The sequence below is a fragment of the Nyctereutes procyonoides genome, unplaced genomic scaffold (genome assembly GCF_905146905.1).
Source record: "Nyctereutes procyonoides isolate TBG_1078 unplaced genomic scaffold, NYPRO_anot_genome, whole genome shotgun sequence".
Classification (NCBI taxonomy): domain Eukaryota; kingdom Metazoa; phylum Chordata; class Mammalia; order Carnivora; family Canidae; genus Nyctereutes; species Nyctereutes procyonoides.
Genome location: NW_026575051.1, coordinates 9,902,809 through 9,971,706, shown reverse-complemented (window position 1 = coordinate 9,971,706; position 68,898 = coordinate 9,902,809). Strand labels below are relative to the sequence as shown.

Sequence of the window (68,898 nt, the reverse complement as noted above, 5' to 3'; positions counted from 1 at the left end):
TGCTTCAGCAGCTGATCTTATTTATAAAAAATAAAGAAACAGTACCACACTGTCTTGATGACCACAGTTTTGTAATACAACTTGAAATCTGGCATTGTGATGCCCCTGGATCTGGTTTTCTTTTTTAATATTCCCCTGGGTATTCAGGGTCTTTTCTGATTCCACACAAATCTTAAGATGATTTGTTCCAACTCTCTGAAGAAAGTCCATGGTATTTTCATAGGGATTGCATTAAATGTGTAAATTGCCCTGGGTAACATTGACATTTTCACAATATTAATTCTGCCAATCCATGAGCATGGAATGTTTTTCCATCTCTTTGTGTCTTCCTCAATTTCTTTCAGAAGTGTTCTGTAGTTTTTAGGGTATAGATCCTTTACCTCTTTGGTTAGGTTTATTCCTAGGTATCTTATGCTTTTGGGTGGAATTGTAAATGGGATTGACTCCTAATTTCTCTTCCTTCAGTCTCACTGTTAGTGTATAGAAATGCCACTGATTTCTGGGCATTGATTTTTGTATCCTGCCACACTGCCGACTTGCTCTATGAGTTCTAGCAACCTTGGGGTGGGTGGAAGGAGCCTCTGTGTCCATTGAAAGATGAATGGATAAGGAAGCTGTGGTATATGTATACAATGGAATATTACTCAGCCATTAGAAAGAACAAATACCCACCATTTGCTTCGATGTGGATAGAACTAGAGGGTATTATGCTGAATGAAATAAGTCAATCAGAGAAGGACAAACGTTATATGGTGTCATTCATTTAGGGAATATAAAAAATAGTGAAAGGGAATAAAGGGGAAAGGAAAGAAAATGAGTGAAAATATCACTGAGGGTAACAAAACATGAGAGACACTTAACTCTGGGAAACGAACACGGGGTGGTGGAAGGGGAGGTGGGGTGGGATGGGGTGACTGGGTGATGGGCACTGAGGAGGGCACTTGACAGGATGAGCACCGGGTGTTATGCTATATGTTGGCAAATTGAACTCCAATACAAAAATTTTAAAAATAGAGCGAAAAAAAAAAAGAAAGAAAGAAAGAAGAAGAAGAAAAAGAAAGAAAGAAAGAAAAAGAAAGAAAGAAAGAAAGAAAGAAAGAAAGAAAGAAAGAAAGAAAGAAAGAAAGAAAGAAAGAAAAAAGAAACCGGGGCGCCTGGGTGGCTGAGGTTAGGCATCTGTGTTGGGCTCAGATAGAGAACTCTGGGTCCTGGGATCGAGCCCCCTGTTGGGCTTCCTGCTCAGCAGGGAGCCTGTTTCTCCCTATCTCTCCCTCTGACCCTCCCCACTGTTCGTTCTTTCTGTCTCTCAAATAAATAAAGTATTTAAAAAAATAAACAAACAAGCAAAATCCAGAAAAATGAAAAGCAGTTTGAAATAAATACTCTCATCATCTTCCTGGAGGACCCATGTAAGATTTTTTCTAGAGCACATACCCAGGGGGCATAAGGCAGATAGATCAAGGGTTCAGAAACACACCCATACATGTATTCACCTGATTATCACAGAGGTGTCTCTGTGATTTAGTGGGAAAGATTGGTCTTCCCAACAGATAGTGATGGTCTATTGGATAGTCACCAAGGGTGAAAATAAAGCTTTTACCCTTCTTGCACACCATACATAAAATTAACTATAATGGATCATACTTAAATATGAAAGGTATAAACAATAAAGATTCTAGAAGAAAACAGAAAATATGATCTTGAAGTAGGCAAATGTTTCCTAAACAGGACAGGACACAAAAAACAGTAATGGCAATAGAGTGTAGATTCAGGAATTGGAGACAGTATAGGACAGTCACACACCTATTCCTCATGGAAGTTCCAGAACTTTCTCACATTCTCACTGATACTGAATCTTATCCAACTTCCTAATTCCTTCCAGTCAGCTGAGTACAAAGTGACAGCTCAGTGTTTTACATGAATATTCTTCTGAGAACTAACGAAATCAAACATCTATTATCTGTGGGCTCATTTGACATTTGGATATTTATTGTGCTGGATCTCTTGCTTCTGATCATTTTGCTATTGGACTTCCTTTCTTCTGCTTGCGATTCTTAGTAACCCCTTGGTTCATTTAGATATTCATCCATGGTCAGTTTTACACACTGCAAATATCTCCCCTCAATCTCTCATCTGTTACTTGGCAAGCACACATGAGGCCAGGCCTCGGGTGATTTGGTGCAGAAAATACAAGGAGCCATTTTAAGATTTAGACAGTCTGTTACTTACACAGGCAGTGAAAGGAAGATCAGCTCAATGTTCCAACAGCCTGGGGTCCTTGTCCCATATGTCAAAACAAAAGGGGGTCAGAGAACTGCAACGAGCCATATGATACCCAGCAGCTGAGGACCCATTGGCAACTGCCACTCAGTGGTCTTAGAATCTGTGGCTCTGTTCTGAGGGGTACAGCAGAAAGCCTCTTACCTCATCAGAGGGGGTGATGAGAAATTGTCTTCCAGGAGAAGATCAGGTGGTGAGCAGCAGGTGTTCATGCCATTCTCTCTCATTCCAGGAAGAGCCAAAGGCATCTGTCTGACTCCAAGTAGCTGTAGTTCAAACCTTCACTGCATGGCTCCTGTGGCTGCAGGCAGGAAAGCCGGTGTCTATGTGGAGCTCTTTGCCAATGTGGCTTTTGTCCACAATAGTTTGTTTGAAAAAGAAATGTTTATGCTGTGTGCTGAAACTATTTATAATCACAATGTCTCAGCCACATCTTACTGTCTATATTAACATGACTTTGCTCTTTCACTGTTCTGGTATTACTTTATTTTTTCCAGACTTTCTTTTCCCCCCAGGCAAATGGTTTCATCGTTCATTATAGAGGCTTTCTCTTTTTTTAATTTTTTTTTCATTATAGAAACTTTCTGAAAGATCAATCGACTCTTCAATGGAAAGCATCAAGAAATACTTTGAGTCCTAAGCATATGTGAATCTCTGACTCAAAATCCTCGCCTTGCTGTTCCTACTAATTATGGGCTGTTGTACTATAATCCTTCCCCTCGCCTAATGAAGCTCTGCAAACACCTGCCTTAAACTAAACTTCTGAATAAATTCTGACCTTGCCCTTCCTCTAGGCCGCTGCCACAGCTATGCTGAGGTAGTGTCCTCCCTGACCAACATGAGCAATAAACTCAGCTTTCTCTTCTCCACAGGTTGTTATTTGGGGAAGACAGTGTTTGACAATGTGATTAAATCTATCTATTTTTCCCTTTATGACTTAGGTTTGGGGATCTTATTTAAGATGCGCATCCCAACCTGAAGCACAATAATATTTTGAATCTTGTCTCTTAGACAATGCACAGAGACCTTCTGATACATGATCTTCTGTTAGCTTTATAGTTTCGACATTCACAAACACCACACAACAAAGAAATCCGTTCCTTCTGAGGAGGGCAGGGTATTGTTAAAATTGACCTCAGTCACCTAAAGCTGTGCCATCCTCTAGCCACTAACCACACATGGCTATTTACATTTAAGTTAACTAAAATCAAATGAGAAACCAAAATTCAGTTCCTCAGTAGCACCTGCCATGTGTCAGATGCTCAACGACTGTACATGGCTAGTGGCTACTGTGCTGGGCTGGAGGACATGGGGCATCGCTACCATATTCTCTGTCAGATAGCCCTGCTCTCGAGCTTTTTCTTTCAACAGAACCAGTTGGCTAACAAAGCTTTCAGTTCCTTGTTATAAATTTAGCTTCTTATTAATGCAGATGAAAACTTTTTATAGCACTTGGTACTTTTACACCTGGGTAGTTTGATTTAGAATTTCCATTCAATTAATTTTTTTAATTTTTATTTTTTAAATTTATTTATGATAGTCCCAGAGAGAGAAAGAGAGAGAGGCAGAGGGAGAAGCAGGCTCCATGCACCGGGAGCCCGACGTGGGATTCGATCCCGGGTCTCCAGGATCGCGCCCCGGGCCAAAGGCAAGCGCCAAACCGCTGCGCTACCCAGGGATCCCAGAATTTCCATTCAATTAAAGCAGATTTTCTTCTTAAAAAAAAGAATCACACTTCTGATTTTTTAAATTTTATATTCTCAAAGATATGGCTTATATTATTTTGGTGCCTAAATCCTTTCCTCCAAGTCTCCACCAATGCTGCCTTGTCCTTGGACTGTGAGTGCAAGTGCACCCCATTTGGGGGGATGACAGGGACATGCTGCTGGGAGCTGTAGTGTATGAGAGCTGCTCAGGAGGTGGGCAAAATGCTGGGCTGTGTTGAGGGACAGGGTTCAAATGCCTGGCTCAGCTGTGAAATCTCCACGAGACCTTCGACAAGTCACTGGCCCTGCTTTGCAGCTCAGCCTCCACAATAAGAGACTGGAGATGCACGCGGTGGGCCCCTCCCTCTCAGATCAAGGAGCTTGCCCAGATGATGTGGCAGGATTGAGCAAGACAGGGTTCACATAGAGAAAAAGTTGCCTTGCCTTCAAGGGACTCACAGTCTGTCTGGAAAGGAATAGAGTGTCCACAGTATGGTAGTGTTAGAGCACAATGCAGGATCAGGAATTATTGTGAGCAGCTAGACACTGCTTACAGGCTCCTCACCAGCTTCTGGCGAGAGGACCCCCTTGTGGCCCAACACCTGTGAGGCTAGTTGGGGAGCAGCCACAGGAGCAATTCAACACAGTTTGAAGAAGGACCAGCATGACAGTCAGGACTGGGGTCTTGCGAGGAGCAGACACCCTGGGGTCTTAATACAGGCTGGGGCCTCTAACAGAACCTAGAAATCCAGTTTTAATGCAGAGTAGCTGAGCCTTCACTTTAGTTCTGTGTTGAGAACATGTGGTCACAGACAGGAAGTGGCTGGAGACCCCTCCTCCATTTGTCCCCTCTGACCTGGGCAATCTCCTGGTGCCAGTCACAGCTTAGGCTCCATGTGCCTTGCTCATTTTCCTCAGAGACTCCAGCTTCCCACCTCCTCCCCCCTGTTGTTACCTTCTCTCTGGGCTCTCTAGGGCCCAGTTCCACAGCCAGACCAGGGCAGGGAGGTCCAGGGACATGTGTGGTCTTGAGCAGATCAGAATGTCCCTAATTTTAGGGAGATGAGATTAATCCTCTTACTTGAACAGGATGCTCTGAAGACTGAACACACCTAGCAGGGACCTAGGTTATAACCAACTGGAAAAAACAGCCATGTAAGAGTTCAATGCACACTGGGCTACCTACATTGGTGAGTGTACCGTCCGTAGATAAACTAGTCCCTTAAATGGTCCTGTTTGCTGTTCTTGTGCCTAATCAAACTAAGTTCTTAAAAAATACCTGTCTCTCATTTGAGAGTTGTTTGATATTTTCTCTCATTAAGTTAGAGGTTTTGGGAGGAAAACCATAGAGGTAAAGTGCCATTCTCATCAGATTATGTCAATGGTACATACAACCCACATGATTATCGTGGTCAGTCTTAACCTGGTCACAGAGCTGAGATGGTGTTTGCAGATTTGTCCACTCTGAAGTTACTCTTTCCCTGTTTTGTTTTGTTTTGTTTTGTTTTTTGAAGAAAGGCACTATAGATAGCCCATACTTAAGGGGTAGCTGTTATGCTTTCCCCCTTGAGGGCAGAGTATCTATATCAATTACTGGGAATTCTTCTGGAAAGATTTGTCTATTCTCCCCCATTTGTCTATAAATTTATTCAATTATTTATTTATATCAGTATGGGCTCATGGATAGTTATTTTATACTTTACCACTTTATCTTATTTCTCAGTTTGTTCCAACATTGGCTGGTTTTCCTCTGCACATTTTACACATACATTTTTTAAATGAAAGGCTTTTTCACCTTTCACCCACTCAAGTATTCTTCCAACCAACATTGACGGAGCACATTTAGGGAATGAGAAGCGAAGAGATGGAGCTGGTGCTGATCTCTCCTCCCTGCTTCCTGGGGCCAGCAGATCTGTCCCCCTCATCTTCCCCTCTGATATTTCCTGCTCAGCACTTCTTCCCCTCCCCTGGCCTCCACCTCCCCCAGGGACCATTCTCACAGTGCCTGAAATTGAAATTTTCTCTCCACTCAAAAACTTCTCAGGTTGAAAGCATATCACTGACCCACCATGCCCTTGGAGTGGAGTCCCTATCTTGTCCTGGGGACTAGAGGGACTCCATAGCCCCCCAACCACTCTCAGGCAGTACACAGAGAGAAAGAATAGAAGAATGGAAGGCATCCATGTGGTTCAGTCAGTTGAGCATCGCATCGGGCTCTTGATTTCTGCTCAGGTCATGATCTCAGGGTCATGAGATAGAGCCCAGCATTGAGCTCCCCACTCATCATGGAGTCTGCTTAAGATTCTCTCTCTCCTTCTCCTTCTGCCCTTACCCTGCATCCCCACTTGTTTGTGCATGTGCTCTGTCTCTCTCTCTCTAAAAAAAAAAAAATAGAGGAATGGCTTCTTCTTTTACCATGGTTCTTTTCTTGGACATTCTCAGAGCTTTTTGCAGCAATGATGGATGAGTGTGATAGGGTGGAAAGTGTGGCCTAACAGAAAAAGGGAAAATCTGGGCAAAAGTGAGCACCTGAGGCAGGATTCAGGTCTGCAGGCCCAGAAACAGACCCTGAGGGTGGCAGACCACCACCCAAGCCTAGCCACTCCTTCCTCCCCACTGCCCAGAGAGCCTGCCCATCAGTTTACTTCTCCAGTCAAGGAGGTGGCCTTTCTTGAGTCTTCTAGTTCAGAGATGCTGGGAAGCTGGAGCAGAATCAGGCTCACATTCTGCTTCCTTCTCCCCAGAGGCCTCCCCTTATCTTCTCCACTGTCAGAAACAGGCTGGAGGTGGCATGCCTTGGGGACCCCTATGCCTGCTCCTGCTACCTGTCCTTCTGGTGTTCCTGGCCTCAGGTGAGATGGAGGGAGGGGTAGGGCAGGGAGCTGGGTGGCTCTGTAACCAGAGGGCTGGCTTTGGGGCCTATGCTGTGGGTGTGGACTTCCTCTCTCCTTACCTCAGCCCTGGGAGAGGAGTAGCTGGGACCAGCAAGGGCCCTGACTTGAGGGCTTGTTATCCAGATTCTTGGGGAAATAGAGTTGTGCCTGAGGAACTTTATGAAGTGTCAAGACAGGTGCTCTCATTGCAAAGCCAGTACCCTCCCAAGGGAAAGCCCTATGAGGAAAACCCAGTGCTGGCAGACATCTGCAAATGAGTGTGCCAGATTAGTCACAGCTCCAAGCCCCAGATGGCAGCTCAGGATTCTCAGCACACAATCTGGGGTGGGCTAGATGCTGGCTTCTTTATCATGAGAGTTCAGCTGAGGTAGGAGGACTCTTCCAGCAATTTGGTCACTATTCTCAGAATTATCAGCTTGGTGGTATCTCCAGGGGAGCTTCCTTCTTCAGGAAATGCTCCCCTCTCTCTGAGGTCTGGGAGAAATGTCACTCACCCCTTTCATCTGCCTCAGTCACCTCAGACTCCACCAGATCTTCTGCTCTGATCCAAAGGTATTGAGGGCCCTGTGTCCAGGGAAGAGCTCTTATCTCTTTCCATGCAGTTAGTCCCAACCCCATCTGGTGGGAAGATCTGCCCAGAGCTCAGTAGACAGAAACCCAGAGTCTCTCTGTTTCTTTTTTTCTTACATACACCAACAGCAATGATGTACAGATCTTAGACACAGGTCACCCTGGCTTTGTGGACCCTGTGGGACTGTTTCCAGGTCCCCTACTTTCTCTCACAGCTTTGGGGCCAAACTATTCTGTCTTCTAGTCTGGACAGTTGTTGTCTACTTTCTGTATGCTTTAGCTCCAAATACTTTTCCTGTGTGGACATGGACTTGGCTTCTACCAAGTACAGGTAGGTCTGAGGTCTCAGTGAGGGGACAGTGAAGAGTGGCCAGGTAGCTTGCTTAACCTCAGATTTGAGGAAGGGAGTACCAGGAGCCTGCCTCAGGGGTGTGAGCTCCTGAGGCCTGGGCTAGTGGGAAGCTACATTTAGGACTTGCTAGGCTTGAGACCCAGGGAGATAAACATGCATGATCTGACCCAAACATGAAGATAGCCTTGGATAGGTTGGATTCCCCAGGTGTCAAGTCTGTCTAAGAAGACCCTGGACCTGTGTATCCCAGCCTTGCCCTTTGTTTCCCACTAGCTCAGGGAGAAGCTCCTCCCCTTTGGGCCCAGTGCCACCCTGGACTTCAGCTGATTATAAAGATCCTAGGCATCAGTTACCCATGGCCTGCAGGGACCCTAAGTTGACTCTGTTCCCTTTTCTCTTCCTCTTGAGATTTTGGGAGGCCAATTTCATTCTCTGTTTTGGTTTCCTGGAAGTCACATGAAATGTAAGAACATCAAAGACAAAGAGTATATTTAAAGGCTTTCAGATCACCTACAGAAGAACAAGAATTAGATCTATGTTAGACTTCTTAAAAGGAGCCCTGGGTGCCAGAAGACAGTTGAATAATGTTATTAAAGGATTGAAGAAAAGAACTCTGTTAAGTAGAATTTTGTATCCAGCCAAACTGTCACTCAAATATGTGATTATAATACTTTGGGGCTTTGAAAGCCTCAGAAAGTTTGCCATATGCAAAGATCCCCACTGAACATGCACTTGGAGGAAAAAATTAAGATGAAAAACAAATCTAGATAATGCTGTAAGAGATGAGGAAATAAATGTGATCAAGTATCTTGGTAAATCTATTTTTTTTCCTTAAACAACAACAAAAACGCAGCTAGAACCAAAATGAAGAGAAAGAGAAAATATTCCCATGGCAATTGAAAAATAATATTCCAGACAACATCAGCATGGGGTGAGGAGGAGAGACCAGAGGATCATGAAAGGATGGTAAGTGCTTGTCTCATGAGAGTCAATATATAGATATTGATAAGTTTAAGGCAGGAACAGGAGTAAATCAATATAAATATGGGTCTTCAGTAAAGTAAATAGAATGCATACTCTTTAACTCAGCAAAATAAAACCCTATCCATAAAGGTAAAGTGGGATAATAATTTTTGAAAATAAAGTACAATGAATGTAAAGAGTTAAATAAAAAGGCAATAATAAATCCTAATATAAAAGAAGTTCCAAAAAATGTAAGTGGGTTAAACTCACAAAATAAGGATAGAGACTCTCAGTTTGGGTTTTAAAAAATTATCTACAAGAAGAGGATTAAGAGTACACTTATTGTGATGAGCGCTGAGGAATGTATAGAATTGTTGAATCACTATATAGTACACCTGAAATTAATATAACACTATATATTAATCATGCAGGAATTAAAATTTTTTGAATGTAAAAAGCTTTTTAAATAAGAAAAAAAATTGTCTACAAGAGATTCACTTAACAAAAAAGATGTTAAAAGGCTAAACAAAAGTTGGAAAAATATTTGTGGCTAGTATGAAATAAACTGTAGTAGCAATATTGAACAAAAAAGAACTTAAGGTAAAAAATACTATGAGACAAATATATATAGATATATAATAAATATTGATGAAAAGTATACTTAAATAAGAAAACAGAACTATCATAAACATTATGTACCTAACTGTATGGCCATAAAATAATAATCACAACACTATCAGAAATTCAAGGAGAAGTAAATAATTAATAAGCATAATTGGAGAGTCATATCCCTTTCAGAAGATTATAGATCAAAGAAACAAAAAATAAATGAATGAATCTATGTTTTAAACCAGATGATTAATAAGTTCCATGTATCATTTATATTTACATAATATTTACAAACATGTATATTATTATGTACAAATAATATATAATAAATTATATTTTAAAACAAATATTTACAAATATATAAAATATGTATTACACCTTAAAAATGCTTTCAATTATATAAATGTATTATGAATAGTTAATAAAGCTTATTATTTATAAATATAAACTATGTATATGCAGACACATATAAAGCACTCTGCATAAATAAAAACATAACATACATTCTTTCAAATATCAGAGAATATTTACAAAAATAGACCTTGTATGAGGAAATAAAAGAAGAATAAATTCCAAAGAACTAATATGATATGAAATATATTCTCTAAACATAATGCAATAAAGTTAGAAATGATGGGGTACCTGGCTGGCTCAGTCAGTAAATCATGTAATTCTTGATCTCAGGGTCATGAGTCTGAGCCCCACATTAGTTAAGAGATTGCTTAAAAATAAAATCTTTAAAAATTAAGAATGCATAGAAATAAAGCTAAAATAGCATATTTTGAAATTAAATAGTAGTTATTTATTATTATATAAACCACTAAGTATATAATAAAATATATTATGATAATATATAAACACCACATATCAGATTTGTGGGGCATAGCTAATATTTAGATGGAAAATTAGAAGCTTTAAATACATTTGCGAGAAATACAAAAAGGTTAAAAATAAATAAGCTAAGCGCTCTACTCATGAAGATGGAAAATGAGCAACAGGCAAGTTCAAGGACATGTAACGGAGGAAAATAATAATGATGAGGGCCTGAAATCAAATAGATGGAAAAAATGTCTATTAAAGAAACTCATAGCTTGCTCATTGCAAAGTTTAATAAGATAGACCTACGTTTGATAAAACTGATGAGATAAAAGATATAAACAAGAAATTGAAGGAAAAGAAAATTACCACAAACTCAATAAAGGGTTTTTTTTAATTTAATTTAATTTTATTTATTTATGATAGGCACACAGTGAGAGAGAGAGAGAGGCAGAGACATAGGCAGAGGGAGAAGTAGGCTCTATGCACCGGGAGCCTGATGTGGGATTCGATCCCGGGTCTCCAGGATCGCGCCCTGGGCCAAAGGCAGGCGCTAAACCGCTGTGCCACCCAGGGATCCCCTCAATAAAGGTTTTTAAATAAATAAATCCTGAACAAAATCTTTTGAAATCCCAGGTGTGGACAAATTCCTAAAAAATATGAAATACCAAGATGAGCACAAGAAGTAAAATAGAGTAGGTTAATAAATGTTAAAGAAATTGAAATCTTAGATAAAGACCCATCCTCACAGCAATTGCAAGACTCAGATGGTTTTATAGGTATCACCTATAAATATCCTAAGAATCATTTGATTTATATTTTATACAAGATGTTTGCAAAAGATAAAAAGCAGCAAAAGCTGCCCAGTTTGTTTCAAGAGGCTTAAGTTCCCTTAGCTCAAAACCAGTTAAGGATAACACAAGAAAATTAAATTATAGGTTCATATCATTGAGGAACATAGAGAAAAAATTGAAATAAATATTAACTAACTGAAGTCAACAGTGTAATAATAATTAAGAAAAGAATGTATTATGATCATTTGGGGTTTATCCTAGGACAAAAAGGATCATTTAACTTCAGAAAATCTAGCAATATAAATGAACTAAGTCAATAAACTACAAGAAGAAAGTCATCTGATGCAGAAAAAGCATTTGGAATAGTTCAACATATTTAAAATTATTTTAAAATCCTTCATAAATTGCAAATAGGAAGAAATAACTTGGAAAAGCCTGTATACCAATGACTACAGTAAATATTACTTGGGGAAGAAAGTATACATTCAAATAAAAGATTTCCACAGCTACCACTAATGCTTCATGTAGTATTAGAGGTTCTGGGCAAAATCATAAGGAGAACCGATGAGAGGACAAAGGATAATTGTCACAATTTGAAATGGTGGCATCATCTACTTAAGTGTTTATCTATACTAGAAATAATCACTTAGTAAATCTAATCAAAATAAGATACAATTCTAGTAGCAACAACATCTATAACATATTAAGGAAGAATTAATTTAACCAAGACCTTGATCTGAAAAATACAAATAATCTATGTTCTTGGATGAGACAATTATATTTATAAAGGTGTCAATGTCCCCCAAATTATAAGTCTCTAACTGTAATCCCAAACACACTTTCAGCTTAATATTTTATTTTATTTTTTCAAAGAAAGGCAGACTGCCACATGCAGTGCCTCATTTGGATGTGTCTAATCTTGGAAGCCTGACTACACTACATTTTCCTTCAAATGGACTTTGATGGTTCTAGCAGAGGAGCACAGCTACTTGTATGCCCTTCAGCCAAGAAGGATCCTCTTCCTCTGATGGAGAAGGTCAGCCTCTTTGAGCGTGCAGCTTCAGGACAGACGCACATGGAGTGGTGAGGGAGGAAGGGGACACCTGTAGCCAGTCAGATCAGCTGGATCAACACTGACAATCAATGGAGGGACAGATGTTGCAGCCAGATCACCCTCACATCCTGGTTAGAACTAGATAAACTTACTGTAAAATTATATGGAAAAATAAAGATGCATGAATAGCTATGTCAATCATGAAAAAATAAAAATTAAAAGATAAGATTTGTCCTACCAAATATCAAGATATGCTACTAAGTAATAGAACTGATGCCAGTGGTGCTGGTACAAGAACTGACAAGTGAGACACTGACATAGGGTAGGCTTCCAAACAGTTCCCTATATACACGACAACATCCTTTATCATAAGGAAGCATTATACCTAGGAATGAAGAACTTCTCATACAAAGTTTTAAAGGCTTAGTGATTTTGCCAAATCATAAGGCAAAAAAAAATCTTAATTTGATTACATCAAAATTGAGAAATTCTGTTCAACAAATGACTCTATAGGAAAATTTACCAAGCAGATGATAGACTGGAAAAAATTAACTGAAAATATCTAAAAGTGGGCAGCCCAGTGGCTCAGCAGTTTAGCACCACCTTCAGCCCAGGGCCTGATTGATCCTGGAGACCCCGGATCAAGTCCCACGTCAGGCTCCCTGCATGGAGCATGCTTCTCCCTCTGCCTGTGTCTCTCTGCCTCTTTCTCTGTGTCTCTCATGAATAAACGAATAAAATCTTAAAAAAAGAAAATATCTAAAAGAATATAGCAATATGATGTATAGCATACAAGAAGCTATGCCAATCTAAGATGGCAAGAATCCCAGTGGAAATGGGTAGAACATGTGAAAGGCAATTTCCAGGAGAGGGAATCCAAAAGGCAGGTAAGTGATGTTCACACTTCTTAGTAACCTAAGAAATATCAATTAAAACAACCATGAAATGCCACTTTACACCTTTTTAATTAGCAAAATGAAGACACGGTAAAGTGCTTGGTGGGTTTAGGGATATGATACATAGGAACTCCGTTGCAAAATAGACATTATTCCTCCCTCCCTGACAGCCACACAGTCATGAGGAGGAACCTTCTGGAATTCAGAGCCTAAAGGCTCTCAGAGACTATCCAAGATATCACAACTGAGGAAAGGAGGCCCAGAGATCCCATGGCGCTGGCCAGAAACTGTCACCCAGCACTTAGCAGCACAGATAGGGCAAAGACCCAGGCAGGCTCTTGAGAGCCCTCGCTGGGCCCCTCTGTGTGGTCCTCGCTCCTGGTATGTCTAGCTCTGATTCTGAGGCTTTCTCCCTACTACTTCTCCCACCCCCATCACCTCAACAAATCTGCTCTTCTTTTAGGACCTCAGTATCTTCAGTTCAGCCTGATGGCCCTGTCCTTTCTGACCTGGTGGGATTGTTCCTACTCCTCTGGCTCTATCCCTACCACCCCACTGAACTCTGATCCTTATCTCTTTCTGGAGCTAGGCTTTTAGCAGAAAGGAAGGGGTAGCTGGAAGTAGGTAAAAGGAAGGGAGGAGGAGAGGAGGACCCAGTAACAGGGTTAGGATAGGAGGAAGGGGCAGGGAAAGAATTCACCTCCATTTATGAATTTCCTCCTTATCTTCCCTCCTCAGGGTGATAAGGATACTGTAGGGGCAGCAGTGATGGGGGTTTCTGATTGTGTCAGACCAGCCTGGGTCTCAGGACTCTTGGGTGCATTTAATATCCTCCATGGATCCCAGATGAGTACCCATTCTTTTACCCCTGCCCAGCTATTGGGAGCCCTCCCCCCCAAACCACTCACACCACAGCCCTGTGAAAAAAGTCTTCTTGAGACAACTTCCAGCTCCCATTCATCTGTGGTGACCCTTCATCCCAGTACTGAACATTCCAAGACCCGCCTCCCAGTCCCTAGCTCCTCCAGACTGACCATGGAAGGTTTCTCTGCATTTACATTAAGGAAGCACCATGAATAAATGGGGCAAAGAGCCCATTATTTGGTAGACATCCTTGAGAAAACTGGCAGAGTATATTAAAAAATAAAACAACCAAAAATACTGGATCTCGCCTAATATTAAATACAAAGATTAACTCCAGATGAATTCAAGACATATATGTGAAAAATAGAATTATTAAATTAATAGAAAAAAACCTCTGCAGATGAATACCTAGGAATCAAGAAGCATTTATTACACAAAGTTTTAAAGGCACAAATCATAAGGCAAAAAAATTAATTTTATTACATCAAAATTGAGGAATTCTGTTCAACAAATAACTCTATAGGAAAACTTACCAAGCAGAAGACATGTATGTTCTCTTGTGCTCAAATGCAAACCCTTGAACTGAAATATGCAGGGGTAAACTGAGCAAGGTAGCACACGAATCTCACCAGCTATCCTCTCCTCCCCATCTTGAATACCTTAAAAAGTAAAAGACTCCAACATAAATTGTTAAATTGAAAATAAGAAAGGTTATAATCAGCAGACCAGAAACTGAGGAATTCATACAAGTTTTAAAAAATCAAATGCAACTAACAATGGCAAAAGCAGATGCCTTGGCAGCTCAAAATGTGAGCAGAAGACAATTATTCCAAAATGCTTTGTCCACAAATAAGATGTGATAACCACAATCTATCATTCTGTCTGCACTATACGTGAGGAAATTCATAGCCTAAGAGAAAATCATATTGAGCAAACAGAATAATTGCCTGTGAGTGAAAGATAAATGTTTCAGGGAACAGAAGAAGATATCACATCCATAAAACAAGAAAAACCCAGAATCATATCCAGAACACTGAACATCTAGCAAGGCCAGGGCATTGAGCTCTCAACCTACATCTACCATGAACAATCTTAAGGGAAATGTAGCCGACGTATTTGCCATAAATAAAATGTTAGAGGTAGGTTTTGATGAATGTCCCTTATTAAGGCCAGGACATTCTCTTCTATTGTTGCTTTGCTGAAAGTTTTAAATTATGAATTGGTGGTGGTAGTGGGAGAAGTAGTGCTTTTTTCTGCATCTACTGAGATAATCCTTTTTTTCTGGTGACACGGTGAATTAGGTTGACTGATTTTCAAATGTTGAACATAGATTACATTCCTGAGATAATCCCCACTTGGCCATATTGTTTTATGTTATTACATACATTGATGGTTTTGATCTGCTTATAGTTGATTAAAGATGTTTCTATCTTATGTGCATAAGGCATACACATCTGTACTTCTCTGTTCCTGTAAAATCCTTGTCAGGTGTTAGTGTCAAAGATATTCTGGGGCAGCCTGGGTGGCTCAGCGGTTTAGCACCGCCTGCCACCCAGGTCGTGGTCCTGGCGACCCGGGATCGGGTCCCACGTCCGGCACCTTGCATGGAGCCTGCTTCTCCCTCTGCCTGTGTCTCTGCCTCTCTTTCTCTGTGTGTGTCTCTCATGAATAAATAAATGAAATTTTAAAAACAACAACAACAGAGATATTCTGACTTTACAAATCAAGTTGGGATATGTCTCCTTTTCTGCCTGCAACAGTTTCTGTAACATCGGTGGGTGTTATCCCATCTTAAGTATTTGGTGCAGCTCACCAAAGAAATTGAAGAAAATTGAGCCTGGAGTTTTCTTTGTGGAAAGGGGAATTTTACTTTATGTAAGTTAGACCTCAGTGGGGTATTTTTGTTTTGTTTTGTCTTTGGTTCTTTTTTTTTAAGATTTTATTTATTTACTTTTGAGAGAGAGAGAGAGCATGGAGAGGGGGAGACGCAGAGGGGGGAAGCAGATTCCCCACTAAGGAGGGAGCTCCATATGGGGATTGATACCAGGACCTTGGGATCATGACCCCAGTGGAAAGCAGATGCTTAACTGACTAAGCCACCCAGGCACCCCTAAACCTCAGTTTTTTAATGGGAAAATAAATGTAAAGAAAAAATATTGTGCTGTGTTAAATCATCTTGTACATAAAAGCCTAATGTATACACATTTTAGAGATTTTTGATAAATCCTTCCAAATTTCCCTCAAGTAACATTGAATCCAGTTTATACTTCCTCTCAGTGGAATGAGAGTGTTGGGGTTCTTATGGCCTTATCCTCACAGCTATCGCTCTGATTCCAGGCAATAAGACCCCCCACAAGGTGTAAATGGGACCCTCCACTCTAGAAGCCACTTAATCCCTGGCATGGAGGAAAGGAAGGAAAGAAGACTTCTCATGTTGGGAGGGCAGAGAGCCTTCGAACACAGGCATCTGGGTGAATAGGGAAAGTGTAACACGTCTTCTGGGAGTTGAGAGGTCTGAAATGACAACTGTAGCTCATGCCTCTACCCCAAATGCCTGGCACCTCGCGTGGCACATAAGATTGTAAAGACTAACGATCGATCGACGGACCGAACGAACGAATGAAAGAATGAATGGAGAATAAGTTAAGAGACTGCAAGTTTGGGGATCCCTGGGTGGCGCAGCGGTTTGGCGCCTGCCTTTGGCCCAGGGCGCGATCCTGGAGACCCGGGATCGAATCCCACGTCAGGCTCCCGGTGCATGGAGCCTGCTTCTCCCTCTGCCTGTGTCTCTGCCTCTCTCTCTCTCTCTCTCTCTCTCTCTCTGTATGACTATCATAAATAAATAAATAAATAAATAAATAAATAAATAAATAAATAAATAAATAAATAAAGAGAGACTGCAAGTTTGGACTCAGCAAAGATCAAACTTCCTTGGTTTGGGATTTGGGAGTTCAAGCCTAGTTGGAGACTTGTTACTGTGAGTCCTAAGGAGAAGAAAGGTGGCACAGGTGAGTTGGCACAGGGAGCACATAGTCATGTAGGTTCCACCGACCCCAAAGGAACAGATGACATGGCTCCTGGATGCCAGGAGTCTATCCTTCTGAGTCTTAGAGCTCAGGACAGAGTAGAGGGTGGGGTCTTGGGCCAAATGCTGGGTCATTTTGGCTGCAACCCTGCGGCTGTCTGGGCGAGATAGGGTGGAGTGAGAGGAAGTGGAGTGGGCATGCGCGCCGGCTGGGGGCCAGGCCTGGGCTGGGGGGCTGGGGGCGTGGCTCCTGGAGCGCGGGGAGGGGGAGCCTCCGTGACCGAGGGGGGAGAGCTGGTGGGTGATTAGAGGGGTTGGTAAGAGAATGGGAGAGAGGGAGAAAGATAAGGAGACAAGGGAGTAGTCAAAGGGAGAGACAGTTTGGGTGTGTGTGTGTGTGTGTGTGTGTGTGTGTGTGTGTGTGTGTGCGCGCGCGCCCACGTGTGACAGCACAGAAGCCCCTCCCGGCGCCCAAACCGTATGCTCTGAGACTTAACAATTTGCCTCTTTTCTCCCTGTAATTCTAGCCGTGACGGAAATAGGATCGCGTGTGAGCACGGAAGGGGCTCTTTGCCAGCGGGAGCGACAGGGGCTGCTGTCACCAGCCAGGACCTTGGCCAGGGAGGCAGGGCAAGGGAAGGAGCGCATCGCGGGAGGGCTGAGCGAATGAATGGATGGAGTTTGCGAGAACTTCCTCGGAAATGTGTGTTGGTGAAACTAGGATCCGAGGTGCCCTGCCCCAACCCCAAGCCCTACCCCTGGACCTCTGAGCCCAGGGGATCCCAGGGAGTCTGTTGCTGAGGGTCCAGAAAACTCACCCCAGCCCCCCTAGACGGACCCCTTGTTTCAGAGTAGGAGGTCCCCCCCATGGGCCAGTTTCCAGGAGACGTTTGGAGAAGGTGGGGAGTCTTCTACCCTGAGAGCCCTCCTCGGGCTGGGGGTGGGGTGTGGGGGCAGGCTGGGTGGAGCAGCCACACCTGCCCGAAGTTTCGGGGAAGAGGGCGTAAACAGCAGCGAGCGCCGCCCTCCTCCGCAGGCTCCGCGGGCCCTGCGGTCTGCGATCGTAGTAGGTCCCACAACTTCCTCACTTCCCTAAATGGGCAACTGCACTTTCAGAACGCCAGGTCCTTCCCTGGCAGACCCAAGTGGCACGTCCTGCATTGGCGTGGGGCCCAGACCCTGGATGCGGGTGGCCTGGCCCCCTGCTGGCCTGTGACCGTCCCCAACTGGATGGAGCCATGGCTCCCATGTTCCTGCTGCTGCTGCTGCTGCTGTGGCTCCAGAGCCATGTCTCAGGTGAGAGGGCAGGGGAGCTGGCTCAGGGGGTAGGGAATGGCCCTTTTTCTGGAGTCTCCCTACAGGCTTTTCCTTGCCCAGTAATCTTGTTTCATGCATTGTGGGGTTGGAAGAGGGGTCAGAGGGCTGACCTAGTGGCTTCTAACCAGAGAACAGTAAGAAGATTGCATCCCACTATCTGGCCCCAGGTAAAGCTAATACAGGACTCACAAAATAAGATAAAGCTCTGGACCCTCTCTGGTTGGGCCCCTTCATCTGCCAGGCTTCCTTAGGACCCCTGACCATGGACACTCACGCAAAAAGCCTCCTTCTCTTGTCGAGAAAGCCCTCTTTGGTTCTTATAAGAATCATTGCATCACGTGTGTGTATGTTTTAACTGGTTGAGTTGCTTGTGCCACTACCCCCTGTCCCCATCCCCCTGTCCTGAGGGGAAACAATCCTTGAAGGCCCCTCACCCACCCCATAGCTACTAAATGCTCCTTGAGGGAGCCTCACCCAATCCTGCCTCCCTTACTGCAATGGTTACCAAGTTACCATTTCCTGTTCAGTTCTGGCTACTGCCTCTGAGAAGGGTGGAAGGTGAGCACAAAATGAACACAATACCCAGGAGACCCTTTCCTGGGGCACCCCACCCCTGTACTTCCCCTAGAGAGGTTCCTCCCTCTGCCAGGGCAGAAGTGTGTCTCCTGTGTAGAGCAATCCAGGGGTCCCCCAAGCTTCCCACTCACCAAATAACTGAGTTGGATCATTGTATTTGGTTTGTGCGGGACAAAGGGATGCTCAGAGAGGGTGCTATCTTACCCCGAGCCTCAGCTATAGTGCAGCTGGGTTGGAAGCAGGCAGATGTCTCCTCTCAAGTGCAGGGTCCTTGGCTATCAGAGCTCTGGGCTCAGCTGGAGAAGTCTGAAGGAACCTGCATTTGAGGCAGGAAGCACGTGGAGCACCAGCTACATTTCAGACACTGTCCTGGGACACATTTCCCACAGCCTGAGACAGATGAAGAAACAGAGACTTATGGGATCGACTCACACAATTAGTTGATAGTAGAACCAGGGTTTTAACCCATAGTCACTTAGACTCCAAAATGTGTGTTCTCTACCCTGTACTGCTGGGAAGAAATCTCTCTCTCTGTGTGTGTGTGTGTGTGTGTGTGTGTGTGTGTGTGTGTGTGTGTTTACAGCAGGCTCTGGGTGGTGTGAGAGGAATAAATGCTGAGCTTATGGTGCGCAGAGGAGTGGAGGGAGCCCATCATAACTTTGTCCCTCTCGCTGTCCCCTGAGTCCCCACCCCCACCCCTAGTTCTACTCTCTCCCTGCCAGGCTGTGGATTGTGAAATGCACGGACCACATCTTATTTCTAGGCATAGACTGTAACAGGCTGTGGATGAACAGTGAATAATTGTACAATTCTTTGGGTCTGCACTCCATTGGGGATTTAGATGTATGTTTGGGCATTTTTAATCTATGGGTTTTATGCAACTAGAATGTTTTCAAATGAAATAGCACCTAAAATGAACTATGACAAGTTCCTATTTAAAAGATAACTATAATGAACTTATTTGTGAAATAAATAACTGCTCTTAATTTTTTCAAATATTGGATTTTCTTATCTATCAAAGTTGCTTGTGGTCTGGAATTTTATGACTTTGTGACTTCTGTTTGCATTTGTGTGTCTAGCTCACTGAAGATAAGACCTGGGTCTTTCCCATAAGACCCTGAAAATGGGGCTATTACTTTCCCATTGGGGTAGAAAAATATCATGGAAAAAGGGGCTCTGTCCATTGGAGTTCCCTCAGTGTAAGGGCTGAGTTTCTTCCATTAGCCTAGGGAATCCCTGAGGGCTGTGCCGGTGTGTCTCTACCATCAGTCTGAGAGTTTCCTGAGGGCTAGTTCTATATCTCATCCTAGAACTCCCCAAGGGCACAGGATTATTGTCTTCCTCAGCAGTTTCGGAACTTCTAGAGGGCAGGGCTACTGTCTACTCCAATAGACTGAGAGCTCCCTGAGGGGGTGGCCTGTGTCTCCCCCCTCAGACTGGGAATTAGCTTTTAGCAGGGCCTGTGCATGCCCTCTATTGGATGAGGCGGAGGGGAGGGGAGGGAGTTCTTTCAGAGTAGGGCTGTGTTTCTCCCTGAAGCTGTGAGATCCATGACAGCAGGGCAGTATCCACCTCCTCTCCCCTCACCTCAACCTTCAAGATGCCTCCTTCCCCTCTCTTACCAGACCTTGCTCACCAGTAGTATCTCCTCAGGTGCCCCTGCCGAGAACGTGTACACAAAAGTAAAGCACTTTGAAGGGGAGACCTTGTCTGTGCAGTGTTCCTACAAGAGCCGCAAAAACCACGTGGAGGGCAGAGTATGGTGCAAAATCAGGAAGAAGAAGTGTGAGCCTGGATTCACCCGGGTCTGGGCGCAGGGGCCGCGCTACGTGCTACAGGATGACACCAAGGCCAAGGTGGTCAAGATCACCATGGCAGCCCTCAGGCGCCAGGACTCTGGCCGCTACTGGTGCATGCGCAACAGCTCTGGGACCCTGTACCCAATGATGGGCTTCCAGCTGGAAGTGTCTCCAGGTAAGCAGGCCTTCCAGGGAACTGGGAGGGTAAGGGTGTCTTCCCTGCCCCATACTTCATTCGCAGCAGATATAGTAAGAAGAATAATCCATCAACAGGCATGTTGTGCTACAGGGTTTTCACAGTTCCTTTTTTATTTTTTTAAAGATTTTATTTATTTGTTTGATTATTCATGAGAGACACACAGAGAGAGACAGAGACACAGGCAGAGGGAGAAGCAGGTTCCCCACAGGGAGCCTGATGCGGGACCTTATCCTAGGACCTCGGGATCACTACCTGAGCCAAAGGCAGACTCTCAACCACTGAACCACCCAGGCGCCATCCAGTTCTTTTACTGACATCTTCATGGGCATTACTGTCCATTTTACCAATGAAGAAAATGAGATCTAAAAAGATGAGAGATGACAGGCTGTCATACATCATCAGACAAATAATTGTAGATAACGATAAATGTTCTTAAAATCAGACAGTGTGACAAATTAGAAAGTAACTCTACTTTCTAGTGGTGGAGGGAGCTATTAAAGCACCAGAGACCTGAGAGGACCTCTCTGAGCAGATGACATCAAGCAGAGCCCATGTGAGGAGAGGTCTCTAGTCCTATTGAAATGTGAGTGCTTCGGAGGGTATTCTAGGTGGGGAGAACTACATGTGCAAAGGCTCTGAGGTGAGAAAGGGCTGGGCCTGTATAAGACATGCCTGTGTGGCTACTCCATATTGAGTGTGGGGCAGAGTGGCAGGAGATGAGGTTGGAGAGTCAAACAGCAGCCCTAAAGTCTATGATGTGGAGTTTGAGTTTTATTCTAAGTACAATAGGAAGCTATTGGAGAGTTTACAGGGGTGTGTTGTGGTTTGCCTCTAAGATTATAATGGTTGCTCTGTGGAGGATGGATGGTGGAAGGGTAAGAGATGGACAGAGAGACTACTGTCCACATTCTGGCTGAGAATGACAATGTCTTGGAGTAGGACATGGCCTCTGGAGGTGGAAAGAGGTGGAGGGGTTCCAACCTATGATGTTTGGGCTTCCTGCCCACCCTGTACACTTTGTAGGTAAGACAAGAGGGGAGCAAAAGGGAGAAATCAAGAGTGACTCTGAGGTTTTCTATTCCATCAGCAAGGGGCCTGATAGTATCATTTATTGGGTCAGGTGACTCTGGGGAGGAGCTAGTTTGGAGGAGAAAAGCCAAGAGCTGTATTTTGTCATGTTGAGTTTAAGACACCTCCTAGAACCCCAAGTGGGCAAAAGGGGCAGGCAGTGGATATATCAGCTTGGAGCTCAGGTGAGAGGTCAGAGCTGGGGATAAATTTGGAAGTATCTCTGTGAAGAGAGTTGAAAGTCTAGGGGATTTGAGAAATCTATATAGACAGAAAGCAGATTCATTGTTGCTTAGGGCTGGGGGAAGGAAGGGGAAGGTAGAAGGTAATAGCTAAAGGGTAGGGGTTTCTTTTGGAGATGATGCGAATATTCTAAAGTTGACTGTGGTGGTGGTTGCATGACTGTGAATATACTAAAAGCCATTGAACTTGTTGCTACAAATGGGTGTGGTATATAGAATGTGAATAATATCTCACTAAAGCTGTTGATAAGAAAAATCAAGGGGATGTAAAAGTTCTCCCTTGAGTGTAGAAAAAGAGAGAAGGGCCAAGCCCTGAGGTCCTCCCACCAGCAAGAGAACCTGAAAAAAGCAGCCAATGATGATGACATTCGTTACGCACCTGACCCACCTGCATCCCCCTCTTCTGTTGTGACTGAGTGAGGGCAACTGCTATCTCTAAGACATGGGGCCAAATCTCAGTCCCCCTCTCCACTTCTGCTTCAGATCCAGAGAATAGTTGAAAACAAGTGTATTGAAGTCTTAATTTGCAGGAAACATGAAATGGTTTCATTTTCTTTTTGCATATCTCCCCCACACCCAATCTACCTTTTAAAGACCATTTGAGGAGATTCTAACTTTGCAGACCTATTCAATTATTAGGATAATTGAAATTATTAGGAAATAATAAACAAAAATCCTCAACCCATTTAAAACCTCGAATCTTCTAGCAATATATGTTCTTCTACTCCTTTAAAAAAAAGATTGTATTTATTTATTCATGAGAAATGCAGAGAGAGAGAGAGGCAGAGACATAGGCAGAGGGAGAAGCAGGCTCCCTCCGGGGAACCTGATGCAGAACTCAATCTCAGGATCCTGGGATCATGCCCTGAGCCAAAGGCAGATGTTTAACTTCTGAGTCAACCAGGTGCCCCACTTCTTCTACTCCTTCTTGAAGACCACATGTTATGGCCCAAGCCACCAGAGTGAGGAAGAGGGTAGCCTTGGCCTAACTCCCTCTCCTTCATCTCAGCAGGTGGGAAAGTGGGGTTCTTCTCAGCTACTTCTCCCTGCCTTCTTCTCCCAACGTCCTGGAGTACCAAGGCAAGAATGAAGGAAGGGAGGTCGTTGTGTGACTTCACTGCGCTCCCACCCCGTAGTAGTCCTTTCTCTGTTCGGCTCTTTTCTACCCAGCCGTTTGTGAGGTGGGTGTCCACATGTTGCTCTCCCAAGGCACCTGCATGTGAGTTCTCTGAAGGGTCTTTGGAGTCTCCCCACTGCTGAGTAGGATGATGTGGGAGATCTGGCTCCAGGTCAGCCTCTTCCCCTTTCCCTACTCTCACCAATGCTGCTCATTCTGGGTTCCCTTGCCCAGAAAGATGGGCACTTTCCATGGTGGCCATTTGGCTCTCAGGAATGTGCCTTTGCCATGCACAGTCATGGGATGAAGCCTCCCGTGTCAGCCCTCTCTCTTCCTCAAGGAGTTTCTCCCATCTCTTGTTTTCTATGGAGATAGACTCCACCACACTGCTCCACAAGGGACCACATGCTTCCTATAGCTCCCTACTCCTCCACCATCCAAATGCCAGCCTCCTAGAAAATGGGAGGTAGAAGGCTGAGAGGATGGATGAGGGGAGCAGGTGTCCCTTCATAAGCTCCTAAGGAGGGCATCTGACCCTGCTGCTGGAGGCATTCTTTGGAACATGGGCCATCAAGGCTTCCTTGCCCTCATTTCTGGACCCTAGTCACCAATTATGGAGCTCCTAGAAAAGTCTCTGTTCAACATCATAGTGAAGAAATCTCTTTGGCCCCCTGGAATGAGGAGGGTCTGGAAGCAATGAGAGAGATGGGTATGGGGAGGGGAGAGTCCTGACAGGGCAGGCTAAAGAAACTGTGAGAGACTCTTCCTTCTTTACTGTTTCCACTTCTTCTCCCCAACAAACGTACATCTGGTCACATAGCAGAGCAGAATCCTGGGTCCAAGGTCAATGAGGGGAGACGAGGATCTGCTTCTATCGGCGAGGCCTCTGACTCAGGCTAACGTTTCTCCCTTTCTGGCCCCTTAGCTTCTACCACCAAGAGAAGCACTCCTCTTGCACATCTGGCCAGTATCCTCAAGAGTGGAATTGTTGTCACATCGGGCCCAACCCCTACCTCAGGCCCTGATGCCCCATTCACCACCAGCATGACAATGTTCACACCTGATCTCCTCACCTTGACCAGACTCGTGTCCCCCACTGCCTCAGAGTCCATCAGACTGACCTCCGTGACAGACTACAGCTTCACCAGCACTGGCCCTTCTACCGCGGGGCCCAGGAGGACCATGGGGTCCCAGACAGTGACTGTGTCTCCCAGCGATGCCAGAGCCTCCTCTGCTGGCCCAGCATCCATATCCACCAGGGCTGGGCACCTGCGCACCGGATCACCCACCACAGAAGTGTGCCATACCAGCGGGGCTCTCCTCAACAAGTTATCCCCTATCAGGTACCTGTGTTTTCTGGGCTTGGAGGACATTTGAACAGATACAGCAACAGTTCTTGGTGCCTGAACAGACCTCAAGGTGCAAGCAAATGTTATTGCAGACCTTTCCTTTTCAGGAAGTCGGTCTGGTGTGCTGCTGAATGAGAGCTGGGTGGGAGGCCAGAAGCCAGGATGGAGATGTGACATAAAGGATGCCAGGGGGAAGTGAGGGTTGGGAACGGGTCAGCGTAAGAGTCTGGATGGAGGGGAGAAGGTAGGGGCAGGATAAGGATGTGGCTGGGGGTAGGAAGTGGGAAATAGGAGATTCTTTAATTTGGGCTCCCCTAGAAGCAGCCTCTAGGACCAAGAGTGTGGAAAGAGCATAGGGAAGTGAGACAGGGAAGCAGCTGGGAGAGAACCAAATCACGCTGGCCACCACTGTGAGCAGCGGAGCTCAAGTGCAGGGGAGGCTCTCGGGCCCAACATCAGATGACCACCTGAAGGGCAAGGAAGCTGGGGTATTAATACACTGACTCCTACACCGACACTACTCCTATTGGTCATCAGTGGAGGGCTGCCTGCCATGGGTGGCAAAGAGGGACCTAATAAAAGGAGAAAGTCTTCAGGCTGAAAATTTAAATGGAAGTGCCAAGGGCTGGCGCACATGAAGTGCTACAGGCAAGGGGATACAGGCCATGCACCTGCCGCATCTGCTTCAGAGGATGAAGGAGGGAAGGGCCGCAGGAAGAGGCTCTCACTATGAGAAGAACAAGACTCTCAATCTTTTCCGTCACAAATGGGGTCCCTTAGAGTCCTTGTCCTCAGGGATGTTCAGGTTTGTAGGAACAATGGAGGACAGGCGCTAAAGTGGAGAGATGCTCACCTCCACCTGGGACTTCTTCCCCTGACCTCTGAACCCGTCACTTCCTCCTGCCATAGCTGGCTCCCCAAGGAAGGGAGCCAATCATTCCCACCAGGGCCATCAGATTTTCTCTCAGTCTGGCTCCTCTCACATGGCATGCAGAAAAACATGGGTCCAGGTGAGGGCAACTGGGTGCTCACCTCCTCCCCACTCTGTCCCGTCCCCTCAGGCACCAGGATTCACATCCCACTGTGTACCTGGGAATACTGATCTTCCTCCTAGTGTCTGTGATGTTGATCGTGGTCTATGGGTTCTGGAAGAAGAGACACATGGGAAGTGAGTACAGCCCACCCTCCCAGCCTCCTGAGGGCAGAGCACTGGGGCTTGACACACTTTCCAAAGGGCCTGGGTGCACTCTGACCCCAGGTGGTGTGTCCTTACCTGCGTCCAGCCAGAAGGACTACTTGGCATCCAGGCGAGGGAGGAGGGTGGGCAGGCTGGAGCGGCGCCGCATGACCCCTCTGGGGCTGAACTAGCAGGAAGCAGAGGGCAGAACCGAAAGAGGGGATAGACTGGCCCAGGAGCATGGGGGGCAGGGAGAAGAGAGCTGGAGCCCTGTCCCTTTTCATCTCTCTCCTTGTTCTCACAGGCTACAGGGTGTGCAATGATCCCACTAGACCCTGGAGGGACCCACTTGGAAGACCAGAGCCTCCGTGGAAGCCTGTGTGATCTGAGGCCACTTAACTGTGGAGTGGGGGAACTCTTCCTGGAGGGGCCTTTGGAGACCAGAGGAGGATGGAGCTGGGAACCGGTCTGAACTAGAGCCAGGCTGGGGGCTGAGGACTTGCTCAAGGCCGGACTCAGGCCTCTCCAGAACGAGAGGCTGCTCTTCACCTGCTCAGTCCCCCTGGGCTGCCGAGAACCTGGGACGGAAGCCCCAGGGGAAGCCACCAAGGGGATTCTGCTCAGAGCCACAGAGTCCTGGGCCCCAGCTGGTGGCAGAGAAGCCCTGACGGTGCTGTACCCAGACAGGGAGCTCACGGCCCGTGGGCCTCAGGACCCCTTGCAATGGAGCAGAGGAAAGTGGACTGGTGGACAGCTGCCCTCTCCCCATCTGGAACCCTGTGTCCTCAGCAACCCTCTGCTCCCTCAAGCTTCCCCATGTGCTTGGGGGGAAAAAAGCCCCAGAGGCAGCCAGTGTTTCAAAGGCCTTGCCCTGGAGAAGAAGGAATAGCAACTTGATGCTGGAGGTCCATGGGGTGTTGGCAGCTGAGGACCCCAGAGTGGTCCAAGTCCCTCACGCTCGGGGCTATGCGTCCCCTGATGGGCCTCTGGAGGTGCCCTGCCCTGACCGCAGCTGCCGGTCCCTCAAGTCCTGGGAGCCAGCGGAGCCCAGCCTCCCACTGCTGCCACCTGCTGGCTGGCCCTTCAGGGAAAGCTTGCGACCAGGCTGCCCAGAGCCCTTGGCTGCAGGACCAGCCTGTCCCCAGACTGGCATGCAGAGGCTGCACTCAGAACTGTCTCCCCTGGATCCCAACTCCAGACCTGAGCTCCCTCCCCCACAGGAGACTGAGGGCCCTCCAGAGTCCACCGCAGGGGAGGCCACTGCTCAGAGAAATAGTAGATCACCTACCTTCCCCTGGGGACTCATTGTCCCCTGGGAAGAGAGGAGCTACTTGTGACACAGCAAGGACAGCTTGGAGCAGAGTACAGTCTGGAGGGACGCCTTGGTGGGGGCAGGGCCAGGGTGGGAGTGGGGTGCTCCAATGGCTGAAGGGGCCTGGCCTCTGCTTCACTGGCTCCTGGCTCAGAATCGGCCTCTTCTATAGTGAGGACTGAAGAATACAGACTGGATTCGTCCTCTAGAGCAGGGGCTCCAGCAGCCTAGGGCAACTGGAATAAGCACCTAGGGATCGTGACGTCTCCACTCTCCACCCAGGGGCAGGGGCCTCTCACACGGGAAGAGCATTCTCGTAGTCAAGAGAATGACGCAGCTGGAGCTTTGATGGGTAGCTGCCCCCAGAATGGATGTAGCGAGAGAGGAAGAGGCAGGAGGTAATCTTGGGATCCTGGGGGACAGCAGGGAGGAGGCACCTTTTTCCTCCGTCCAGGAGAGGGCACCAGAGGACACTCAGACTGAGGAACTGACAAGCCTCGTGCCAACACACACACACACACACACACACACACACACACACACACACACACACACACACAGTGATAGCCATCCTCCCTATAGGGAGGGTGTGGCCACGACCTTGGTGTGTAACCAGGAGGGGGCTGAATTTCCCCAGGGGAATAAAGCTCCCCAAGACCCCCCCCTCCCCAGATCCTACAACAGCACACTGACAGCCCTTCCTCATCTGAGAACAGGATGTCTTGTGGGAGAGCGGCAGAGGGCTCAGGACGGGGACCCAGCGAGGCCACCTGTCCCTGCGTGACCCTGAGCCAGTCACTGGCCCTCGGGTATCACCTTCCTCTCTTGTAAAAGGCGAACACTAACTCCTACCTCTCAAGACTGCTTTCAGGATAAAATGACATGACACAAACCTCTCACAACTGAGTAAATGCCTCGTGATTGCTGGTCCTCCGGCTCCAGCTCTAGGACGCGTTGTCCACGTTGAAGGCCTTTGGAACCTATGTCTCTGCTTTGCCCTCAATTGGAAAGGGGTAGGGAGGGCAGCGGGGCACCCACCCAGGCCCCAGGTGCTGGGTGCTGGACCTGGGCAGCCAACACACCCTGTTGGCTGTGCCCTGATGCCAGGCAGGGAAGCTGTTAGGGGACCTACCATCCCTGTTTGCCCAGGATGAGGGGCTCCTGGAGCGCAGTGAGCCTGCATGAGGTGCCCACCCACGGAACCTGCTCCCACGTGAGCTCCACAGCGAGGACGCAGGGCGCCCACACCCCCTGCCCCAGCTCTCCAGCTCTGATGGCCTGGGTGGCCTCTTGGGACCTCCAGTGCTCTGGGACATTTCCCTGAAAGCCTCAGCCTCTCGTTTTCTCCTTCTTGTTCTCCGTCTTGTTCTCCTCTCCCTGGAGCCTCAGGAGGACCCAGATCTCCAACCCATCCAGGGCTGGGAGGGGCAGGGCAGGTGGGGGTGTCACAGGGGCCAGGGCTGCTGCTGCCTTTACTGGGGAAGGCGAGGCGACAAAGCTTCCTGAGCAGTTGGCTGTGGGAAGGACAAGGACGGGCCACACCTGCGAAGGGCTTCCTGCTGTGACCAAGGGCAAGGACACATAAAACCCAGCACGGAGGGATGTTTGCTCTGCAGAGCGTGGCAGGCAGATGTGTCACCCTGGGACACGAGCCTTAGGATGGCATTCTCCCAGATGGCTGCAGGAGGGTTTTCCCTCAGCATCAAACTCAGTTGGTGGCTGCTGCCTCTCAGGCAGATGGACTGCTTGCCCCAGTGCTGGGAGTAGTGAGGGTCTCTGGGGGCTGCCGCAGCTGCAGAGAGCCAGTCCCCTCCCAGGGAGCGCCCCCCCCCCACCCCACTGACTGGCTGCCACAGGATCTGAAGCCCCAACACCTCTTGCCATGCTGGAGAGCATCCTGTCCTCAGAACTCTGCACACCCTGGTCTGAGCTTCCTGTCACCCTGTCCTGCTTCCTGTCCTTCTTCCCCCAGCTCGGTCCCCAAGCATTTTTGTCGTCCTGTGCTAATCTCCCCCTGAGAGTCTGCGCCCCACCCACCTGACCTGCCACACTGCATTTACAGGATTTTCTCCTTTCTTGGTTGTGAAACAGCCTGCGGGGATAGTTTTTCTGTAGTTCTTCTAATGGCAGTTATCCCTTAAAGTGTGCTTGATTACTGTGATCTCTCTAACAAATCCTTTATGGAGGGATTGTGGCAGGCTGGCAGCTGGAGATGTGGAGTGACGTCAAGATCCCCTCAGCCTCCTGTCCTTGTCTTTCTGCATCTCCCTTCTCCCCTGCCTCCCGCCCCCATGCCCCCAGCTTCACTCTCTCCCACCCTTGCCAGGGGCATTCTCTGCACCTCCATTCCTGGAAATGACTCTCCATCTCCTTTCTCCTCTGCCCCTCCAGCCCCCATAGTGCTCCCTGGCTCCCTGGCAGGCCTGAGCAGGAAGTCTTGGACCTCTGGGCACCTCTAAAGGGTCCCCTAACTCTGTCACTCACCTTCAGTGGAGGCTGTTTACTGGGGTAGAGAGGAGGTAGTTGGGGCCAGGGGGAAGTGGTAGGATAAAGAGGAGAAAGAGAAAGCAGAAATGAGTTCTGATTTCACCAGAGTTTCTTCCTGGGCTTTCACAGCTTTCTACACCCTGACCCCAGTACGACAAGGAGGAGGAGGCCGGGCAAGAGAGCCAGCAGCAGCTGAGTCCCCTGGAGCCTCAGCTCTGAAAGCCGACTGGGCCACGTGTAGCACCTGCAGAGGGAGGGTCCCCACTGGAGGACGTTGCCATCCTCGGCTCTTCTTCCCTGACAAGCCAGGGTGGCTGTGCTGAATACTCAACCCTGCGCCCCAGCCCTGGCTCCCTGTCCTCAGGTCTTCCCTGCTAACTCTGCCACGCTCAAGAAGAGGGCCCATGGCCAGGGAGGCCACACGCCTGCTGCCACCAGTCCTGCTGGTGCTCCTGGCCTCAGGTGATGAGGTGGGCAGAGGGAGGGAATAGGGCAAGAGGAGGGGGAGATGGTCTGGTGAGGAGGGCATGAAGGAGGCATGCAGAGGGCAGGTCAGGAGCAGGGGGGCACTGTGGCCAGAGGCTGGGTCTTGGGCACATTCCGAGGAAGGTGGCACCCACCTGCCAGCCCCACAGGGGCAGAGAAATTGCTCCCTGACATGAGAGTGTATTTTCAGGTTCCTGGGAACAGAAGCCAGAGTTTCTGCATAAACTGGAAGGGGAGACAATCTCTGTGAAGTGCCTGTACCAGTCCTGGCAAGACTCAAAAACAGTGAAAGCTTGGTGCAGGCAGGTATCAGCACGTACTTGTACTGTGCTAGCCACCTACCCCAGGATCCAGGGGATGCCGTGGAAGCCCCGAAACTCCATTGAGGATGGGGTCAGATGGGGCTACTTCATTGTCACCATGACTGAGCTCAAGGTAGAAGACTCTGGATTTTACTCCTGCGGAATCTACAAATCCTCTGAGATCCTTACTTACAGAAACATCTATCTTGTGGTGTCTCCAGGTGAGTTCTTCCCCTTCTCTGTGTGGTTCTCGGCCATCCTGAATCACAAGATGTTGGAGCTAGAAAAGATTCTTACGTAATTTTATTCAGGGCTCTCACAGCCCAAACTGGCACCCCTTGCCCAAGTCACTGCTGGTTAAGGGCAGATCCAGCACAAGAGCTCAGACCTCTGCCTCACTTCGTTCTTCCTTTAGCATAGTATGCATTTCTCTGAACATTCTTATTGCTACTAACAAAACTCATCTGTTGATTTGTAATGACTATAAAGCCACCTCAGGTTTGAACAAGACTGGCTGTACTGGGCCATCCCAGGGCATCCAGACTCCTGACCCTAACCCCCTAAGCTTCTCTCAAAGGGCTGTGCTTGAGAGGAAGGTAACTGGTTGGGTTAAGCAATGTGGACAGACAGGAGACAGCCAGCTGGTGAGGCAGACACGGACTTTGGGGGTGAGCCTGGGAGGTGTAGTGGCCAAGGGCTCAGAGAGCCCAGGTCCTCTCCCTGGACCTACCCCTTAGAGTTGAGAGACATTAAGGCTCAGATGGGAAGCTTGGCTCTACTCCTGAATGAAGCTCCGGGTGTTTTTTCCTGAAAACCTCAGAGTTGCAAAGCTCTCTCCTCCCCGTGTTTCCCTGTGATGGTCAGAGCTTGAACGGCATCTTCCCAGACCCCTGTCCTGCTGCCAAGCCTGCTCAGCCATTCGGTGAGCTGGGCGCCTGGAGGACCCTGGTTGGCTGCTTGGTCAGTCACCACACAAGCCATGGCTCACTGTCCACTCCATGTATGGCAGGGGCTGCACTCTGTAAGGGGAATCAAAGACCTCGATACCCTATCCTGTGCTGGAGGAGCCCACAGAGCCTCCCCCTATTCCACCTCCGTTTGCATCCAAGGCAGACACATAAGGGAAGGGTTAGGAGCAGATGGCAGGTGGCGTAATGAAAGCACATTAGATGGCAGCCCAGTGAAGGGAGGGACCAGTTGCTGAAGAAAGCAGTGGTATGGATTCTCCTGGAGAACTCTCCAGAAGAAGTGAAACCACTTAGGCCTTATGAGTGAGCAGGAATTTATCCGGAAGAGACAAAAGTGGGCGGAGGTGGAAGGGAAGCATTGTATGTTGAGAGTGCATGACATGGTCAAGAACAATGAAAATAGAAAAGACTATAGAAATATGTCCAATATGCAAGTGACAGTGTGAGTCTAATGTAAAGCCTCTTGCACTGGAGCACTTCACTGTGAGGAAAAGTCATTCATATGCAGGGCATGTGGTGCTTCTCAGAGTCCTCACTTGGCCCAGGGCCCTCCGTGGGCTCCTACTCCCCAGGGCCCCTACTCCCCAGGGCCAAGGGCTAGATGTGGGGAGCCTGGAATGTGGGGCAAACACATGGAGTGCTCTCCTCACTGTCAGTCTCTTACAGCTCCAGCCCTGCCCGTCACCAGGAGCTCTGGGAGGACCACAGCCTGGACCTTTGCCCCCAGCCCTGTCATGGACAGGTACTGTGACCTCCCTCCTCATCTTCTCCACCCTCCACTTCTTCCCACCTATGACCAACTGTGCTGAATACCTCCAGCTACCTCGGCCCCACAGCTACCTGGTTCTGAGGGGCTGAGATGGGAGTCACATGGTTCACTTTAGGTCACTTTGCCTCTTTAAACCTCAGTTTTCTCACCTGCAGAATGGGGTCAATGACATCCTCACCTTACAGCAGGGTTGCTCACCTTTGACACTATTAACATTTGTTGTGAGTGGTGTCCCGTGCACTGTAGAGTATTTGGCAGCATCCCTGGCCCCTACCCATTAGAGAGCAAGAGTGCAAACCTCCCCCAGACCACCCAGTTGTGACAACCAAACCAAAATGTGTCCAGACGTTGCCAAGTTTGCCTCGGAGGAGGACACAAGCACTCCCAGTTGGGAACTACCATTGTACAGAGTGTCTGTGAGGATGAAGTGGGATTGGGTCTGGCCCAGTGCCAGGCACATGACCAGGGCTGCCTCATTTGCCTCACTCTTCTCTTGGCCTTCCTTCATCCCAAATTCCAGGGAAAAGTCGCACTCTGTAGTTACTATAACCCATGGCCTGATTTCTTCTCTACCCTTGCCTGATGGCTTCCAGGCCGCAGCCCCTGGGACTAACCCCACAGTTGTTTTTCTTCTGGCCTCCATCCTCCCCTGTCTTCTCCCCACCCATCATCTCTGCAGTGGGAGCCCAGGGCTCTCACAACCCTGGTTCCTTGCTTCAAGGCTTTATAACCCAGAAACTAGATGGTGCTGAGAGGTGTCCCTACAGATGCGCCTCTGGAAATTAAAGTTCAACCTTTGACACGCTAAGCACCTTCCCTGGGAGCCTACCTTTGTGTTCTGTCTTTGATGTAAGAACAGGTCCTATTCAAATTTGTTTGTGATGTGGCAGCGCGGCTGGTCACAGGACACCAGTGTCCTGAGAGCTGAGGGCATCCCACAGGTAGGGGTGAGGAATCGGGACCAAGAAATAGTTAAAGGCAGGATGTGGGAGGGCTGGGTACAGATGCTGCAACAAGCACCCCTGGGGCAAGTTAGGAGACAGCAGCCAGAAAAAGAAAAGGAGCAAAGACAGCTGATGTGGTCAACAGTTCCGTTTCACAGAGGAGGAAACAAATCCAAATGTAGCTGGATATGCATGATCTAAAGGGCAGAACCTTTGAGCATGGGGCTGCCTCCTGGCCAGCTCAGCAGGAGAGTCTATCATGGCTGTATGGGTGGAGAGAGGGATGGCTTCTGGGCAGAAAATTGGCTCCCACTTTCCTCACCTGGATGGTTGTCCCTTATTCCAAAGCCCCCAAAGCAACTGGCATCTCATCGTTCCCAGCTCCACGGTGGCTGTCCTGCTGCTGCTGGTGCTCACCTTCCTCATGATCCTGTACTTGAGGAAAGCCCGAAGAAGCTCCGGGAAAGGTAAACTCCAGGGCTGGCTCCGAGCAGACCCGCGAGGGCTTGGCCATGATGTCCTCATGCCCATGAGCCTGAAGAGAAGGCTTATCATACTCATTTTACCAGCAAGGAAACTAAGACCTGTGAAGTGAAGAGGTCAGGATCCCCTGGGTTCTCTTGCTTTGCCAGAGCAGCACATGGGATCATTCTCTTCAGAGGCTCAAAGGCTAGCTCCTTCCAAGCCTAAATGGCCAAAAACTGGGTATTCTAGCATCCATATGGGATATTATATTTTGCCATTGTCTTATAATTAAGGATTTTTAAACAAATTTATCTAAAAATCTTTCTGTCAACAGTATTGTTTTTTAGTGGTCACGATTGCTTTAAAATTTTGTCTTCCTAAAAGGACTTAAAGGACTTTTTAATTGTCCAAGTTGTAAGTTTTTGGCACTGATCACATGTAAAATCATCAGCATTTTGTGTAAGATTTATGAGATCAGTACCTTTTGATGATTCCTGTGTTGTTTTTCTTTTGTTGTTGTTGTTGTTGTTTGTGGTTTGTTTGGCACATATGTGCTGCGTATTTATTAACCATATAACCCAGTGATGTGTGTGTTGACAATATTGAAATGTGGAAATGAGTCAGTGTTATGTTGATCGTCATTGATTTTATTTTTAAAGCTATAAAAACCGTAAAGTAGTAATGGGTTGTAAAATTTTATACATGTATTTTTCAAAGTGTCTAAAGTCAATTTAATGGGTCACAATGCTATTTTCATAAAATGAAAGGAAAAAGCAAATGTCACAATGTTTTGCACGTTGGAAGGATACTTTTTCATTGGACTTTAAGAGTGTGTGTGTGTGGGGGGGCGGAGATAAAATATTTCTCATTGTGGTTCCTGGTCCAAAAATTTGAAAGATATTATAGATAACATCACCAGCAAGTAGATTATACTTTTGAAAAAAGATTTTATTGGGGCAGCCCCAGTGGCTCAGTGGTTTAGCACCACCTTCAGCCCAGGGCCTGATCCCTGGCATCCGGGATTGAGTCCCACATCAGGCTCCCTGCGTGGAGCCTGCTTCTCCCTCTGACTGTGTTTCTGCCTCCCTCTCTCTTTCTGTCTCTCATGAATAAATAAATAAATAAATAAATAAGAAAAAAAGATTTTATTTATCTATTTGAGAGAGAGAAAGAGAGAGAGAGAGAGAGAGAGAGAGAGAGAATGAGTGGGGAAGAGAGGGAGAAGCAGACTCCTTGATGAGCAGGGAGCCTGACTTGGGGCTCGATCCCAGGACCCTGAGATCATGACCAGAGCTGAAGATAGAGGCTTAGCTGACTGAGCCACCCAGACACCTCACAAATAGATTACACTTAAATGGATGTTTAAATTTGGGACTTTCAGTGACTGGAATTGATTCAGCTTACCAGTTTTATGCAAATTAGCCACATGACTCCAGTCTGATTTGCTCCTTGGCACCAATGTCAGATCCCTGGACACCCTTCTGTGCTGGCCACCAGCATACTCCCTGGGGCAGCGTGCAATTTCCACACCGAGCCCCAGCCCCTCTCCCACCAGGGTCCCCTCTGCCCAGCGGGAACCTCCAGCACTCCTGTCTTCCCAGGGTAACGGGACCTATGGAGAGGTCCCTGCCCCAAACTGGACTCTTTTCTTCACAGATGAGGACAAATCCCACCACATCTACAACAACATCTCAGTCCAGAAGGAACAGACCACCGTGCATGGGAAGGATCCCTCATCAAGGCAGAGGCGATCTCAGCTTTCCTGGGTATCTTGTTTGTCAGTGTTTTTTTTTTTTTTTTTCAGTTTCCCAGCTTGTGTTTACATTTAGTTTCTGTTCACTCTGGACCTGGGCTCACTCATGACTCCTCATGCTCCTGTTGCCTCATCTGCATGCACCCTTTGCTCCACATTTCCCAATTTAAATCCCTTAGGGAAAGAGAGAGAAGTTGACTGCCCTAGTTTTTGCTCTTAAGCACTAGCTTAAGGGCCAACTGTTAATGGGGGCAGGGAGCCCATTTCATGGCGTGGCTGCCACCAGTCCAGTCAGCTAGGGGAAAAGGGGTCACATGGTGGAAACATGGCTCCCTAGGTGCTCTGTCATCAGGAGTTGGGGAACAGGCCATTGCTGTTGGGTAAGTCTGTCTTGTCTAAAGAATGAAGATTCTTGAGATCACAGAATTGCAGGACTGGAAGGATCTAAAGTCATCTGGTTCAACTCTCTGTAATGCTGGGATCAACTCTGCAAGTGGCATCCCTACCAAATGCTCTTCTAGCTCAATGCTATTTGAACTTGAGTGTGCATGAAAATCACCTGGAAAACTTGTTCAAACTGAATTTCCTTGGCCCCAGCCCCAGAGACTGCTTTAACAGATCTTAGGAAAGTCTGAGATTTTATCAAGCTTCCAGGTGATATCGATGCTATTGGTCCATGGATCACACCTGTGTCGTCTTCCATAGCCTACTCTTCAACTTCTTCAGTGATGGTGACTCTGCTGACTTTAGCCATTCTCAGAGGCTCTGCAGCATCCATACTCTGTTCCATGACTTATCTTTGTCTCTGTCCTCCATTCTTCTCTGGGCAGCCCCCAGGGGCCACTGACCACTCTCAGCTGTGATCTGTACAGTGAACACTTGTCTTCTTTGATTTCTAGGGTTCCAGTCAACATATGGGCTCTGAAGAGGACACTGAGGCCATCTGCTATGCCTCACTTACCCACCCGAACCACTTTGTGCCTGAGGACTCCATCTATGTCAACATCCAACTCAACCTGAAGCCCATACCTGACCCCCTTCTGACTGTGGAATATGCCGACATCGCTGGAGCCAGACCCCAGCCCTCCAAGTCAACTGCCCCAGACAGGGAGTTCAAAAGCTAAAGACAGTCTTTCACTGGGCAGTGAACACTTAGAAAATACCTGTGAGGCACAAGGCTGCTCCACCAGTGATGGGAGGACTTCAGTGTGGCAAAGATGGTTCAAAACCAGCAAAAGGTTACCCCCTTCCTACAAAGGAGATGAGGAAAAAGGAGGAAAGGACAGTCCTTATATTCCAGAGGGGAGAAGCTTTGAGTCTGAAGTCTGTGATGGGCAGACTCTGGGGCCTATAGAAGGGGTCTCTAGATACCTGCCCACTCCTCTCCCCAGGGTCCGGGAGGAGGGCCACTGGAGCAGAGACAAATTAGATATGATTTGGACTCCAGTGCCTCCGAGTGACACAATCTTCTCCCCACTCTGTGATCCTCACTTCCTTCCTAAACAGGGGCTGTGAAATCCTGACCCACTGTGCAAGTTCCTCTTTGGTGACACTCCTCATGAAAGCCCCTCCCCAACTATCTCTCAGGGCTTCTAAGCCAGACTAGAAAGTTCTGTTTCTCCACCCCAGCTCCTCCTCTCCTTCCTGACCCCCTGATTTTGATTCTCACAAATGACCCTAACAAGATGTGGGCAGTGCTTGTCACTCAAGGGTCTCCCCTAGCCCTTGGCCTTGCCAGTCATGGTGGGGCATAGGAACTTCCTTCCCCATAGTGGCCCCAGCAACTCCACCAGAACTGACCTGGGCTCCTCTGCCTTCCATGGAAACTATCATCTATTCTGCAAGCTGCACCTCAAACAGAGCAGACTGAAGGCCACTTCCTGTTTTGCCCTAGTACACTTCCCCAGGGCCCTTATAGGAGACAGGGCCCTTTTTTTTTTAATTATGTGCCCCCAAGGAGTGACTCTGAACTGTGGGAACTCCAGGCCACGGGGATGGAGGGTAGGGTGTCTTGGGAAAGATGGCTTGAATTGCTATTCATCACTTCTCAAGGGTGACATTTAAAGATCACCCAATCCAGCTGCTAGTGGGATGCCAGATCCCTTCTGCAAATCCCACTGAGCCATGCAGTGTCTGCCTCAATATCTCCAAGGGCAGGAAATGTACCTCCTCTTGATCAAGAAGCTTGTTTGTGAATGTTTTTGTCATCAGCTTGCTATCAATCACAGTGAGACACCAGCTTTGCCTACAAGATGGGACTTGAGGGTCAGGCTGCTTCATGGCCGGAAAGGGAGAGGGGTTGGAGAAAAGAAGGGCAGGTGGTCTGAGGTCTGGCAGGCTGGGCTGTGAGGATGAGGTATTTCTCAAGGAGGAAGGTGAGGTAAGCGCTTGTCACTTGTGACATTCCAGGTTCCCAGTGTTGAGGATGTGATTCTATCCCCAGTCTGTGGCTGCATGAGGACACCCAGGAACAACCTTGAGTTGAAGGAGGTGGAGAGCAGGATGCTCTGAGTATCACCTTACCTCCTGAGGTCTCTGTCCTGCCCTTCCAGCTCTCCAGACCTGACTGCTAGAGGCTGGGCAACCATTGTACCCTGACCTCCTACCCTACCCAGCCTTGCTTCAAGAGGGCCATTGGCACTGACCTATGGCCTCATTTGACCTCTGGTCCTCCATCATTCTAGGATCCTGACAGCGCCTCTTGGTCTATATTTTAGTCTACATACCCACTGAGGGAGACAATCTTCAATCATCTTCCCAACTCAGGTTTCCTGGCTACAACACCATGAGCCATCCCAGGGGTCAGGTTACTCATGAGCTGTCCAAACCCAAAGGATCTACTCAGACTAGAGCACCTGGAGCTATAGTAATTCACAGTATGTACAGGGGTCTGCGGACTGCCAACCATTGCTCAGGGTTGGGGATACGGTGATTAAGGCTAGTAAGCCAACAATTATGGAGTGCCTCTTATGGGCCTCATTCCTCTACATACACTAATGATGCAAACATCCCTATAAGGTAAGTACTCCCCATCACTTTAAAGATGGGGAAATTGAGGCACAGACAGGTTAAATAATTTCTCAAAGTCTTGACTCTTGAAAGAGGCTAAGTAATTGTTCCCCAAATTATTTCCTCCTGATAGCATAGCTAGGTGATTACAGTCTAGCGTTTCTTGATGAGTGACTGGGCTCTGGAAGTTGTAGTTTGCCTCCTCCAGGCCTGGCCCATAAAACCCCCTATGCAATCATCAGTGATCTCTCCCTTCTCTCATTTGCCACCCAGATGGCATGGTGTGATAAAAATTCTTAGTGTAAATTCTAAATCCTAGAATCCCAGTGCAGCTTCCAAAGGATTAAAAGTATGGCTTGCCGGCTCGCTGCTGCGGTGCGGGGCCCTTTCCCCGGGCTTCGACTGCTGGCCTTGGGGCGGCTTCCGGCGGCCCCAGCGCTTGGTTGGGCCTGCCTGGGCCTGGACCACACGCGCGGCCTACACTGCGGGCAGGGCCTGGAGGAGCGGGCGGAGGGCGCCGCGGGTCAGGGGCACCCGGAGTCCGGCACAGCAGATCATCCTGGCCCCAAGTTTGACATCGATATGCTGGTTTCACTGCTGAGGCAAGAAAATGCAAGAGACATTTGTGTGATCAAGGTTCCTCCAGAATTGAAATATACAGATTACTTTGTGATTGGTAGCGGAACTTCCACCCGACACTTGCATGCCATGGCCTACTACATTGTGAAAATGTACAAATACCTGCAAAGTAAAAGTGAGCCTCATGTTAAGATTGAAGGGAAAGACACTGATGACTGGCTCTGCATGGACTTCGGCAGCATGGTGATTCATTTGATGCTTCCAGAAACCAGAGAAACCTATGAATGAGAGAAATTATGGACCCTACGTTCATATGATGACCAGTTAGCACAGATAGCACCCGAGACATTACCTGAAGACTTCATTCTTGGAATAGAAGAGGACACTTCTTCATCCCTGACTCCACTGGAGTTCAAATGAGAATAAAATGTTATGAACTACTTTAGTCATTATCAGATTTGGATTGAGTCACTTTTTAAAAATATAGCTCTGATTGAGCTATATCAATCACCTGATTGGTCAGGTTGTTGTCAAAACAAGCCTCATCTATTGGCAATGGGCTAAATGAAATGTGGAAATTGTAGGTAACTGAGCTCTCACAGCAAGAATCGGCACATTCAAACTAAAATTTTAATATATTGTTTTTATTCCTAAGATCCTAGCAGGATTCCCCAGAGTTAACACTGGCCCCTGTGCTCTGCTCAGTTTAATTTTGCCTAAGTGTAAATCTTATTCTGTAGAATGGGATAGCCTTAAAAAATAAATAAATAAAAGACAAAAAAAACAAGTTTGGCTTGCCTTGCCTTTCCTAACTTCTACAGCCTCTTCTGCCTGAACTTCTTTCTCCTCAGAATCCCTACCAGATTTCTCAAAAGAAGTCCGTTCTCCCTCCTATTGTAGCAGTCATATGCATGGCAAATACACAAGCTAGACTTGGTGAGGATCTTGTCTTTTAAGGAGCTTCATTCAAGGAAACTCAGACTGGCACCAAAAAAAGTAATCAAAACAATCTGAAACTTTACTCTGTCCTTCAAGGAAATGCATGAGTCCACATTTATCCTGCTGTAAAGAGCTGGCAGCTACCATTTGGCTCACACACTCCTACTTCCTCCCCACTCAGTCTCTCCTCCACCCAGGCTTTCTGGCTCTTTAATAGCTAGCCTACCCACTGGTGGTCACTAATGTCTTCTCTGAAGGAGTTGTGTCTCCTCAGCCAAACACTCAGAAGTCACCAAGTAGGGCCTGCACTGGGGGTGGTGGGGGTGGGGGTGGGAGTGAGGATTTTCCATATCTCTTTGGTCTCTGCTGTTTTAGGTCTTGTCTTCTAGGTCGAGATATTTGAGTTTGTGGGGATGGTTTGGTGATGTAGGGTGGGAAGGTGAGTAACAGCAGGTTCTGCTATGTGATTGGGACTGCAGAAGGAGGGGATTGCAAGCTGAAGCTTACTGAAGCTAGTAAAGATCTAGATTTGCTTCCCAATGCTCCACAAAACATTAATGTTTTAAGAGACGGTGATAAGTGCCACGTGAAAATAATCCATGCTAGTAATATATTTTCTCTAAACATCTTAATGTAAGGAAAAATGAGTTATGCTTCTCACAACTTGCAAGAGTTAATTCTTGGAAACTCTTTAATATCCATTAATGGGGGGCACCTGGGTGGCTCAGTCAGTTGAGACTCTGCCTTCAGCTCAGGTCATGATCCCGGGGGTCTCCTGGAATCAGGATCCCCCCCTGCATTGGGCTTCCTACTCATCAGGGACCCTGCTTCTCCCTCTCTCTCTCTGCCCCTCCTCCCTGCTCATGCTCACTCTTCATGTTTCTCTCTCTCTCTCTCTCTCTCAAATAAATAAATAAATCTCAAAGTATATATATATTTAAAAATCCATTAATGGAAGAATGATTAAAGAAATTATGCTATATTTCACACCAAGGAATATTATGTAGACATCTGTCCATATGGAAAGATGTTCTGGATATATTAAATGAAAAATGCAACCCACAAAATAATATGTCTAGCATGAGCTCCTTTGTGTTTGCATCTCTGTGTGTGACCATAGCAAAAAGGCTAGATGAACAAACACCAAAATATCAGTAGCAACGATCTCTGGGGAATTGGTTAGAGGAATGGAGGAAAATTGTCAAATTTTGCAGCAACTAATTTGTCTTTAGGACCGTTTTTGCTTTCTACTCTAATACAGGCACAAATGATAACTTCAGAGCTCCTGCAGACTCTCAAAATTTAGAGTACTTTTAAGAGGTTTTCATGGTCAGATAATGTCAGGAAGGGCTGACCCAGCTGTACATTGGTCTCAGGGTTTATTTCCTTGTTGATCTCTGATTGCCCAACATGCTCTGGGTATAGAGGGAAGGCCTTGTGACTTGACTCAGGCCAGGGCATGACAGGGAAACAGTGACACCATGTGGGGTCCACTCAGTTCCTCTCTGGAGGAGCTGTTTTGTTTCTTTTCATTAGGCTGCAATTCTCCGATAATTCTCTTTTGTTTTTAAGGCATTATGTATACCCAGGAAGCAATAGTTACAGACCAAGTTCCCTTCCAGGAATAGGTGGCATACACTAAAGGGTTCAATTGCTGATCATTTTAACCCAGTTCCTACAGAGGAGTGGGCAAGGATGAGGGGACCACCAAAGGAGGGGTGATGCATCCAAAGACAAGGAGCTATTGACACACCAACTTGAAAGAGCAGGAGAGAGAACTGTGTCACTGGAGCCCAGCAAGAGCTGGAGCCATGGAGGAGGAACCACCAATCAGAGTTGTGGCTACAGAAGAAAACAGTCACTGCCTGAGCCATGGCAGACATGGAGGGAGTAGGGGAAAGTAAATACCCCAACTTATTTCTCCTCTTAACTGCCAACCCCCTGCCAGTAGGTCCCATTAGCTAGACCCAGCAGTAAGTCAGGGGGCCAGGAGCCAGGGTGATGGAGTCCAGGAGGACAGCCTTCCAGGGGCAGAGCAAGACTGAGCTGGGTTAACATGGGGCAGGGGTGGGCACAGGAGTAGAGGATGATCAAGGGTGTCAAAGGCAGCATAAAAGCCAGGCCAGGAGGACTAGGAGGGGGGCCATTAGTGACTTCTAGTGATCAGACTCAAATGAGCAGTTGAAGAGATAAATAACAAAGTTGTCCCTAAAAAGTAAAAAAGTAAAACATAAAAGAAGTGCATGATAATAAAAGGGCTAGAAGTGATGTGGGAGCAGAAACATCGGAGGGGTTTTCAGGATAGGTGAGACTGTGGCCAGGTAAACACCGAGGGAAATGTGGGGGCGGGGACCTGAGACACCAGAACAGAGAAAAGAGTTCCTGAGGATTATCCAGGAGAGGGAGACAGACAGGATGCAGGGGAAGCGTCATCTTGAAAATGGAAAATGGCATTCAGAGATAGGGATAGGCGGGAAGAAGAAGGGAAGGTTTTAGAAAGAAATATATGGAAGAGGAGAGAAAATAATACTAGGCTTTTTTTTAAAGCACTTAGCATGCCCTAGCTTTATATGCCCAGACACTAAACCCAGGCTGGAGAGTTTAGAACTCACCCAAGGCCACACAGCTAGTAAATAACAGAGATGGGACTAAGCACATATTTGTAAGAAGCCAAAACCTTACTTACTAGCAGCTGTTCCAGTGATCACTCCCCTCAAACATGGCCTTCAACTCCCCCCTCTCTCTCTTCCCTAGGGATAAATCAAGAGAGTCCTATGTGAGCATCCTCTCCATCTTTCAGACTTTCCATTATCCTCTCACCCTTACTCAAACCACCTGAGTGGCAGGGAAGCACTAGGTTTCAGTCAGCACCATGGCTAGAAGCAACACCTGGGCTGGGCCAGGTAGAAGGAACACCTGGCATGGGAACTGGCCTCTGAAAGCTGTAATGACTCAAACTCACTCAGGGTACACCATTGACCCAAACTGGAAAAGTAAGTGTGATTATTCCTCACTCTGCAGCTCTAGTTTCTGTCCCACCTGGCCTCTAGTCCCCACACTTTGCCTGAAAGTGCAGGCTAGGAAACCTCCCCAATCCTGGCCAGAGTCTGGACCCATCCCAATCCACCTATGTGGCAGGTGAGATTCCCTGTGCTTTTGCCTTGGCCATGTGAAGGCTTGCGCCAGGTGCAGTGCCTGAAGCCCTGCCTCCCAGCTCCTGTGTTCTCGTCCAGATCTTCCCTTTGGGCCTGCCATCCTGCAGCCCATCGGCTGCTGCCTGCCTGTGACCTAAAGCAATCCCAGCACATGCACATGCGTGGGGACATACACCCTCACTCCCTGGGATGTGTCTCGTCCTGAAGAGGGGAGGCACTGGCCTTGGACTGGGGTTGAAATCCTCAACAGAGAAAATATGAGAAGTTAAGAATGTGATAATGGCCTCAGCTGAAAGTGTCAGAGAGGGACAGATGGTCTAAATACAAAGAATGGCAGGGGAAGGAAGGTCAAGGATGAGAGGGGTCAAAGGGGAGAGAGAGAGGTTATGGCAGGGGTTTGAATCCAGGAAGGTGAGAACAAGTAAAAACAGGACAGAACTGGAGAAGGAACTGGAAAAGAGAAATCGAAGTGGCTGCTTATCAGCAAGTGACATTTGTGAGTTCTGATGTCTGTAGTTGGTGGCTCTGGCCAAGGGTGTGGTGGACATCATCAATTACTCTCCCCATCCCCCTTCTCAGGCAGGGCTGGGCAGGGGCTTTTCCAATTTGGGTCAATGTGTACCTTGAGTGAGTTTGAGTCATTACAGCTTTCAGAGACCAGTTCCCATGCCAGGTGTTCCTCCTACCTGGCCCAGCCCAGGTGTTGCTTCTAGCCATGGTGCTGACTGGAACCTGGTGCTTCCCTGCCACTCAGGTGGCTTGAGTAAGGGTGAGAGGATAATGGAAGGTCTGAAAGATGGAGAGGATGCTCACATAGGACAGTCTTGATTTATCCCTAGGGAACAGAGGGGAGTACAAGGCCATGTTTGAGGGAGTGATCCCTGGAATAGCTGCTAGAAGGACTTCACTAGGGAACCTCCAGGAATTCTGAAAGGGATTGTCCAGCAGCTGTAACGTCTCAGCTGAAGAGAGACATCAGGAGTGTTTCACACGCCCAGACATGCTTCTGGCCTGGGACTTCCCTGGCAATGGCTGCCATTATATACAGGAACACTCGAGGCTCCGAGAGACCTGAGTTCTCTAGTGTAGTGACTAGCGCAAACATGGTGGTTGAATAAATGCACACAGCAGCGAATGATGGGGTTCAGATGTAATGATAAAGGGAAAAAGATCTGTGCTCAAATTTGAAGGCAGGTATCTTTATTTTTTTTAAATATTTTATTTTATTTATTCATGAGAGACAGAGAGGGAGAGAGGCAGAGACACAGGCAGAGGGAGAAGCAGGCTCCATGCAGGGAGCCTGACGTGGACTCGATCCTGGGTCTCCAGGATCACACCCTGGGCTGAAGGCAGGCGCTAAACCTCTGCGCCACCCAGGGATCCCCCGAAGGCAGGTATCTTTAAACACAGACTTAGCCCTGTGCATAGTAGTGGGGCGATGTCAAAATATTCCTATACTCAGATATGAGGATCAGGAAATTGAACCACAAATTAGCACAGCCTGAAAGATGAGAGCATTTGATATGCATGTGCTGTGAGGATTCAGTCAAGATTTCTTGATATCTGCCCTTTGCTATGAGGAATAAAAAGAGCCTTCCCTCAGGTAGGAAAGAAGTGTGAGGTAAAGGTCAGAATGGCACATAAACAGGCCAGAAAGTAAGATTCATGAGACTTCAGAATTCTGCTTTTGTCTAAGGTATAGAAAGCTAGAAACGTTTAAGATAGTAGCCAAATCATACTTAGGTGTGGAAATACCTAGATGGAAATTTAATAAAATGAGCACAAGATTCATATGCTGAAAACCACAAAGCACATTCATGAGAGAAACCATAGAAGAAATAATTAAATAAATAAATAAATAGCAAATTATGTCCATGGATTGGAAGACTCAATAGTGCAAAGATGCCTGGTTCCCTCAAAACTGAGCTACAGATTCAGTGTAATCCCAATCAAAGGACTGGCAGGCAATTTTTTTTTCTGGGGGGGTGGTGGTGTAATGCATTGACAAGCTGATTCTGAAATTTATATGGCAAAGAAACTAGAGCAGCCAATGCAAGTTCTTTTTGAAAAAGAACAACATAGTTGGATTACTCACATCATCTGATTTCAGGGCTTGTTATAAAGTTACAGTGAGTAGTCCAGGTGGTGTGGTGTTGGTGTAAAGAGACATTTGGATCAATGGGATAGAATGGACAGTCAAGAAATAGACCTACATGGCAATTGATATTTGACAAAGAGACCAGGACAATTCAATGCAGAAATAATTGTTTTCCCATTAGAAACGACAAATTCACCATTTGCTTCGACATGGATGGAACTGGAGGGTATTATGCTGAGTGAAATAAGTCAATTGGAGAAGGATAAACATTATATGGTCTCATTCATTTGGAGAATATAAAAAATAGTGAAAGGGAATAAAGGGGAAAGGAGAAAAAAATGAGTGGGAAATATCAGAAAGGGAGACAGAACATGAGAGACTCCTAACTCTGGGAAACGAACAAGGGGTGGTAGAAAGGGAGGTGGGCAGGGGGTGGGGGTGACTGGGGTGACGAGCACTGAGGGGGGCACTTGATGGGATGAGCACTGGGTGTTATTCTATATGTTGGCAAATTGAACACCAATAAAAAATAAATTAAAAAAAGAAAGAATTGTTTTCTTAGTAAATAATGCTGGTACGATTGGACATCTAGAGGCAAACAAACAAACCACAAATCATATCTTGCAGCACAAGCAAAGATTAGCTTGAAATGGATCATAGACCAAAATGTAAAACCTAACGCTGTAAAGCCTCTAGCAGAAAATAGAAGAGAAAATCTTTGTGCCTTTGAGGAAGGAAAAAGACTCTTAGCAGGGCACCAAAAGCACAAATCATAATGAAAAATCAATACACTGGATTCTATCAGTATTAAAATCTTCTATCCTTTAAAAAATGCTGTTAAGGGAAAGATAAAATAAGTTCTAGACTGGAAGATGATATTTTCAGATCATATATCTGAGTAAGGACTTGTATCCAGAATATATAAAGAATTCTTTAAAAAAAAAGATTTTATTTTTATTTATTTATTTGAGAGAGAGAGAGAGAGAGAGAGAGAGAGAGAGAGAGAGAGAGAGAGAACCAGTAGGGGGAGCGGCAGGCAGAGGGAGAGGGAGAAGCTGACACCCTGCCAAGCAGGGAGCCCTATGCAGGACTCAATCCCAGGACCCCAGGATCATGTCCTGAACCAAAGGCAGATGCTTAACCAACTGATCCACCCAGGTGCCCTGAATATATAAAGAATTTTTACAACTCAGTAACAATGGTAATAATAATCAATGACAAAAAATAGACAAAAGTTGTGAATTCATACTTTGCCAAAAACGATATGCAGGTGGCAAGTAAACAATGAGAAGATGTTCAACATGGTTAGTTATTATGAAAATAGAATGAAATAGTGAGATATCGTCACAAACTTATTAGAATGGCTTACCAAACTCTGACAATATTAAGTCTTGACAAGGATGCAAAAATGGTATAGCCATTTTCAACACAGTGTGGCAGCTCTTATCAAATTAGACACACACCATACGACCTGGTACAAACCACTCCTAAGATTTTGGCCAAGGGAAATGAAGCATATGATCACACAAAATATATGTAAATGAATGTTTATGGTGGCCTTTTTCATAATTGCCCCCAACTTGAAACCACTCAAATGTTCATCAGCTGGTGAATGGATAAACTATGTGCGGTTCAGCTATACAGTGACATATATTCAGCAATAACAAGAAATGAATTACCAAGAAGTGTAATTTCATGCATGTTGAATACATTTTGATAAATGAAAGGAACCAAACTTGGGGCTATATATCATATGGTTCCAGGAATAGGACCATTCTAAAAGGGCAGGAAGCTGTAGGAACAGAAGGCAGATCAGTGGTTGCCAGGACCTGAGTTGGAGAGGAAGAGATTGGCTAGCAGGGGTATGAGGGAACGTTTTTTGGGGGGCTGATAGTGTGTTCTGTTTTGTGCTTGTGGTAGTTGTTACAGAGATGTATAAGTATGTCAAAATTCATAGAAGTAGACACCCAAAGGGGTGAATTTTTGTGTCTGTAAATGATATGGCAATAATCCTGACTTTATAAAAAAAAAAGACTATAGAAGTGTACCTATAGAGTGATTTCCAGGTGGCCTCAGACCCTTCTTTTCCTAGGTTATTAGGTCAAGACTGGGCAATTGGCTTTCTAAGTGAAGGACTGTCTCATGTTTATCATTAACCCCCATCTCCAAGCACATCCCCTATACATATAGTAGATGCACAGTATATATGGGTAAAGAAATGAATAAAAACAAATCAGTAAGCATTTGCAAGGCAAAGTAGACTCTGATGATCTGTGGGTCCCTGTGGGCTCTTCCAGCCTCTCCAGCTACTTTCCTCAGCAAGATTCAACTTCCTGCCCCTGGGAACTACCATACCTCCCCCATCCCATCCCCGATTCACCACTGAGCCATTTCACACCTTTGCCCATGCAAGTCTCTGTGCCTCGATCACCCTTCAAGGGCCTGTAACTGTGGAGAAAGCACACCCCCACCCCCGTAACTCCAACAAATGTCATATCCTGTGTTGTCACACAGGGGTGACACACACAAAGGAGTGTGCGTGCACAAAATAACACCCCGTGTGAGCATGTGCACACAGGAAGCACCCAACTATACAAAGGAGGATAAACTTGGGCAGGAGATTGCAGGTGGAAGAGAAAATTCTCCCTTGTGTGGAAAGCCCATCTTCCCCTCCCATGCTAATTAGGATAATAGTACTAATTAGTATTTGTTGAGTGCTTATGGGCGTCAGGCTCTATTCTAAAGCACTTTGCCTGTGGCAATCCATGTTGCCCTTCCAATAACCCTAACCTATCACTATTCCCATTTTACATTTGTAAGAACTGAGACTCAGAAAGGTTATGGACAGGTGGTTGCACATACCAGAAGTGGGGAAGGAATCCACTGCTGGAGGGGAGGACCCGGAGAGGCTGGCTGAGGGTCTAGCTATTCCCCATCCCTTGCAAGGCTGGCCAGAGTGTGGCAGGCACTGCAGCTGGAGGGGGGTCTGACTACAGCAGTGAGGACTGTGCCTTGGACACTGACCAGCCTCAGCCACATAGGGTCACCCTGGCTGGCTCGGGCAGGAGGGCGGGCTGGCCTCTCCGAGATCTGGGACCCACAGCCTCCTGCTGCTGGGAGCAGTGGCTGGCTCCTCCCCTCCCTTCCTCCCCCACCCCACAACCCCTCTCTGAATCATAAAGCCAGACCCCAGTCCTGACTATTTCCTAATCCCCATGAGCCCAGTTCCTGTGGGCAGCGCTTGATGTGCCTGACCCTCTTCTTTCTGCAACTCAAGGGAAAGACGAGATCTTGCACAAGGTACCCAGTGTGTCTGCCCTCTGCAAGGGAAACCCGACATGGAGCCTCTCTGGCTGCTCATCCTGCTTGCTGTCACAGGTAGGACCCTGCTGCCCAGGCCTTCTCTCCTTCCCCTCTTTGAGTATATGGCGGCAGGTGGGTGGGGAGCACTGGGCTCCACTATAAAGGCTGTTGAAATCCTCAGCATGTTCCTCACTCCTCTTTTCCCCACCTGCCCTGCATTCTTTATGCTCTTCCTCCCTCCCCAGTATGAGAGCCCACTCACAGACTCTTCGTGCAACTGGAAGTATAAGGGGCTGGTGATTCTGGCCACATGGAAAAGGAAGGAATTTTGATGGTGGCATCTCAGGCACTAGCTAGCAGTTGGGGCAAGTTTTGTGGGGCCCTGGTAAGAGGACCTAAAATTATGAACCGCTGGCCCCAGAGGAATGGCAGTGCAGGAGGGAAGAAAGGGAGGAGGAAAAAACCCACACATAAGCATGTGCATCTTTGGGGTGCCTCTTCTGCTGATGTGAAGGTCCTCTGTCCTCTGCCCCAGAAGAGAGGTAAGGGGGCTTAAGATTTCTGTCACTGAGTTGGGGGACTAACACCCCAGATTCTTGCACACAACTACCTCTTTTCATTGGCAAAGGTGCCTCTGGCTCCCCTAGAACAATAGGCAAACCTGGTGATGAGAGGAGATCCTGTCCCACTGGAGCCCTGCTCCTGAGGCTACTTAGCTAGGGGTGGGGAGGGAGAAGATGGAGGGCTGTCTGGAGGAGGGATGGACAGGGTGACAAGTGGAGGGGGCGCTGTTCTCATCAGGTCCAGTGTCTCTGCTTCCAAAAAGCAGGCCACCCACTCCCTAATCTTGTCTTCCAAGTTTCTGTCACCATATGGTTGAAATAGGGTAAAGGAGGACCAAGAGAGGGTAAGTTGAGGTAGAGGACTCCGGGTAATTCCTCTGCAGGCTCTGCCCTGGCAATAGACTGTGCTCTAAGCCTATCTCCCTTGCTCCAAGAAGGGTCCCCAAAATAGCAGCCTCATATGTCTCCCCCAAAATAGCTCTGAGATGAGTCTCTCTTGAAAGGGGAACAAATTCACAGAAATAGGGAAGCTGGGAGCTAAGGGTCAGAAGGGGGAGATGCAGAGCCGGTACTAGTGTGGGCAGCTGCAGAGTAAGCACGAATGCCCAGGGCAAGGAGAGGGTATCCTGCCCAGGCTGAGGGGCCACTGGCCCTGCTCTCTTGAGATGGAGAGGGTGGAGGACAGGCCTTGGTCTCACATGATAGGGAGAAAATGTGTGGAATAGAACTGGAGGGAACTTTAAGACCAACATCTCTGGAAATAGGCCCAGAGAGGGTCAGTTACTTCTCTAAAACTGCCCAGCAAGTCCAATAGGGTTAAATCCAGACCTAGGACCTGGCTGTCACGGTAGGCTGTGCACTTTCTCCTGACTTATATAAGACCCTGAGCTCCTTAAGGGCAGGATGTCTATCTCTTCGTTCATTGCGCACCGTAAGTGTTTGATAAACATTTGGTAAACGAACAAAGAGTGAATGACCGTCTCCTTCCCAGAGCTGTCTGGAGCCCACAACACGACGGTGTTCCAGGGTATGGCAGGCCGGGCCCTGCAGGTCTCCTGTCCCTACAACTCCTTGAAGCACTGGGGGAGACGTAAAGCCTGGTGCCGCCAGGTGGATAAAGAGGGTCCATGCCAGCGGGTCGTTAGCACCCACCGTTCGTGGCTGCTGTCCTTCCTAAAGAGGTGGAATGGAAGCACGGCCATCGTGGATGATGCGCTGGGTGGCACACTCACCATCACGCTGCGGAATCTTCAAGCCCATGATGCTGGCCTCTACCAGTGCCAGAGTCTCTATGGTGATGAGGCCGACACCCTCAGGGAGGTCCTGGTGGAGGTGCTGGCTGGTGAGTAGGAAGGTGACTGCATCTCTGGCCCACCCCTGGGCTGGGACTATGTCTCTGATGTCTGTGCACAGGACCACCCTCTAGATTTCTGGGGAACCTGGGGAAACCCACAGTGCAGCTCTTGCCTTCCCACTCAGGGTCATGGTGGATGGTTCTGCAGCCTGCTCACTGCACAAGGGGGCCACATGCCAGCCCTGGAGCCCCTCTCCAGGCTGTGCTCCCTGGTACAGGACTGCAACACTGGCAGGAAGGGTCCCTACCTCTAATTTGTATATGGAACCAAATGAGCTGGTTGTGGTCCTGCCTCCCCAAAGAGCTTTATCCATCTGGCATCCAGTTAGGATGTGAATACTATAAAGTGGTCCTGAAGGAGTAGGAGGAGGTTCATTTACTCCCTCATCCAATTACCCAAAGGACCTACAAACGTAAAGTAAGCACCAACCTGGTGCAGAAAACAGCCTGAGGAAGGGGCATTGCTTGTGACCCCGGGTGATGGGCTTCACCTCTCTGGGCCTCCACTTCCTCATCTTTAAATGGAGAGGAGGACATTTGTCCTGCTGCCCCCACAGGGCTCCCGTGAGGCGCCAATGAGGTGACATAGTTAAAAGTGCTTGGGGGGTAAGTGACAGTCCACTCCCCAGCCTCCTGCTGCTGAGCTGACCTGGGATCCTCATGCCAGGCTTGCCTAGGTGAGGCGGAGGTGGGGTGACAGCGGGGTGCTCCCCACCTCTGAGCTTCCCCAGGGAAGCCTTCTGCCTATGTCTCCAGAACACTGTGTCCCAAAGGAGGAAAAATCTGTGTGTGGGGGGGCCAAGTCCCCTTTCAGACTCTCCTCCTTTCCTACCTCTCCCCCCCGCCCCGCAACATGGCTCCTAATGGTGGAAATGAGCCATTTGTCTAAGTTCTAAGCAGGGAAAGGGAGGGGAGACAGTTCGCCCTAGACCCAAACCCCAAGTCCACGACTCTTCTACATGGGAAGAGAGGGTGAAGAGACACAAATTTTCAGCCCTATCCAGGTCTGAGCCTCAGCCAACTCCCCAGGGGGTGGCAGGAATATAATAGTATAATAATAATCCATAGCTGGTGCAGACTGCTTGACAGTTCACACAGAACTTTCAAGTACACCCATTCATCCATATGACCTTCCCAAAGACCCTGTGTGTTGGGAGGGTAGGAGATGTAGCTACCAAGCTCTGATGAGGTGCTAAGCACTATATAGGGCGCTCTCACTGAATCCTACAACACTACTGTAAAGGAGGTGTTTCTATTCGACCCACTTTACAGGTGAGGAGACTGAGGCTCAGAGAAGCTAATGACATGATCAGCTCCAGGTCAGAGCCCAGGGGGCCTCACCACAGCTGGACAGGTTTCCCCCTACTACAACCAGCTGCCTGAAGTTAGGAGGGACTAGAAGCTTACAGCCTCTGTCTCCCACAGACCCCCTTGATCACCTGGACCCTGGAGATCTCTGGATCCCTGAGGAATCCAAGGGCTTCGAGGATGCCCACGTGGAGCCCAGCATCTCCAGGTACAGAGATGGGTCTTTGCTAAGGTCTCTGGGCAGACTTCCACCCTGCAGAGCCCGGGCATGGGATGGAAGCTGGGGCCCTAGAAGTAACTACAAATTCCAAGACAATTTGAGAGAGCATGAAAGGGCCTGGAGATGATTTGTCTGAACACCCCTCCAACCAGCCATTGTGTGTTAGTATGGCCATGTCAGTTGTTAAAATATTGAAATTCTTTATATATATATATATATATATATATATATATATATATATATATATATAGCAGCTGCTTTAAAACCCCTGAATGGTCAATGGTCAGCTTCCCATTCCTCCCTGGGAGCCCTTGGACATCCCCACAATAAAAGTTTTAGTACAAAGCTGGGACCCCCAGATGCCTGCTTCTTTGGTAGGACCAGCATCAGCTCTGATTGATTCATTCCCATGTACTGGTGTTGAAATATTGTTAATATCAGCACAGGGTATGTGTATGGGCATCTACCCCCATGCTCTCCCCTCCCGCGCAGCAGGAAACTGCCCTGCAAGGGACATGTTTAAATGTGCTCAGTAGGTGGATCCAAACCTAGAACTCAGGTCTCCTGATTACAGGTTCCCTGAAGCCCGCAAATCCTCATCCCAGGGCTGGTGCTGGGTGGGGGGACTACTCCAGGCCCCCAAGAGGTCCCGGAGTGGCCCTGTTCCTCCTCTGAGGGCAGACTTCAGTGTGTGAGCCTCCCCCAGGCCTCCCTCATGTCCTCCTTGTGTTTCCAAGGAGCCTCTCCGAAGAGGAGATCCCCTTCCCTCCCACTTCCATCCTTTTCCTCCTGGCCTGCATCTTTCTCAGCAAGTTTCTAGCAGCTAGCGCCCTCTGGGCTGCGGCCTGGCGTGGGCAGAAACTGGGGACACCCCCGGCCAGTGAGCTGGATTGCAGCTGTGACCCAGGTTATCAGCTCCAGACCCTAACAGGTGAGCCTGGTGAGCACAGCGGTGGCGGGGGGGGGGGGGGCGGACTGGGCAGGGGTGGGGAGGTGGGGTGCAGAGGCGCCCATGTGAGCACAAGATCTGTTACAGAGCAGAGAGACATGTGAGAGAAGAGGACCTCACCTGGAAAGGGGCTCTGCTGGAACCACCCCAGCCTGCACTTACCCCTTGGCCACCAAGGCTCCTGGGTCTGCTTTGGCAAAAGGCCGCCCTACCCATCCCCTGCTTCCTTGAGTGTGTGTGTGTGTGTGTGTGTGTGTGTATGCACCTGGAAAATGGGAGGAACATGTACAAACTTCTAGACATTGGACATTAAACACTGTCCCAAATAAATCCAAGACTTCATGTTTAATTGGATGGTTTGGGGCTTCGTGGAGGTCTCTCTCTTGCTACAGGGCCAAGAGAATGAATTGGGGTGAGGAATAGATGAAAAGTCTGACTCCTTGGGGCCTCGAGCCTTGGGCTACTACATGCCTTCATTCTTGCAGGCTCCACATCGCCGAGGTTTTGTTTCTTCTCGCTTCCTTCCCTAGATCTAATTCCTGAATCCTGCATCCTCCTCTGGGATTTCTCTAGCATCCAAGTTTGGCTCCCCTCTCCTTGCGTCTGTTCATCGATTCCCTAGGAATCGTGCTGCCCACCCCCACACTGGTCCATCTAACTCCCAGCTGACTCATCCACCCATTTCCCCAGAGCTGGGCTTTCTTTCTGGTTGCTTCCCCTAACAGCCAAACACCCGGGGCTTGACTTACACAGTAGCAACCGGAGCTGGGAACTCCTGGTCTGAGCCCCTTGCTACACGGAAGGGAAAATGAGGCTCGCAAGGAACAGACATCACCCCAAGTCGCCAGCAGAGCCTGGAAGTCCAGATTTCACTTGATGTTCATGTTGCCCTTCCTTCTAGCTCAATCTTACTCACTTATTTGTTTATTTATTCAACAGACATTATCTGTGCCAGATACCATTCTAGGTGCCGGGAACATGACAGTAAAGCAAAGAGGCAAAGATTTCTGCCCACACCGAGCCATGGACTAGTGGGAGGGGAGAGACAATAAATGAGTCAGCCAGTATGCTAAAAGATGAAGTGCTGAGGAGCAGATGACAACGAAGCCAGACTAGGACACTGGGAGTGCAGAAAGGACTGTCATTCTGGAGGGCATCAGTAGGAACCACTGCAGAAGCCCTGGGAGGAGCTGAGGAAGTGAACCACGAGTATTTCAGGGGCAGAGGGACAGCCAGGGCGCCTCGTGAACCTCATCTCTCCCCCGAAAACACATACACCATAGCAGCCATGAGAGAGGGCAAGAGGATGGAGACTTGCCCAAGGAGAGCTGCAGGAAGGGGAGGAATCGAGGCGGTCCCATCCGGGGTCTTGGCAAGGTAGATGGCCAGGAGCCCCTGTTGGCCAGGGCCACATGCAGCTGCTTTGCCCCCTACCATGTGCATGGGCTCCTGGGGTTTCAGATCATTGGGATGGACCCCCCTGAAGCAGCCCTGTGTCTAGCCCATGTCTACACAGCATCCCCCCGAGCCAGCCCAGCCCAGCTCTGCCTGGCCCACTCCCTGTGGAGGCTGCTGCGCTGGCCCTGTCCCCAGCTCTGAGACACTGGTCCTGGCTACATGTCCCGAGTCCTCGGACTCAGCAGCACATCAAGCTTCCTCATCATGTCACAGGCTGTTGTCCCCTTCCTGCAGGCCTGTGGCACAGTCTAGCAGCCAAGAGCGAGCCTGTCCACCTGCCTGTACCAACGCCAACAAGAGGGCAGGGGAGGGTCCCCCATGAGCGGCACTGTAGTTCTTGAGAGCTTGGCCTTTTCTCTTTCTTCCTCTGCCACATTGGAGACGCCCCCCACCCCCCTGCAGTGTACAGATCACCACTGGGATGCCCTGCCTTGGACTCTTTGGAGCACACATGGGACTGAAGGGGGTCAGGTAATATCATTTCAAGTTTCAACTTTGCTTTCTACTAAGAAACCCAAAGCAAGTTCCTTAACCCCCAAACCCCAGTTCTGCACAGGACGGCATGAATAGGGGCCAAATGTTTCCTGTGCAGACAGTGGACTTGTGTCACAGGAGAGGAACCTCCAGGTATAAGGCTTGGAGTTTTATATTCAGCATCCACCCATCTTTCTTTCTTGGGAGAGAGAGACCTTTACTCTGGAAGGTAGATAGATCTTCTGGAGGGAAGAGGCCGGGGTGCCTAAGCAAGTCCAGTCTGGAGCTGATACATTCTCTCTAACTTTCGAGGTATGTTTGCTATTCGATCACACTAGACCAAAGCTTGATCTGTGCCTGGATCATGCAGAAACGTGAAAATATCCATGGAGAATTTTCTCCCAACAGAGAGGCTAGTACATTCATGAAACAAAACTAATATGTCCTATGGGATGTTTGGAGAATAAGCAATCTTGTAAACTGAAAGTACTAAGGAAATAAACACTTAAAAGACAATCATAGATGATGGGAGAAAAGGATGAGGGTGTCTTCTAGGAATCAGAACAAAATGGACAAAAAGATGGGAAAATGAGGGAGAAAGGATAGGGAAATGAGATGAATCCATGAGGTTCGGTATTCAACTAGTTAAGGAGTTCCGGAAGACAGGGGGAAAGGAAATGAAGTGTCATTAGCAAAGGATGCAGAACTGGAGGGTGTGGGTGTTCACTGCCAGGTCTCAAGAGCACCTGGCACAGTAGATGAGGGCCAGTCCCGGCCAGGGTGCCGGAAGAGTGGGTGCCCCTGCTGCGAGGTCATGCGGCAGGACAGGACAGTCTCCCGAGAGCTCGGGATGGTGTGCTCATTACAGACCTGAGAACAAAAATCACGCCCCACCTTCCTCCTCCATGGCTCTGCACCCTCAGATCCTATCTTTGAAAGACCCTGAGGACTCTATTCACTCTTTCTTTCTTGCTTTCCAGTTAACCACGATCTTGTCCTACCTCATCCCCTAGCCGGGGACCAGGAGCCTAGGCTTTGTTCTTGGGCCTTCTCACCCTGCCTTGCCCACCCCTCCGTACCCTCACGGTCAGTTCCCAAGCACTGAACCAACCGGGTTTTGGAAGGGTGCCTTGCTCCCACCGACGGAGGGGCCCCCAGTGCCTGCCTCCCACCACACGGCCTGTCATGTGGGGTCCCATGTGACTGTCGGAGGCAGCTGTTTCCTGCTCCCTGGGGAACGCTGTGTCAGTGGCCAGGCAAGCCCCAGAGCTGACATCTGCCTGACCTGCCATGGGCCCCAACCTGCTGCTGCTGTTGCTCCTGGGACTGGCAGGTAAGGTGAAGGGGCTGCACTCTGGGCCCCATGCGCTCTGCTCCAGGCCCAGAAATGATTGGCATTATCATGGCAATGTAGGGCCCAGAAGGTGAACCTCTCCGTCCCTATCCCCCTGTGGCAGTGGCTGGACTGTCCCCTCAGCTCCTGCACTGCCTTCCCACAGCCTTTCCTTCTCCAGGCCAGGGCTCAAGTGCTGCCTTCCCCGAGGTGCTGGAGGCACCTGTCGGTGGCTCCATCCTGGTGCAGTGCCACTACCGGCTCCAGGATGTCAAGGCTCGGAAGGTGTGGTGCCGGTTCTCACCAGAGGGGTGCCAGCCCTTGGTGTCCTCAGCCGTGGACCGCAGAGCCCCAGGGGGAGGGCGCATGTTTCTCACAGACCTGGGGGGCGGCCTGCTCCAGGTGGAGATGATCGCCCTGCAGAAGGAGGATGCTGGCGAGTACGGCTGCGTGGTGGACGGTACCAAGGGGTCCCAGACGGTGCACAGAGTCGCTCTGGAGGTGAGGCCTCCAGGTGAGTCATCCTAGGTGGCCATTGCCCCTCCCCAGCTGCCTCTTGGGTCTTTGGGGGATGGGGACCCTTAGGGGGTAGGAATTGGGAGGAGATATTTTTTATGGCTCCTCAGGGAACGGAAACCAAGTGGGGTGAGCAGTCAGAGATAAAACAGCCAGACAGCGGGTCCCTTCCCCCTCCTGCAACTAGCCGGTTTCCCATCAGAAGGCATATCGTCCTTCCTCACCCATGGCCTCCTCATTCACTATTTTCAACATACTTGATGATATTTTTTTTAAATGAAGTTTTAATTTGGGCATATCAACTGGAATTCATTTTTTAAATCTTCTGGTTTATTACTCCTGTTATAATGGGTTTGATGGCTTAAAATTACTGAATCCATATTTTATTCAATTTTATGTCTTCATTGAGCATCTAGTGTGTGCCTCACTTCAAGCAGGGTGCAGTCAGTGCCTGAATTACTTCAACTCATTTAGTTTTAAAAATATGGAATATGGGGCACCTAGGCGGCTCAGTCGGTCGAGCGTCTGTCTACCTTTGGCTCAGGTCATGATCCCAGGGTCCTGGAATTAAGCTCTGCATTGGGCTCCCTGCTCAGTGGGGAGTCTGCTTCTCCCTCTCTCCCTGCCCCTCCCCACTTCTCTTTTCTCGTCCAAATAAATAATTTTTAAAAATGAAGAAAATCTCACTAATAGTTAAGCTAGTATTGTCAACCCTATTTCAGTACAGAAGCAATTTGATAGGTTGTGGTTTTCTCTCACAGGCTATAACTTTCTAATCTCTAAGCACTTATTAAATTACAATTTTAAAGTAGAAGAAAACAATTTCCAGAAAAATTGGATGTTGTTAAAAAAAATGTTCTGGAGGGAAAATGGCCGGCTGCCCATAGAAGTGGAGACTGCTACTACTACCTTTCTCTTATGAATGATGACAGTTTTTCATTTTCAGGTGTTCCTTTCTCAAGTAATTTGTGCCCAATCCCCAAATAATGAAATGAAGAAAGGCATTTTTCCTTTTCTTGTTTTTCCCCTATTTGTTGATTAGTCCAACTTATGGACTAAGTTGTCATCAGAATCCCTCATCTCTGGCCCATGATTATTACTTAATATTATAAATATGCTCCTGGTGGTCCTTGTTGTCCTCTGTCCTCCTCCTTTCCTGACACTCTAGGGTCTGAGAACTCCATCTTGTGGGACAGGATGCACTGGGTTGATGGGCAGGTGCCAGGGCTCCAACAGCTGTAGAGGGTGGATGTTCAGGTCAGCCGGTGGAGCATGGTTTTCAGGGAGGATGTGGATGGCTTAAAAGGCACCAGGAGGCCAGGACACATGCAGCCAAATGGAAGACACAGCATCTCCAGATCCTGGTTTGGCTTGGGGTGGGAGGAAGGAATGATGAGCCTCTGAGAACAAGGAAGACTCCTATCCCCAGGGTCTAGAAGGACTGGCCAGGTTCCCAAGACAGATCCTCAGGCCCAGAGAAACCAACCATGAGTCCCACAGCCGGAAGTTGAGCATGTTGTAAGGATGATAGAAGACGTGTCACAAAACCGAGTCTTGGGGTCTGAGTAAGGCTGTCAGCAAGGGTAACTTGACACTGTGTCACATTAGGGGTGACCCTGGAATTCCTTAGATGCTGGGGGCAGAGCTTCATCCTGCAGGGGTGTGGGGGGTCACACAGTTGCAGATATGTGGAGAGGTCTAGCAGGCTGTGCTGAGGCCCCTTTAGAGACCAACTGATGAGCGCCAGCAGTGAGGTTGCCACTGAGGATGAGAGTGGAAAACCTATTCTGGGGTGGGGAGGTGAGAACAGATTACCCAGTGGCTGATTCAGCATAGTCTGAGCAGCCTGGTAGACCAGGGGGTGTGGGGGAGCAGGTGAAGGAAGGCAGGGGCAAGGGGTAGGAACTGGTGGGGGAAGAGAAAGTGGGCCTATTTGCAACCAGGTAAAGACAGAAGGAGACCATCCATGATCTCCAGAATGAGGGCCCCTAAGGAATATGCCAAGCCTCCATCTGTGTTTCTTACTTGGGACCTCTTCTTCCTCGGTTCCACTCTCCCATCCCTCAGATCTCAGGCCCATGCCCCTGCCCACCATGGGTATGTGCTCATTAATATTTCCTTCTGACTCAGCTCCTAGCCTGAAAGAGGAGGAAACCTATAAGGCTGGGAGTCTGGCTGATGATGGCCCCTCAGACACTGTGGGCAGTGCCAGCCCTGTGGAACCCAGCCAGGATGAGAAGAGGTACTGACAAGAGCTGTATTTGGTGGCCGGGAAAAGGGTGGTGGTGGGAAAGGGGGTGAAAGATTGTTCAGAGCCCCGGGCTAACTTAAGGGGAAACCTTATGGTTCCTTCCACCCCTGGGAAGCTTCTGATCTGGCAGGAAGTCAGGCAGACTCACCTGTCTATTCCAGTTCAGCAATGATCCCTTTATCCTGGTAGTTTCCAGCCAGGATACCCTGGTAATGTGTTTCTCTTCTGCCCTCTGTCTGCCCTCCTCATTCCATTCCCCAAATCCTCTTCTTGAAACCATGGCTCACCAAGAGCGGTACCCTTCTCTACTGCTCCAGAGTTCCTGGTGAGCAGCTTCCTGCCAGGTTCAGGCTTGAGCTCACCTATCCCTTTATGTCCTTCAGCATCCCCTTGATCTGGGGCGCTGTGCTCCTGCTGGGCCTGCTGGTGGCAGCAGTCGTGCTGTTTGTTGTGATGGCCAAGAGGAAAGGTAGGTAGCCGTTTACCTGCCTACCCCAGCACAGCCCTGCTGGTGGTGTACCAGCTAGTCTTGTAGACAATGCTGGGACTTTAGGTCTGTTTCTCCTGTGGATGGGCTTATTTGGGCTTTGGTAAGGCTCCCAGGCCTTAGAAGTTCCTGGCTGAGGGATGGAGGGGAAGAAGGAGATTCAGTGGGAGCCAGCGAGGGACAGACAGGAATTGGACAGGGTGGGCAGTGGGATAGGCAAGTGATTGGAGGAGGTTCAGAAAGGGTTTCAGGAGACAGGGTGAGTGCTGAGGCAGGATGAAGGGAGCTGGAAGCAGTAAGTGGGTGGGGAGGCTCCTGGCAGGTTGGGGTGGAACTGGGAAGGCAGTGGGGAAAGTTTGCTCATAGGAGTGGGATGAAGGGTCTGGACCAGGAAAGAGGCTTCAGGGACTTCTGAAGGGAGTGAGGGGGTGTGTTTTGAGCCAGGATGGAAAGCTGACTGTGAGGCCATCCTCTGTCCTCCCAGGGAACAGGCTTGGTGTCCGTAGCCAATCTCAGAGCAGCGGAGTTCCAGGCATGGTAAGAGCCAAATTCTCCAGACCTTCCATCTGCCAGGTTCACTGAGAAGCCCCAGGATGAGAGGGTGAAGAAAGATGGGGACCCAGTTAGAGTCCATACTTTCTTCTTAAATGCTGTAAACTTGGTACCAGTTGTCTTCCACCTTTCCACTTTGGTATTTCACCCTCCCCAATTTAAAGAGGAAGTTGGGGCTTGAAAATCTTTAAAGGGAAGCCCTCTTGCCCACTGACATACCCAGGATTTGAGAAACAGATCCAGTGTGGTCTTGAGCTTCCTCCCAAAGGGGACTGGGGCAGAAGGAGGCATTTTCTCTCTGCCTCACTTCTTTGCTTTTGTTACAGGCCTCCTCATCAGTAGCCCACTGTATCAGCGACTCTGGATTGGGACTTGATTTGCCATCGGACATTCCATATGCTAGGCTCGACTCACCACCTTCCTTTGACAATATCACCTATAGTGTACCTCTTGATCCCTCATCAGAGAAAACCCCACCCCCAGCCCAGTCCTCATCGCCCCCTCTGCCTCCTAAGGTCCTGATGTGCTCCAAGCCTGTGACATATGCCACAGTCATCTTTCCTGGAAGGGACAAGGGTGGAGGAGCCTCCTGTGAGCCAGCTCAGGATCTGCTGAATGGTCAAATGCCACCCAGCTAGGCTGTTCATCATACTGTACACTCACAAAGACCATCCCCAAAGCTCTGTGCATCCAGCTAGCCAGCCCAAGCCCTAGACCCTTATGATATCAGAGCAGTAGGGACTTTAGGATCTAATCTAACATCTTGACTTTTCTGACCTGGAAAGTGATATTTAAATGTGACTGAGGTGTCTTGGGAGTCCCCCATGCTTGTTCCTCTGCAGTTATACCACTGAACTAAATAAATTCTGAATGATATTATATGAGCTCTTGATGTTTGAGTGGGAAGGAAAGGGACGGATTTGCTTAGTCATATCACCTGGGAACTGAAGATTCTGGTCCAGAGTTTTTGCTGTGTGATCTCCTGCCTGTTTTATCAGTAGGGACATGGTTTTATTCTCTGGTCAGAGTACTGTGATACAGTTTGATTCACGTGGCATCAAGAAGCCTTCTTCAAAAGTATTTCCTGTCTTTCTCATGGTACCTAAATTATAGAGCCATTAGCTTGAGTCTAGAAATCTCTTCTGCCTTCAGCTCTGCACCTTTAAACAAGTGGCGTTTTATGGTGTGACAACATATGATGGGAGGAAGGGATAATGATAAAGTGAAAGGAGACTCAGGACAGGTGGGGTGAGAAAGATGGAGCTGAAAAGAAATAGGAGTGATGTTGAAGGAACAAACTGAAGGTTGCTGGAGGGGAGGTGGGTGGGGAAGATGGTGTAACTAGGTGATAGGCATTGAGAAGGGCACTTGAAATAATTAGCACTGGGTGTTATATGCAACTGATGAATCACTAAATTCTATCCCTGAAACTAATAATACACCAAATGTTAATTATATTGAATTTAAATTAAAAAATTAAAAGAAATAGGAGTAAGATCAGAAACCGAAAAAAAAATCAGGATGCCTGGGTGGCTCAGCGGTTGAGCATCTGCCTTTGGCCCAGGGCGTGATCCTGGAGACCTGGGATCGAGTCCCATATCGGGCTCCCTGCATGGAGCCTGCTTCTCCCTCTGCCTGTGTCTCTGCCTCTCTTTATCTCTTTATCTGTGTCTCTCATGAATAAATAAATAAAATCTTTTTTAAAAAATCCTAAGCCTATTCCTTGGCAGGACAAAGGAATTTCAAGTACCAGGAGATAAAAACTTTATCAGAGCTGGCTGTGCCTCAATTGAGTGGACATCTGGTAGCACTGTTCCCTTTGGCCTGAAATCTGGAGCCTGGAAAGAGCCCAGTAGAGAAAAGGCATGGCATAGGAAGAATAAATGATAAAGGTGTGGTCATTGTCAAGGGTAAATGAAAGCTTGTCCAATCTGGGGATGGAAGGGCCTTTAAGTTCTCAGAATTTCTACTGAAAACGTTCAATTTGAAACTATTTGCACATATTGAGATGACAGACAGATGAAGAGGATGAGGTGCTCCAGGAACTTATTTTTACAGTCCTGGAAGCTATTCATAAAGAGGTTTTCACCATCTGGAGGGACTTTGAGTTTGGTTTAGGCACCTGAGAAGGGATAGGCGGGGTCTGTCCCCTGGAGTCCAGCTGGATAAGGCCAATGTTGCTATTTTCAGGGAGCTCTGGCAGGATGTTCTGAGCTTCCCCTGATAGTCTCAGCAACAGAACCTAAATTTACTTCTGTCCCTTGTGGAGGCAGAAGCTGCCCACCCATCAATCAACCAAGGCCTCATTTTCCCTGGCTAAGATGACTAGGGACTTCCCTGATGGGGAGGAGAGGTGATGAGGGAGGGGAGAGAATGCAGGAGAAGGGCAGAATAAAGTCTATAAAGAACCCCTCTGGGAAAAACTTACTCTGGTCTGAATTGTAGTTTAAACCTTTTAGAACCTAACAGAAGTAAAAGTGTATTTAAACAATACAAAGGAAAATTATAAGATCAATTGGCTGGTAGAGAAGAGGGAAAGAGGAAGGGGAAATATATTAATTCCATTATTGCTCATGGTAGAAGTCTATGACTACCAACCAGAATCTGAGTTATAAAAGTAACTTCTGAGATCAAAATACGGATATTCTAAATTTTGTTCTAAGAAACACATGAAAACAAAGCAAAGAAAGTGCAGGTAACATGACAAGCCCATTGTTCCATATCAGAACATTTGGAATGCAGATAAAGAAGTTCTCAGAAGAAAAGTCACACCTTCAAAGAGAATTAAGCATCTTACTCAAATTGCTAGTTCATTTTAAAGGAAAAAATTATATAACTAATACATAAATAAAAGAGCTTATTCTTTGAAATGAAATGAGGAGACAAAGTGTTAGCTAACTTACTCAAAAAGAAGGATGAAATAAGAAATGACAAGTGAAAAATAATAACAAATATAAAGACAATTAAAAAAATGAGTATTTTGTGCTCGTGGTGGTGGTTGGGGTGGGGAGAATGAGTGTAAGAGAAGCCTGAAATAAGTTTTTGGGGTGACTGAAATGTTCTCTATTGTGACTGTGGTAGCAGTTACATGGGTGTATATATTTGTCAAAACTAATCATTAAAATAGTTGCACTTTCTTGCACATAAATTTTGTGTTTTTGTTAAAGATTTTATTTATTTATTCATGAGAGACACAGAGAGAGGCAAAGACATAGGCAGAGGGAGAAGCAGACTCCCCATGGGGAGTCCAATGCAGGACTCAGTCCCAGGACCCCGGGATCATGACCTGAGCCAAAGGCAGATGCTCAACCACTGAGCCACCTAGGCATCCCGTATTATGTTTTGATAAAATAGATTTTAAAAAAAATACTTGAAAGACCATGGGGAAATAGCTAAAATACCTTAGTGAGGAAAATGCTCTTTAAACTATTATACAAAACTCAGAAGCCATATATATATTATTAAATAAAACTGACATATTAAAATAAGTCAAGACTGACCTTTTTCTCCATGACAAAAGCACAATAAACAAAGACAAAACACAAAATGAGGAAAAATTCTATAACTAAAACAAAGGCAGCAGGCTCATTTCCTTAACCCCATAAATCAATTAGAAAACAAATACTAAATAGGGTATATACAAATAGTTCACAAAAAAAGGAAATATAAACACAGTAAAGATGTTTAACTTCATCTAAGGGAAACAAATGCAAATTAAGAGTACACTGAGAATGATTTTTTAAAAATTTTTTTTAAATTTTTATTTATTTATGATAGTCACAGAGAGAGGGAGAGAGGCAGAGACATAGGCAGAGGGAGAAGCAGGCTCCATGCACCGGGAGCCCTATGTGGGATTCGATCCCGGGTCTCCAGGATCGCGCCCTGGGCCAAAGGCAGGCGCCAAACAGCTGCGCCACCCAGGGATCCCCACTGAGAATGATTTAAAGGAAAATGGTTAAAGAACTCAGAAAATTATTTTTATTCTTTTTTCTCCAAATTTTTATTTAAATTCTAGTTAACATATAGTGTCATATGGTTTCAGGAGTAGAATTTAGTGTTCATTGCTTATATATAACACCTGGTGCTCATTATAACACATGCCCTCCTTAAATTCTCTCTTCCAGGGGCACCTGGGTAGCTGTCAGTTAAGCATCAATTCTTGATTTCAGCTCAGGTCATTATTTCAGGCAATGAGACTGAGCCCTGCACTGGGCTCTGCACTGAGCATGGCGCCTGCTTAGGATCCTCTCCCTCCCTCTCTCTCTGTCTCTACCCTCCCTCTGCTTGCTCTCTTTCTCTCTGAAGGAGGAGAAGGAGGGAAGGAAGAGAAGAGGGGGGCAAGGAGGGGGAGGAGACTTAACAGACATCGGTAGAACACTCCACCCAACAACAGCAAAATACATATTCTTCTCAAGTATACATGTAACATTCTCCAGAATAGACTATATATCTGCTATAAACAAGTTCTCCATAAATTTAAAAGGATTGAAATAATACAAAATATGCTTTCTGAGTATAATGGAATGAAATTAGAAATAAAAGAAATTTTGGAAACTCACAAATATGTGGAAATTAAACAACACACTTCTAAATAACAAATGGGTCAAAGAAAAATCACAAGAGAAATTATAAATACTTTAAGAGAAATGAATACAAAAATAACATGGCAAAGCTTAGGGGATTCAGCAAACTCAGTGCTTAGAGGGAAATTTATAGCTGTACACACCTATATCAAAAAAGAATAAAGATCTCAAATCAAAAACCTAAATTTCCACCTGAAGCAACTAGAAATAGGACAGATTAAGCCCAAAGCAAGCAGAAGAAAGGAAATAGTAAAGATTAGAGCAGAAATGAATGAAATAGAGAATAGAAAAAGAAAAAAACCCAGCAAAACTAAGTGTTGATTCTTTGAAAAGATTAACAAAATTGACAAATCTTAGCTGAGGTTATTTTCTTAGCTTAAAAAAAAACAAAGATAAAACTCAAATTACTAAATGAGGAATGAAAGTGGAAGGAGAACTACTGACTTTATGAAATTAGAAGAGTTATAAGGAAAATTGTGGACAATTGTTTATCATCAAAATAGATAACCTAGATGAAATGGATGAATTCCTAGAAAGACACAAATTACTGAAACTGACTCAAGATTAAATAGAAAATCTCAACAGATCTACAAGTAAAGAAGTTTAATTAATAATCAAAAAACTTGCCAGAAAGAGAAGCCCAGGCCCAGATGGTTTCCTGGTGAATTCTAGCAAACATTAAAAGAGTTTTAAAACCAATCCTTCACAAATTGTTCCCAAAAAATAGAAGAGGCAGGAACATTTATCAACTCATTCAATGAGGCCAGTTTTACCTTGATGCAAAAACCAGACAAAGAGATCACAAGAGAACTACTGAACAACATCTCTCTTATGAATGAGATCCAAAATCCTCAACAAAATACTAGCCAATAGGCCCTAGCAATAAATAGAAAGGATTATATACCATGAAAAAATGGGATTTATCTCAGGAATACAAAATTGTTTTTATACATTAAAATCACTAAGATATACCATATTAATAGAAAAAGGAACAAAAACACATGATCCTCTCAACATAGAAAAAGCATTTGGCAAAATCCATACCCTATCATCACACAAATGCTCAACAAAGTAGGAGGATCTGGGAATTTCCTCAACCTGACAAAGGGCATTTACAAAAACTCACAGCTAACTTCATACTTTAAAAAGATAAAAAACTGGGCAGCCTGGGTGGCTCAGAGGTTTAGCACCGCCTTTGGCCCAGGGCGTGATCCTGGAGTCCCAGAATCAAGTCCCACGTTGGGCTCCCTGCATGGAGCCTGCTTCTCCCTCCGCCTGTGTCTCTGCCTCTCTCTCTCTCTCTCTCTCTCTCTCTCTCTCTCTCTCTCTGTCTGTCTCATGAATAAATAGAATATTTAAAATAAAATAAAATAAAATAAAATAAAATAAAATAGTAAAAAACTAAAAGCTTTGTCCCTAAGATTGAGAACAAGACAAAGATGTCCACTTTTGCCATTTTAATTCAATACTGTACTATAGGTTCTAGCAAATGTAATTAGGCAAGAAAAAGAAATAAAAAGCACCTAGATTGGAAAGGAAGTAAAATTATTTCCATTTGTAGATGATATGATCTTGTATATACAAAATCCTAAGAAATCTACAAAAAAACTTAGAGTTCATAACTGAGTTTAGCAGTTATAGGATACAAAATCAATATACAAAAATCAGTTTTATTTCTATGCACTAGTAGTAACTCAAAAATGAAATTAAGAAAACAATTCCATTACAACAGAACTAAGAATAATAAAATATTTATGCATAAATTAAACAAAAATGTTCAAGATCTGTACATTGAAAACTATAAAACATTATTGAAGGAAATTAAAAGAGACCTAAATATATGGAAAAGATAAGACATTTTCATGGATCAGAAAACTTAATATGGTTAAGATAGCAATTCTTCCCCAACTTACTTACAGATTCAACTCAATCCCTATCAAAATTACAGCTGCCCTTTTTGTAGAAATTGACAAGCTGATCCTAAAAGTCATATGGAAATGCAAGGAGTCCTGAGCAGCTTTAGCTGCTTGTTTTAACAATCTTGAAAAAGAATGATAAAGTTGGAGGACTCATATTCCTGATTTTAAAACTTACTACAAAGCTACATCAAGATGGTGTGTATTGGCATGAGGATAGACACAGAGAACAATGGGACAGAACTGAGAGTTCAGAAGTAGACCCATACATCTAACAAAACCGTATGTCAACAAGAGTGTCATTTAAATGGGGGGAAAAGAGTAGTCTTTTAAACAAATAGTTTTGAGACAAGTAGATAACCACATGCAAAGAAAGAATTTGGAAATGCAAAAAATAAATCAAAATAAATCAAAGATCTAAAAGAACTAAAACTATATAAAACTCTTAGAAAAAAAGAGGTGTAAACCTTCACGATTTCTAAGATACAACACTTAAAGCACAAGTAACCAAAAAACAAAGAAACCAGATAAATTGTACTTCATGAAAACTTAATACATTTTTGCTGCAAAATGGCATCATCATGAAAGTGAAGACAATTCACAGAATGAGTGAAAATATGTGTAAATCAAATCTGATGGGGTCTAGTATTATATTTTTAAAAACTCTTTAATCTCAACAATAAAAAGACATGTAACCTAATAAAAAATGAGCGGAGGATTCCAAAAGACATTTCTCCAAGAAGATTGACAAATGGCCAATAAGCTCATAAAAATGTTTGATATCATTAGGCATAAAGGAAATGCAAATCAACGTCACAATAAGATGCCACTTTATATCCACAAGAATGCCTATATCAAAAAGAGAAGTAGGGGCACCTGTGTGGCTCAGTCAGCTGAGCGTTTGAATCTTGGTTTCAGCTCAGGTCATGATCTCAGGGTCATGTGATTGAGCCCTACACTGGGCTCCATGACCAGTATGGAGTCTGCTTGAGATTTTCTCTCTCTCCCTCTGCCTTTGCCCCTCCCCTCTGCTCATGCTCTCTCTCTCTCTCTCTCTCAAAATATATAAATAAAATCTTAAAAAAAGAGAAGCAGTAACACATGTTAGCCAGGTGAGTCTGTGTAAAACTGGAATCCTCACACATTGCTGATGGGACTATAAAATACTATAGCACCTTTGGGAAACAGTTTGACAGCTCCTTACAAAGTTAGACACAGAGTTTCTGTATAACCCAATAATTCCATTCATCGGTATATACTCAAGAGAATTGAAAATATATGTTCATACAAAAGCTTACACACAGATGTTTATACTAGTATTATTCATAACAGTCAAAAAGTGGAAACAACACATGTCTCCATAAGCTGGTGTGAATGGATAAATGAAGTGTAATCTATACAATATAATGCTATCCAATCATAAAAAGGAATGCTACAACAATGTGGATGAGCCTTGGAAAGATTATGCTAAGTGGAAGAAGCCAGACACAAAGGGCATATATAATGATTCTATTTATATGAAATGTCCAGAAAAGGTAAGTACATAGAGACAGATGGTTACTAGGGGCTGGGAGAAGAGGGATTGTGTAGGGACTGCTAATGGGCAGAGAGTTCCTCTTTGGAGTGATAAAAATGTTCTGGAATTAGATAGTGGTGATGGTTGCATAATTTTGTGATATGCTAAAAGCCACTGGGTATTATACACAACTGATAGATTATTGAACACTATAAAAAAGAAATAAAAAATTTAAAAGCCACTGAATTGTTGGTCTTTTTAAAGCGTGGATTCTTTTTAATTTTTTAAAAATTTTATTTAAATTCAATTTGTGAACATGAAATATAACACAGTGCTCATCTCATCGTGTGCCCTCTTTAATGCCTATCACCTAGTCACCCTATCTTCCCACCCACTTCCCCTTCTGAAAGGATGGGTTCTATTTCAATTATAAAAATTGCCAAAAGGGAAAAAATTGCAGAAAATAGAAAGAGAGATAGAGAAAGAGAGAGAGAGAGAAAGAAAGAAAGAAAGAAAGAAAGAAAGAAAGAAAGGGAAAGAAAAGAAAAGAGAAAAAGGAAAGAGTAACACAGTTGACTAGTACTATTTGTGGGAAAGAAGGGTGCAGTAAATATATGATATTGCTTGTAGGTGCACAAATAATTTTGCAAGGATACACAAAGAAGTGGTAACACAGATCAGCTCTGGGGAGGGGGGACTAGTGGCTGGAGGGCAGGAATGGGAAAGACTTTCACTGTTAGACACTTTGTTCCTTCTGAAAACTGCCACATTACCGTATAATCTGTGTTTAAATACAAAAATTAAATTGATAATAATAGCTAATACTCACTGAGTGCTTACTTTGTGTTAAATACTGTTCTAAGTGTTTTATGTTTATCATCACAATGATGTTCTTTATTCTGTTTTTATCCTTATTTACAGAAAGGGAAACTGAAGCATAAAGAAGATAAATTTATGCTAACACAGCAAATAAATAGCAGAATTAGAATTTGAACCCAGGCTGTCTGGCTCCAGAATCCCTGGTGCCTCTCAGAAATTTAAAGAAGTGGAGGAGGAAAAGAGGTGAGAAAGACTAAGGAAAAAGGAGGTAAGAGACAGAGGAATGGAAGGGGGAGTAGAGAGGGAGTAGAGGGAGAGGAAGGAGAGTAATAAGATGTGGAAAAAAAGGGGGAGTGGGGGAGA

At 46.7% G+C, this 68,898-nt stretch overlaps 5 protein-coding genes across 9 annotated transcripts; all 5 read left to right on the top strand.

Annotated features, from left to right (window-relative positions):
* The first annotated feature begins 18,046 nt into the window (after nt 1–18,046).
* Nucleotides 18,047–26,109, top strand: TREML2 (triggering receptor expressed on myeloid cells like 2). Its single transcript, XM_055329558.1, has 5 exons — nt 18,047–18,119; nt 20,370–20,690; nt 24,067–24,484; nt 25,552–25,658; nt 25,972–26,109. Exons 1-5 carry the CDS (start codon nt 18,062–18,064, stop codon nt 26,049–26,051), a joined length of 984 nt encoding a protein of 327 aa, XP_055185533.1. The 5' UTR covers nt 18,047–18,061; the 3' UTR covers nt 26,052–26,109.
* Nucleotides 26,110–29,753: 3,644 nt separating this feature from the next.
* On the top strand, nt 29,754–30,555 carry TREML4 (triggering receptor expressed on myeloid cells like 4). Its single transcript, XM_055330392.1, has 2 exons — nt 29,754–29,928; nt 30,143–30,555. Exons 1-2 carry the CDS (start codon nt 29,871–29,873, stop codon nt 30,553–30,555), a joined length of 471 nt encoding a protein of 156 aa, XP_055186367.1. The 5' UTR covers nt 29,754–29,870.
* A 2,509-nt stretch (nt 30,556–33,064) lies between these two features.
* Nucleotides 33,065–39,193, top strand: LOC129512308 (mitochondrial assembly of ribosomal large subunit protein 1-like). Of its 3 annotated transcripts, none has more exons than XM_055329528.1 (3): nt 33,065–33,402; nt 35,057–35,166; nt 36,053–39,193. In XM_055329528.1, the coding sequence occupies exons 1-3, from the start codon at nt 33,195–33,197 to the stop codon at nt 36,275–36,277; spliced, it is 543 nt and encodes a 180-aa protein (XP_055185503.1). In that variant the 5' UTR covers nt 33,065–33,194; the 3' UTR covers nt 36,278–39,193. The 3 variants fall into 2 exon arrangements, with proteins under 3 accessions (XP_055185503.1, XP_055185504.1, XP_055185505.1); XM_055329530.1 differs by having other exon boundaries at nt 35,057–35,177.
* An 8,974-nt stretch (nt 39,194–48,167) lies between these two features.
* TREM2 (triggering receptor expressed on myeloid cells 2) lies at nt 48,168–52,946 on the top strand. 2 transcript variants are annotated; one of them, XM_055330627.1, is made up of 5 exons: nt 48,168–48,311; nt 49,791–50,141; nt 51,579–51,669; nt 52,491–52,612; nt 52,718–52,946. In XM_055330627.1, the coding sequence occupies exons 1-5, from the start codon at nt 48,272–48,274 to the stop codon at nt 52,732–52,734; spliced, it is 621 nt and encodes a 206-aa protein (XP_055186602.1). In that variant the 5' UTR covers nt 48,168–48,271; the 3' UTR covers nt 52,735–52,946. The 2 variants fall into 2 exon arrangements, with proteins under 2 accessions (XP_055186602.1, XP_055186601.1); XM_055330626.1 differs by having other exon boundaries at nt 52,419–52,612.
* Nucleotides 52,947–55,828: 2,882 nt separating this feature from the next.
* TREML1 (triggering receptor expressed on myeloid cells like 1) lies at nt 55,829–60,521 on the top strand. Of its 2 annotated transcripts, XM_055330613.1 has the most exons (6): nt 55,829–55,895; nt 56,077–56,413; nt 58,549–58,653; nt 59,046–59,131; nt 59,634–59,686; nt 60,028–60,521. In XM_055330613.1, the coding sequence occupies exons 1-6, from the start codon at nt 55,853–55,855 to the stop codon at nt 60,337–60,339; spliced, it is 936 nt and encodes a 311-aa protein (XP_055186588.1). In that variant the 5' UTR covers nt 55,829–55,852; the 3' UTR covers nt 60,340–60,521. The 2 variants fall into 2 exon arrangements, with proteins under 2 accessions (XP_055186588.1, XP_055186589.1); XM_055330614.1 differs by lacking the exon at nt 56,077–56,413 and having other exon boundaries at nt 55,853–55,895; nt 58,557–58,653.
* Nucleotides 60,522–68,898: the final 8,377 nt, after the last annotated feature.

What these genes read in the sequence shown, in the direction of transcription:
- TREML2 (XM_055329558.1), top strand. Translation starts at nt 18,062, where the DNA reads ATGGCTCCCATGTTCCTGCTGCTGCTGCTGCTGCTGTGGCTCCAGAGC. An exon ending in CCAGCTGGAAGTGTCTCCAG is followed by an intron (nt 20,691 to 24,066) that starts GTAAGCAGGCCT and finishes CTGGCCCCTTAG; the next exon opens with CTTCTACCACCAAGAGAAGC. An exon ending in AACAAGTTATCCCCTATCAG is followed by an intron (nt 24,485 to 25,551) that starts GTACCTGTGTTT and finishes CCGTCCCCTCAG; the next exon opens with GCACCAGGATTCACATCCCA.
- TREML4 (XM_055330392.1), top strand. Translation starts at nt 29,871, where the DNA reads ATGGCCAGGGAGGCCACACGCCTGCTGCCACCAGTCCTGCTGGTGCTC. An exon ending in GCTGGTGCTCCTGGCCTCAG is followed by an intron (nt 29,929 to 30,142) that starts GTGATGAGGTGG and finishes GTGTATTTTCAG; the next exon opens with GTTCCTGGGAACAGAAGCCA.
- LOC129512308 (XM_055329528.1), top strand. Translation starts at nt 33,195, where the DNA reads ATGGCTGTATGGGTGGAGAGAGGGATGGCTTCTGGGCAGAAAATTGGC. An exon ending in CCGAAGAAGCTCCGGGAAAG is followed by an intron (nt 33,403 to 35,056) that starts GTAAACTCCAGG and finishes TTTTCTTCACAG; the next exon opens with ATGAGGACAAATCCCACCAC. An exon ending in GGCGATCTCAGCTTTCCTGG is followed by an intron (nt 35,167 to 36,052) that starts GTATCTTGTTTG and finishes TTTGATTTCTAG; the next exon opens with GGTTCCAGTCAACATATGGG.
- TREM2 (XM_055330626.1), top strand. Translation starts at nt 48,272, where the DNA reads ATGGAGCCTCTCTGGCTGCTCATCCTGCTTGCTGTCACAG. An exon ending in CATCCTGCTTGCTGTCACAG is followed by an intron (nt 48,312 to 49,790) that starts GTAGGACCCTGC and finishes TCTCCTTCCCAG; the next exon opens with AGCTGTCTGGAGCCCACAAC. An exon ending in GTGGAGCCCAGCATCTCCAG is followed by an intron (nt 51,670 to 52,418) that starts GTACAGAGATGG and finishes TGTGTTTCCAAG; the next exon opens with GAGCCTCTCCGAAGAGGAGA.
- TREML1 (XM_055330613.1), top strand. Translation starts at nt 55,853, where the DNA reads ATGGGCCCCAACCTGCTGCTGCTGTTGCTCCTGGGACTGGCAG. An exon ending in GAGGTGAGGCCTCCAGGTGA is followed by an intron (nt 56,414 to 58,548) that starts GTCATCCTAGGT and finishes CTCAGCTCCTAG; the next exon opens with CCTGAAAGAGGAGGAAACCT. An exon ending in GCAGCGGAGTTCCAGGCATG is followed by an intron (nt 59,687 to 60,027) that starts GTAAGAGCCAAA and finishes CTTTTGTTACAG; the next exon opens with GCCTCCTCATCAGTAGCCCA.